This window comes from Gadus morhua, chromosome 17, assembly GCF_902167405.1.
Source record: "Gadus morhua chromosome 17, gadMor3.0, whole genome shotgun sequence".
NCBI classification, from domain to species: domain Eukaryota; kingdom Metazoa; phylum Chordata; class Actinopteri; order Gadiformes; family Gadidae; genus Gadus; species Gadus morhua.
Genome location: NC_044064.1, coordinates 3,030,629 through 3,098,597, shown reverse-complemented (window position 1 = coordinate 3,098,597; position 67,969 = coordinate 3,030,629). Strand labels below are relative to the sequence as shown.

The following is a 67,969-nucleotide window of genomic DNA, read 5'->3' as shown; positions in this document are numbered from 1 at the left end:
AACAGTATGTCCTTCAAGTGAGGCAAATCTAGCAACTGCATGGGCAAACGAAGCAGGAAATGTTAGCTTTGCATTTGCAAAGTTTATTACATTGTCTTATTTGCGCAATATGTTACTGTCTGCCCCTACCTATCTTTCTGTCTGTCTATCTGTCTGCATGCCTGCCTTAAAGTGTAATTCTGGCGAAAGTTGAACCCAGGGTCTTTCATATGGCATTTATACCCATCAAAAAAGCCCACCAGATACTTTTTTCATTGTAAATCGAATATAGAATTTACCTGGTGCAATGTTTGGCTTCCATGTTATTGGTGCTACCATGTTATATGGTGCTATTGTGAGCAATGTTAGTGGTTAAAATAAATGCAGATTTGGAAGTGTTCGCGGTGCCCCTAACCAGTGTACGTTATTAGTTACTTATTACTAGTAACTTCTGTAAATTGTAATGAGATTATTTTACTAGTTACTGCATTTGAAAAGTAACTTTGTTACTTTGTAATGCGTTACTTTGTTTAACGCTTTACCCCCAACACTGCCCCTAACCAATAACATGGAAGCCAAACATTGCGCCGGGCAAACTCTACACCCGAATTTCAATGAAAAAAGTATCTGGAGGGATTATTTGATGGGTATACATGCCAAAACAAAGACCCTTGGTTCAATTTTCGCCGGAATTACACTTTAACTCCATCTGTGTGTGTGAAAGACAAAGTCTCTCTGTTCTCGGTCGACCTGTGTGTGTTTGAATTTGTTTGAATACGTCTGCATATATCTGTTCGTCCATCTGTCTGTCTGTCTGCTTGTCAATGACAATGGTGTCTGACCGAGTGAGGACCTCCTCAAAGACGCACACACAAAGACACACAAACACACAAACGCAGACACACACAAAAACACACATACATACACACACGCAAACACACACGCAAAAAACACACACACACAAACACACACAGGGATGCAGACACACACACACACACATGCACACAAAGACAAATAGAGACACACACACATACACACACACACACACTACACAAACACACATTCATGCACACAGACACACGCACACCAAACAAACATTCAGTCGCACAAACACACACATGTACACACACTGGCCCAGTGGAGGGGCCATGGTGTCCGTCGGGAATGTTTGTGCGCACACAGCAGCAGCTACACAGCCACTCGTTCTGCTGGCTGCTGCTGCTGCTGACACCAAGAATCGCTGGGCGCTGGAGGCAGACACATGGCCGATACACCCCCCCCCCCCCCCCCCCTCTCCACAGGTCCTCCTTAATTATCCACCCGAGCAATACTGCGATGGTACAGAAAAACACACATCGGTACAGGCCGTAGTGGCCGCAGGGGTCAGGAGACATCAAGGTTGTTAAACACGGGTGGTTGAATTCTTTGCAGAAGTTCTTCGCTGGTTCTTCGCTGGGCGAATTCAAGGCAACGTGAATCGACATTCAGAGTGTGTCATGGTATCATGCGCTTTGAGTGCAACAAAAGCGCTATATAAATCCAATTTATTATTATTACCATGCTTTTATACTGATATGTTTCCACGTATATATAAATATAATACAATGTATAATAATCGAGATCTCTAAAACATTGGAATGGTTTAGGGATTGTTATCAGTCACCAGCTTTGTGTCTGGTATAACCTTTTATTGAAACTTCAAATAAATTGTGCAATCAATGCTAATCTTTAAGTCTTGACTATCGCAGGCCCTGGGCTCATCTCCCGGAGTGTCCACAACAGGTGGGTGCTTCACCTCAGGGTGCAACCGAGCATGCCTGAATATATAAATATGTATATAGATCAGAAAATAAAGCAGCCCAATGGTCACTGGGTTGAGGTTCGGGTCCCCGTGGGGTCAGAGGCCGTAGGCCGTAGGTCACGTGTCAACGTGCCATGTGAGACTACGTGACCGCAGGGGAAACTGGTACCCGACCCATTCAGTCCGAGGCAAATCTGGACATGACCGCTTGTGCGAGAGCCGTACCTGAGCTGTTGTGACAGTCCATGTGTGTCCGTTAAAGGGGTAGTTCGGAAATTTGGACATAGGGCCTGATTCTAGGCTAGCGCACGGCAAAGGGCAATGCTAGCCTGCTAATAAAACAGTCTCACCCACTCCACAGTACAGAGGCAAATCAATTATAACGCCAGACTATAGATGTAAATGTCTGTGTTGATAGAATAATGTTAGAAATAAAACTGTATGTATCACCGGTTCTACGCACTTTGAGCTCAACTATCAAGGATCCGTGAGATCTACTGACTGATTTGTATTTTGGTACGCAAACGAACGATAGACGAGAGGGCGCAGTGAGGACCCATAAGTCCGCAGAGGGGCCGCTTTATGTTGTTGAACGTGTTGAGTAGTACACATGGATACGGCCCCTGGGACCAATTAACAATGTACTCTCACACCGTCACCTGCTGGTCTGTGAGCTTCGACTCTAGGGACCGGGCCGAATTATCCTCCCCAACCCCCCACCAAGCTCCAACCCCACCCTTCTTCCCAACAATCGTTATCACGGGACGACCCTACCGTGCATTAACTTCAAGTTCAACCGGGAACACTGGACAACCGACTCTGCAACAAAGTCTAGTGTCTGACGTAACGTCCATCCTTACTTTAGCAGTGCTGAAAAAACAACAAATAAACAAGCAGCCCCACAATGCACGTGGAGGAGGAGGAGAGCATGCACATGCAGAAAAATACAGTCCAAGAAAACCAACACACACAGTGTGGACTGGCAGTGTTAACGCTGACAAACAGAGCGCACTTAGGCTCGTCCTTGGTGGTGGTGGTGGTGGTGGTGAGGTGGGGCATGCATGCTTGCGACTTGCGCCTCGGCTCCCACGGATACAGCGAGCACAGCAGCAGAATATATCATAGTCATCCATTGGCTGCGCTCCAACGCTAATGTAGAATGTCCCGCTGCCAGAAAATGATGCTTATGTCATCCAGTTTTTTATGTGTGAATGTAAGAGCAATCCTTCAACGTGGTTAGTGAAATAAAGTATAAAATAAAGAACTGTAGACGTTATTATAGGAGACGTTGATGGGAATCAGTGTTCGTTTTTGGGCAGTGTTTTTCTAAATCAGGCTTTTGGTTCAGTTCTCTGCAGGAATGTAATACTGGCGTTCGTGCCGCCCCACTGTTATTATGGGTTTAAATGTGATTCGATTCCAGCTAACACTTCAATGTTCCCATTTAAACAATACTTAAAGAGGCATGCTAATTGTTTGGTGGGTGTTCATATTCCTATTTGCAATACAAAATGTTCCTATTCAAAAGAAAGACTTTAAGCCGCTACAATTGTTTGATTTGTACACATTCTTCTGTGTAAACCTCAACATTGTGTTTTTTTTCAACGTGATTATTGCAATAATGTAATATATTTGAATGCTTTAAGATGCAGTGTAATGCTATGAAACATAATTCCAAGAGAAATTTGCATAAGTTATTATCACACAAAGGCACATGCCACCCTTACACAGACACACACACACACGCACGCACACGCACACGCACACGCACGCACGCACGCACGCACGCACGCACGCACACACACACACACACAGACACACTCACACACACACACACACACACACACACACACACACTCACACACGCACACACACACTCACACAAACACACACACACAAACACAACAATACACAGAGGAAACCAGAGGAGTAGTTTAACTCGGGTACCTTGACACTACAGGCCTTTTAATCCCTGGTTGAAAAGGGTGCGTGTCGCTTCAAAAACATTGTTTTATGTGGGCACACCAAACGCACACACACACACACACACACACGTACACACACAGACACACATGCACACACACACATGCACACACACAGACACAAACACACAAATCTACCCCCCCTCCCCCAACACACGCACACACATGCAGATACTAACACACACACACAAACACACACACAAACACACATTGTGGCTCTCCGACACGTCTAATCTCTTACGTAACGACAGGGCATTCAGGTTTGTGTTGTGGCGTATTCTATTTGGCTCCTGGTGAGAAGCCATTCAGAATACGCATATTTTGTTAGCAGAGGATGTGTGGTTTCACTCAAACCCAGTTTTGCAGATACCCGACTCCGAGAGAGTCAGAATAACATTAGCAACGACAACCATGTTTTTTCCTGTACAATATTACTTTTGTTACTTCCATGTGAAATGTGCTTATTCCATAATGTACGTAATGTATGTGTGCACCCTTTCATACACACTAAGTGTGATTCAACAAGTGACTTTGTTTGTCAAGTTAATGTTTCCATTTTGAAGGTACAAATCCGCCGTACCAATAAATGAAAAAAACGCCACTTCTGAAATTCCTCGCAAATGTCCTACAACTGATATTTTTGTAACAGACAAAAAAAGACTCAGCTACATTCATAGTGTAGGCGGACACAGAGGACACTATTTGTGCTTTGTTTCTAGTAAATATCTTGTCTGTTTATTGGAGCATTTTCTCAAGGTCCGAGTTCAGCTCTCGGTCGGATGTCTGCGGTGTAATTCACAGTGTTTGTTTATTTTCTTGCAAGGCTGGCCAACTCTCTGTAATCATCTCCTCTGTAATCGTCCTTTCCCATTGAATCGAAGCTGCACAAGATCGCAGATGTGCTGGTATTGCGGTGTTGCCATAGTGAACAGAACTGTCTGTTTGAGGTGATTCTTTTTGTTATAGTTTCTTGAAAGAGATGGGGAATCGGATGAGTTGATACAGATGCACAAACTTTCCCTACGCACATGCAGCTAACATTAACTGCTTCCTTTGCCCCGTGCAGCTGCTAGATTTGCCACACTTGAAGGACAAGCAGATACCAGGGCATTAGGGTGACAGTCACGGCTAAAGAACATAAAAGAACAATAGAGCCATGTTTTCTGTGTTCCTGTCGAGGTCATTAGTAGTACACATCGGCCACACTCAGTGAACTGTGAACACCCTGACTGCAGTGCTGCAAACGGTATTGGACATCTGGTGTGTGTGTGTGTGGCATTGATGACGCGGCGCAAGCTTGCAGATTCAGAAGAACCCGACCATGGTCACGTCATGAGTACGAAACAGGCTGGGGTCCGTAGAGCACTGCAAGAGGTCAGAAGTGACTGGGCCTTCTGGATGGCAGGTGCTCTGAAGTGTGGAGGATGGAAACAGAATAAAGCTGAGAAAGGTCGCTTGTTTTTTAATGTATATTTTGAATGGGCTTTTGTGGATTGTAGTGAATACAGACAGGACAGTGGAAAGAGGAATGACTTGTGTGTGTGTGTGTGTGTGTGTACGTGTGTGTACGTGTGAGAGAGAAAGAGAAAGAGAGAGAGAGAGAGAGAGAGAGAGAGAGAGAGAGAGAGAGAGTGAGATGGTAAGACAGATATAGATAGATAGATAGATAGATAGATAGATAGATAGATAGATAGATAGATAGATAGATAGATAGATAGATAGATAGATAGACAGGTAAATCCATGGATATAAATATTTTTTTTGCAGATTGGAATCAGACACGGATGGTAAAGAAGTGTTACGTATTTAAGGAGCACGCAGGACGATTCACCTTGCTTTCTATTATTATTTATTTACTCCTCACCAAATTTAGAGAAATCGTAGAGTAGTGCCAGAAGCATTAGCATCTAAACGTGCACTAATGCCTTTCATAAAAGGCTGTTAAACACACCGCACTCAAATTTACCAACGGAAGAACGGCCGAGTTATAAAACGGTAAGGGACGTGCAACGCACGGGATGCCAAATCACTTAAGATGAAAGATAGTCGTTGTTCCCGTGCTCCATATTCCAAAAAGGAAACCGTTTATGGTTCCTCAGGAAGTGTGTGCGTTGGGAAAAGTGATTGTCTTGTCGATGGGCCGTTCTAAGTACTTCCGGTGGAAAGGGACTGAACCTTTCTGATACACTCCCACCACACAACCGTCCATCACAGCGTCTGACTTCCACTCACACTCACACTCATATTTAATAACCTATGGAAATTGTGCTGCATTATCTGAACTATGTTATGGATAAAAACAGATTGAAGTCTGACTGCCTGCTGTTTCTGGTTGTTCATACCATATACATTTACATGCAGGGCCTTTAGCAGATGCTTTTATCTAAAGCGACTCACAATAATTACATTTGTCAGAAGAAAGAGAAACAACAATATATCACTGTCTGTACGGTAAGGATGTTCATAGAACCAAGTGTCAAGCACTTACGATTGTTAGGTTAACTCATTCCGTGTATACAACAAAGATAGCTAAAGGATAATATACTACAAGTAGCCCACTATTTTCTAACAACTTCAGACATGTGTTGAGAGTTGTCGTTGTTTGGAAGAAAGCCTGGTGCAGTCAGTTGAAATTATGAGATGGCTATGTTCACTAGACAACACTTAAACCGTCGGAAAGCCTCAAGCTGCAGTCCAATCGAACAGAAATCATGCTCACACATTTACCACCTGTTAACACTGTTGAAGATGTAGGCCTACAACAGAGGCGTTTAATTAAAGCTGTGAAAAATAAAATCGTGACAAAGGTTTTGTGGAGTGAATTAAAACTTCGAACGTGCATTCCACATTAATCCTTAGATCATAAATGTCATTTAAAATATCATTGAAATAGAACCGTACCAACAAGTTATCCCGTCCATCCCTAATTATGAACGCAAAATAAGTAATTTTAATTAAGGCTGATCTCGGTCTTTATGCAACCGGATCAGACAGATGGCGTTTGGATAACGAGTATATCTTGCATCACAAATCTGTTCTCCATCATGACTATCTGAATCGTCTTTGCGACACTCATCACATAGGCCTACCTACATGTACGACGGTGATTAAATTCTTATTTCCCTTAGTTTCATTTCATGCAATAATCATTAACAAAGCAAATCGTTTTGCTCAACTCGTACTTCTAGGAGGCGACTCACAGCCGCCTCAAACACCACCAACTATTCCTACGGCGAGATAGAAAGTAAAGTAGCGTGCGTGCGTGCGTGTATCTGCGTGAGTGTACGTGTGTTCGTGTTTTTGTGTGCGTGTGTGTGTGCGTGTACGTGCGTGCCTGCCCACCCATGTGTTTGTGTACACGTGCGTGCTTGCGTATGCGTGTGCGTGTGCGTGTGCGTGTGCGTGTGCGTGTGTGTGTGTGTGTGTGTGTGTGTGTGTGTGTGTGTGTGAGCGTGGCGCGCAGGAGGCGGGACCGCGCAGGGCGCACGGCGCTCCGGGGAGGCGGAGTTTGACCTCGCCGCTCTGCGCGCTGATCACTGATCCAGTGTTTCAGGTGCCGGAGAGTCAGCCGCGGCTCACAGCTCACTGCCGCCGAGAACCAGGCTCTAACGTCCGCCTCTGGGAGCGAACCAAGCCGGTGGAAGAGGAGTACTACTATTGTTGTTTTCGCCGACGGGATGTTTGGAGGATGTCGTTTGGGAGACGCGCGGAGACTCTTATTTTGAAGTTGTCCCAGACGCGAAACTTGACGCTTGTTGTTGTTTGACGTCCACCTATGGCTCGAGGGATCCCGCACCGAAACCCACCCGCCCGCTCCTCCACCGCCGCCTGAGTGGGTCCACAGCGGAGGTTGTCCATCCCGGGTACTGATCACGGGGTGAGTGTTTCCGCGTGAATAGTTTGAGCTTTTACTTTGAACTTTTTCCGGAGTGATTTTTCTTCTGTCGACGTGTGGATCCGCGTCGCGCGCAGCGGAAATGCTCACCTGAGACTCAGGTGAGACGGAAGCCAGGTAGGCCCACACACACAGGTAGCCTCGGCACCGTGTTGTCATTTCAACGGGTTAATGTGCAGCATGAGGGTTGATATCCACAGCAGGGATCGTTCGAGCCGGCTGTGAGTCCGGTTAGCGGAGTAGGGATGCTTAACTGTTGCTGTGGACTGGATCAGACTCCTGGGGTTGGTGAATGCTGAAGCGCAGGCTAGCTCAGTATGGTGATGAGGTGAATGGTTACTCATGAATGCAAAATTATGATTACAAAACACCTGAAAAAGACCGTATTACCATTGCTGACACATATATGGGAGTGGGAGATGATGTGAACATCTTTGGTGTTTGAGAAGTTGAGAAGTGTGTGGTTAAGGGGCTCGCTGTTGACTTGCTGTCACCACTTCTGGTTGTAGCTGTGTGCTGTGTTTTAATGTCTGCTGTGTGCCGTGTTGTAATGTCCGCTGCCCTTTAAGTTTTTTTTACATATGATTTACATTTTTGCTATTTTAATGCATCCTGCCCTAAGATGAAGAGATGCTCCCTGACAACACAGAATCATAGGGCAGAACTTAACTAGAGCGAAACTGCCTTTTTTTTATATATATATAATCAAAACATATTTTTACCTAATAAGCAAAACGCAACATTTTTGTTACAGCTAAACGTGGCCAATTCCAGCCATGTACATAAAACCTAACCTATTGCCTTGCTGACAGGTTTACGGCATGGTACATTCAACCGTTGGCAAGAATGTGACGAGAATGTGTGGAGCAGGCCGCTGCATTCAATAATAGCCTTTTTGACACACTTGTCACAAATCAGCACTTTAGTGATGGAATGGCGACATGAACCCTAGTGTAAGGAGAAGTATTCAGCCTCCTGCTTGTCCTTTTACCTTAAGAGCGGCTGGACATTAAGTCACAATGTTTTCAACTATGGTAAATATGGAGAAATGCAGTAAAACTAGTTTTGAGTGGTAACGGTTTACTCTGGGATCAGAGAGGCAGGAATTGTGTTGTTTATGTTTTTAGATTGTAAGATTAGAGCAGCCATTGAGAGTAGGCAACCGTCACTGAAACAATATAAAAGTGTTTGTTCAGTCAGAAGTAGGCCTACTTATTAAGAACGCTCCTGCAGGGACAGTCAGAATGACTCCATGCTGTGATTCCTGACTTTTATAATGAGTCACTTTCTTGGCGTGACTTAAACTGCTTTTTTAGTACTCAATGAATCCTGGGGATTGGGGGAAGCAGCACGACAGTGTCATGGGGACATTTACTGGCACGCCGAGTCCGGAGACATCTAGAAAACAGTTTGAAGAGCCAACTAGTGGTTTGTTATGTTTCAGTTAAATTCGTTTTTGCTCGCCGGTCCAAGAACATGTGTGCTCTCTCGTCTTTCCCCTCCCGTTGGCTGAGTCGCGGGGAAGCGTGGCGGTTGACTCAGTGCGGAGTGGGTGTCCTGGTAAGTTTCAAAAGTATGTGTGTGTGGAAAGTGGTGTGCTGTGGACGCACACACATGCACGCACACACATGCGGCCCTTGGAGCAGGAAGCCCTCTCAGGAAACGGTGGTCGCTGCATTGTGTTTTCCCAGGGGTCTGAAGCCCTGTGTGTAGGTCTGTACGTCTGTAGGGAGTGTAACAAGGTTTACCGTAGTTTAGGGGGTTGTGGCAAGGTCACCCCCCCCCCCCGGGCACTAGTGAATGTTAACCCTAAGGTTGTCCTTCTTTCTAAGACCTTTATTTCACACTGAACACAAAGCAAAGACATGGTTGTCGGTTGATAGGCTCTTGTTCTATTTCTGTATCGTGCGTGTGTCATGGAGAAACATCCATGGGCAACCAAAACACACTGATATGGAGTGTCTCTGGCCACCACTTCAGCGGTGATTTATAGTCGCAACAATTACACAATGCAGACGTGTTTTGATTTGGAGACGGGCGGGGCATGGGTGTGGATGTGGGGGGGATTCTTTTCCACCCCATTGAACCTTAGAACAGCCCGGCCTTGCCCACCCCCTCTCTCTGCTTTTCTGACTTGGTAGTGTAATAATCAGTTTAAATAGCGACCCAAGGTAATGGACCGTAGACATTTGTAAATGACCCGGGTCAGTGTGTGTGTGTGTGTGTGTGTGTGTGTGTGTGTGTGTGTGTGTGTGTGTGTGTGTGTGTGTGTGTGTGTGTGTGTGTGTGTGTGTGTGTGTGTGTGTGTGTGTGTGTGTGTGTGTGTGGGACCACCACCCTGACTCTCCCGGCCGGTATTGCCTCAAAGCTGTTGTGTTTCTATTTTTAGCCAACCCAAACGCCGTCTTCATTATCTGCTCCTTTCACCTGGGTCGATCAGCGTGCAGAGTTTGCATCGGTTGTGCTTAAAAATAAAAGATTGCCGCACTATACGTGGGCCGCTAATTTAATTAGTGTCTCTTTAGCAGGTCGATGGTTGGCTCGCTATTTTTCTCACTCCCCCCTTTGACTCAAGACTTTTCTTCTATCTGTTATAACATTTACATTTAGGGCATTTAGCAGACGCTTTTAACCAAAGCGACTTAGAGTAAGTACATTTGTCAGAAGAGAAACAACAATATATCGCTGTCGGCACTATAAGGATGTTCATAGAACCAAGTGCCAAGCACCAACAATCACTAGGTTAACCCCTTCCCCGTATACAACAAAGATGGCTATGGTAAGAGCCTATATGATGCTAAGGAAAAATAATTTGAGCAAGGACTTGCAATACAATATTATTTGCTTTTCACAGATAATTTTTTGGATACCCAATCGTTTTTTAAGATATGACTATTATAAGAACATCCCTATTATCTATTGATGCCGTTGTTGCCTGTGGTGTGGAGAGGACCTCTTACGCACCACTGGGTGTGTGAGAGGCTGGGGTGGAGTGGTTTCAGGGGGAAAGCCCTCTTGGCTGGCATGCAGGTGGGCAGCGCTTGAGCTCTCAATGGGATGATGTATTGATCTGCCTTGAAAGCACTTCTGGGGAGGCTACTGTATGCCCTTTCTCCCCAATGGGCACGTTTGGTGGTTTGCTACAGGAGATTAGATCTCGCATCAACGTTAGAACTAATGGGGATGTGTTTTATTATTATCATGGTGAATTAAGCCACCGACAACATGAAAGCATTTGGCATATTTGACAGCGCTATGGTAGCATCATAAGGAAGCAGAACCGTTTTTCTGAAACAAAATAGGATTCACTGCTGCATTTTAAAGCATAAAGATCAAAGAGGAGAGAATCTTATTTTTATTGTTCGTTTATGGCAGTTGAAATATATAATGCTCAAAACGTGTGTTGTACAGTCTAAGTTAATGTCTCCATGTAATGTAATAGACTAAATTTATTTTGTGGTGCTTATGCAATACACAAGCAATCTATCTCCATTATCTCCACCGATATGAAATCTTCAGCATGTTTTGATGATCACTAGACTTGTCATTGGTCATTTGTGGTTAAGATATGAAAACAATTTGGATTATTATCGCTTTCGTGTACGATTTCTCCATTTCCTAATGTCCTTTTTGAGGTGTGGCGCATAATGTCTTCATATGTATTCATCGCGCGCATACGGAGCCAGTACTGTTCCGGTTTATGACAGATCGATCCATCAGAGAGGTGTGGCCCAGCCCGTATCAAAGGGGGTTATTAAACGCTTCTTAATATGGCTATCCATCACGGGATCACTGATGGATCAATTAGAGCATTGCGGGCTCCCTGTGGCTTTGAGAGGGAGACGTCCACGTCTGGGATGCCATACGGACCCGTCGAAACTGCTGAGAGGCTGTGGGGTTGATTAATCTCAGCTGCTTGCCTTAGTGTTTTCCACTTGAGGAGTGGAGGGGACGCCAGTGAAGTGGGTCTCTTTGGTAAACACGGCCCAGGATCACTCGCTAAAGATGTGTCTGGCCATGTGCTGACTTCTGTTGTTCATTTAGTAAGTTTGTTTCAGGGAACTTCTGCAACTGTAGTTCCCATTTGTATTCTTTTTTTTTTTTTTTGTCATTTCTTCTTCTGTGGTTTTAATGGTGAATATAATATACTCTCCAGGATGAAAGCCAAGCACATTATCTTTTTTTGTATCATTACCATGGAGATAATGGGGAAGTGGTATTGAACTGATTCTTCAGCACTTTGTAACCCCACTTATAGAAGTGATGATAAGGCCTAAAAAATTTTTTTGTTTGGTTCCGGTTTCCGACCGACCCTGTCAATTTATGTGCGACCCAAATTATTTTATGAGCTTTATAAAAAAAATAAAAAATAAAAAAAATAAAAAAAATTTGATGCAAACTATAATTACGTTTTGGTACAGCACCTCTTCATTCTGTACAAGGATGAGCGAATTTTCTCGTTTTGAAATGAAAACAAAAATAAATAAATAAAACCACGTTGAATAAAATAAAGACATTCAAGTACAGTACGATTTTTGCATGAAATACAAAACTACACAAAAAGCATTACAAATTAAATCTTTTTTTTTTTTTATCGCTGAAGTTTATCGCTGCCGCTGGAAAAAATAAAATAAAAAAATAAAATAAATTCCCTACCTACCCATGACCTCAACTGACCACCAACAGGAACCAAACTTTTTTTTTTTTAGGCCTAAGGACACTTTAATCTCAAAGGCTTTGCAGTGGATTGAGATGCACCCTATCTGCTCATTAGGTAGCAGGCCGGCGTGGGCACATAAGGATTGAACCGTGGGCCTTTGAGCTGGGATTTTAACCCCACCCTAGCCCCCCTGCATTACCTAACATCATATTTCTTGTAAGTGCCCATATATGGGCGTATAACCATGCTTGCACTTCCGCTAGCAACAAGCTATTGGCGCTCAGCATGGTGCCAAGTTCTGAATAGAAATTCAGAGCAGTCGCAGCAACACAAGACATGGCGCCATTACTACACAAGGGACCAAATCGTTTTTGTCCACAAGGCATCAGGTTGATGGCTCTATATTTCATTAGGCACAGGAGGTGTCACTAAAAGTGTCACATTTTAGCAACCAGTCAACTGACCTAGGTCAGGTTACACAGGCTGAATGCACCTTTGAGGTAGCTAGTGTGGCTTGGCAGCAGATGTCTGTTAACTTGGAGTTAGAGTTTTTTTGATTCACAAAAACTTTTCCCCTACTGTCGTGCGCTACACTGTTCAACCGCGCCGTCTGATATTGGACATTTTCCATCATTCGGTAGAGAATAGAGAAAGTAAGATAAACTAGGATGTATAATTGGGATGGGAGAGCTATGTTTATCGGTTGTAAGAGTGAGCTCAACACAGAAAAATCCAAAGACAATGGATGTGTCCTGCTGTTTGTGTCTGTTGAGGAGAACGGCTTCCGATTTGACGGAAGGTAGACCAAATACGGTCGGATCAAATTAGGTTGTTGATATATGCTTCATTAACTGGAATTGTATGCGTTTATTTCAATTACATTGTATTTGTATAGCACTTATTCACAGGTACAATCTCAAAGGGCTTAACAGGACATATTTATGACACCCCCCTCACCCTAGCCCCCCCAGAGGGCAAGGAAAAAAAAAATCCCAATAGGCAAGGAAGAAATCTTGAGGTGGAAAGCAGAGTGGGAGATCCCTCCTTCCAGGAATGGTCAGGAGTTCAATGGGAGCCATAATTATGTGCCATGAGTTTACCAATAGCAATGCACAATGGCCTATTTATTGTTGTTGAAGGAGAGTTAAAGTAGTATTTTAAATAGTTAATGACATGTATAAACAGAAGCATTTTTCGCTTTGTCGAATAACTTTGTTACAACGCGATAGATCAGCTGTTATTGAAGTTAATAATGGTGACGTGTCGGTGATGCTGTCATTCGCAATGATGGGTGGAAAAAGCAATGACTGCCTTATTCTACCTGTCCGTCAGGCCGCTGGTGATAATCCCAAAGACAGCAGCCCTTAAGCAACACTAAGCCTAACCGATCGCCTCGGAATGCTGTTGCCATGGCGTCCGGTCGCAAAGTGTAACACTGTGTCGTACACTGGAGAGAGAAATGATTCCACAAACACATGCTGTTTCCAAATGTCACCGGGCTAGGTTTGTGACTGGCTGCTACACTTTCAGGAACACCAAAAACAACGTCTCAGGTATGTGTCGGTGGCGTCTGCGGTATGCTGCCCTTCTGGTTTTGGGTGAAACTCTTGTCTGTTTCCAGGGACGGCCATGGAAGGGTAGGTCCTTTGTTTGTGCAAATGCTCTTCCCAGAGTTGGCTCATCCTAACCTTGCCGGAAGTCGTTTGTCAAGACTTCAGACCGCTTGTCCTTTTTTTGAGTTGTCATGCAAACACGCACGCACACACTCCCCCCCCCCCCCCCCCCCCCCCCCCTAAAACGCTCTTTATTGTGTCACAACTTTATGAGTCATATCCTTTTGGTGTAAACATAACAGGGTTTGGAGTCGAATACTGTGTGTGTGTGTGTGTGTATTCATAATTGAATACATTGTGGCATGAGTGACACTGTTAAGAAGTGGATCATACTTTGTTAAAACATTTTTGTGTTGTAGATTACTTTTTAAATGATGATTAATAGCAATATAATATAATATGATATAAATAAATATGCATTTGTTGTCATACCCTACCAGATCCTACAAACCTTATGGGTAATTGCTTTCTTGTGGGATTTATACTAAATACGAAACATGTAATCATGTGCTCTGGGATATAAACAAAAGTTTATTGACACACATTCCGTGCAGAGTGAGTGACGAGGTTAATGTGTAACCAAACGCTATCTCTGTTCAATCTAACCTACGACATTAAAGTACTAACCCTATAGTACTTTAATGCCTGATAACATCAAACCTGCCATACAACTAACAAAACGACCTCCTTTGAAATCCAAGCACAGTGCAAAGAGTCAGTCATCATGGAAAACTCTCTCCCATTGGTTAACTTTGATACAGCGTATTCAAACTAGGGGTTGGACCAAATATCTATACGGATATTTATCTTCACCCTTCTTCGTGCGATACCAGAATCGATACACCGGCGCCAAATATCGATGCTCCTCTTGGCAGCGTTGACATATGAATGAGGGGAAACTTGAACGGAAGTTAACTAGCCAACGACGAGTAGAAACTCTGTTTGGACCAGGAATAAAGAACGAAACACGGTACTTTACCTTTTCACGGTCATTTTGTGTTCATAGTTAGACATCGTGATTTATCGTTAGAAAATTGCCTAACAATATATTGACTCTGGCAGAATCACTGCATCTCGATATTAGCTGTATCGTGGGCCGTTTATCGCCTGTTATATCGTGATGTACCCCGTGATTCCCACCCCTAATTCAAACTCTTCTTTCCCTCTCCGTTGCAGAGCCTGGATGCTTTAGCCAATCCGATGCCCCGGGAAGGACCTGCTCCGTGGCAACGGCTCTGACTGATGGAGTCCTTCACAGAGGCCTCGTGGCTCCACCCCCTCCCCGCCTGGGATTCACCGTCCCTCCCCAGAAGATCTTAAAGCCATGCGCCCCAGCAGTAGAACGAGAGAATAGACGCACTGCAAGAGGGATCTATTCATAGATCAAAGTTTTTCCTTTTTTAGTGCCAGGGGGTGGGGGGGGGGGGGGGGGATTTTAGTTTTTTTGTTTTTGGATTTATTTAATCTCATTTTACTCGGAGAAGATTCTACCGTTTTGCGCGGACGGGAGCCCCCTCTTGCGCTGTGAAGATGGGGGACTAGAGGTCCATGTGTACACCGCCCGTCGCTGCGGACAGTGGGGTGACCTAGCCCCGACCGCTGGGCGAGGACTTTCCCTTCCTACCAGGAACCCAGGAGGGGGGAGGAAGGGGGAGGTTAAGGGGGAGGGGTGCCGAGGCGTCCCCCTCAGCGGACGGACCGCCGAATTCCCGACAGAGCCGTCTTTTCTTTTATTCTTGGAATATTTTTTTTGTTAAGAAAGCGGACCTCTCTATCCAATGGCATGGGTGAAGTTCTTCAGGAAGCCGGGGGGCAAACTGGCCAACTCGTACCAGGCGGGCAGCATGCTGTCCCTGGCCCCCACCAAGGGCCTGCTGAACGAGCCGGGCCAGAACAGCTGCTTCCTGAACAGCGCAGTGCAGGTAGGGACTGGTGCCCACGCCACCCGGGTCCACAGCGGGCCCACAGCGGGCCCTTTGAGGGGGTTACGGGTTGGCTGTTGGTGCCCACGCCACCCGGGTCCACAGTGGGCCCACAGCGGGCCCTTTTAGGGGGTTACGGGTTGGCTGTTGGTACCCACGCCACCCGGGTCCACAGTGGGCCCACAGCGGGCCCTTTGAGGGGGTTACGGGTTGGCTGTTGGTACCCACGCCACCCGGGTCCACAGTGGGCCCACAGCGGGCCCTTTGAGGGGGGTAACGGGTTGGCTGTTGGTACCCACGCCACCCGGGTCCACAGTGGGCCCTTTGAGGGGGTTACGGGTCGGCTGATACGACCTCGCCGCATTGACAATGAACAGAACATGGACTACAATACACAATTATACAAAATAGTTGTTATACTTATATGAATTCATATAATAAATATAAGTACTTATAATTATACGTTAAGACTTTACAATAAGGGTGCACTCATTTACTTTTAATTAACATTATTAAATGGAGTCATAAGCATTAACTGAACTAAGGTATTAATGTATACATAATTGAATAGGGTTAGGTATAACCGACTGCGCCTAACCCCTATGCTCATGAAATAAATGAAAGCTTACCAACTTATGTAAACAAATACGTTGATTAACGTACCCTTTTATTCTGAAGTGTTACCGTTTGAACAATCTGGCATGCAAGGCATTAACTACACTCTTTGAACCTAGAACAGAGGATTGGTCGTCATCAGAAGTGTAGAGGATCAGAAACCGATAAATACAATCCACAACAATCCCCCAACCCCCCCACCCCCTCCAGTGTTTCAACCCAGAGCCATTGCATAATACAGTCGTGCAAGAAAATCCAGTTTGCTCTCGTTAGACTTGCCCTTATGTCAACAATGAGAGAGAGAGAGAGAGAGAGAGAGAGACGTCCTTGTGTTTGAACACCAGAGTCACCCACCCCTGACTCATCCCTAACCCCTCCCCTCCGTCACAAACCCTGAGTCAGGCTTAGTCACCGGTCCTCCTAGCTTATTCTTCTTCGTTGGTCTAGTGGGCATGACGCTCACCACGGCCGCCGTCGGCCGCGGCAGTAAGCCCAGGAGTGAGGTCACACCAGGGGAAGTGTGAGTCACGTGGCGGGGTCAGCTGTCGCCGTGGTAACGACGGCAGAGTGGTCCAGTGATGATAGTACCGACCCTGCAGGCCGTGGTTTCTCTGGGAAGCCCCCCTCCCCCCCTCCCCATGACCTTGTCCTTATCCTTCTATTTCCCAAAGACCAAACTAAGCATGTTACGTGGATTTGCAGTTGGTCCCAGAATAAAGTTGAGAGGGGAAGAGTTGAATAGTTAGTTTGTCCCACATAACTCATTATAATAACGGGAAAGTAACACAAGATGTATGTATCTAAATATAGTTATTTTTCCACTCGAGCACATTTCAACTGAAAAAGTATGAAAAGTAAATATATAATGTATCAAATTCAAACTATTTATTAATTGGCAATGAATCATGCTTGTTCTGTTCATTTGACCCTACTTTTCTCTTTTTGACACGTCGCTTAAAGATACTATAAAAGCTAGTTAATTTATTATGCAACAGCTTTCCTGACATTTATTCTAGATGATAAATAAAAAACGTGGAAAGGAGAAAAACAAACATTGTCGACTGAAGTGTCTGTTCCTCCTGCTCAGGTGTTGTGGCAGCTGGACATCTTCAGACGCAGCCTGCGACAGCTGCCCGGACACTACTGTCTCGGGGAATCCTGCATCTTCTGCGCATTGAAGGTGAGGCGGAGACGTCTGCATAATTGATCACAGACAGATACACAGGGAGGCAGACGGAGGTAGAGAGGCAGACACACAGACGGACACAAAGACACAGGCGAACGCAAAGACACTGACAGACAGACAAAGGCACACACAGACAGACCCATAACAAACAAAGACACACACACACACACACACACACACACACACACACACACACACACACACACACACACACACACACACACACACACACACACACACACACACACACACACACACACACACACACACACACACACACACACACACACGTTTACCCTTGTTTAATTTCAAAAGCTTCTGATAATACTGAGAATATTATACATGAAGCGTGAAGCCCAAAGGTCACGGCTGTGCAAAATCATGTTTTAAACTTTTCACGGCCCAAAAAAAAAGAGTGACTTGAGTCACGAACAGTGAAGATCAGAGTGGAAAAGTACAGCCGCCACTGCCACGCCCGTGCTTGTTGTGCTTTACGCCGTTTCAAAACAATGTGACCCCCATTTAACTCCTTGGGTCGTCTTAGCTCAGGAGGTAGAGCATTTGCTTTGTAACCGAAAGGTTGCTAGTTCGATCCCTAGCTCCTCCTAGCTAGTCGACTGTCGATGTGTCCCTGAGCAAGACACTTAAACCTAACTGCTCCTGACGAGCTGGCTGTGGCCTTGCATGGTTGACTCTGCCGTCGGTGTGTCAATTTGTGTATTAACCGATGTAAGTCGCTTTGGAAAAAAACGTCTGCTAAATGCCCTAAATGAAAAATGTAAATGTCGTTCAAATACTAAAACGAAATTCACAAATTCAACGTGTAAAGAGCCAGTCAACCCACTGTTTCAGCTGGAACCTCACACAGTTCTGCGTGCCCTGGCTCTTTAAACATTTCCCTCCTTCCTCTTCTCCCATTCTGTGGGCGCAGGTCATCTTCTCCCAGTTCCAGCACAGCCGGGAGCGCGCGCTGCCCTCGGACAACCTGCGGCTGGCCCTGGCCGAGACCTTTAAGGACGAGCAGCGCTTCCAGCTGGGCTTCATGGACGACGCCGCAGAGTGCTTCGTAAGTTCCCGTTGAAACCAGAGGACGGGGACGGGGGACGGGGGACGGGGGGGGGGGGGGGGGGGGGGGGGGGGGTAGAAGGGAGTGTGTGGATGCTTGTTTGTTAGTTTTGTTTTGCCTTGTTGCCAACTTGCACCGAGGCTGCACTTCAAGAGCATCCTCCCCCTACACCCCCCCCCCCCCCCCCATTCCCTCCCTGCCCCTCTCTCCCCACCACCCCCACCCCTCTTTCTGCTCACATCATCGCCATGGACACTGCCCCAGGAAAGCCCAGCATGGCACGTTATGTAAGCCCTGCAATAGTCTTTGAATCTCTCTCTCTCTCTCTCTTTCTCTTTCTCTTTCTCTTTCTCTCTCTCTCTCTCTCTCTCTCTCTCTCTCTCTCTCTCTCTCTCTCTCTTTCTCTTTCTCTTTCTCTCTCTCTCTCTCTCTCTCTCTCTCTCTTTCTCTTTCTCTTTCTCTTTCTCTCTCTTTCTCTTTCTCTTTCTCTTTCTCTTTCTCTCTCTCTCTCTCTCTCTCTCTCGTGTGTGTTCTCTCGTGTGTTCTCTCTCTCTCGTTCATCTCTTCCTTATCAGTGTGAGCCTGCCTGACAGGCCTCTGGTTATTCCTTACTGCTACTGTCTGAATTTTTCATGTTCACTTTAGCTGGCGATGCTGTGGCATTAGGAACGTGATGCTAATGTCATGAAGCACGTTGCATTGTTGTGAACGTTATGTATACAGGGCAACCTCTGTTTCATTCCCCTTTCATCGACTCATAGGAGCATCTTATTCATTACCAAGGTTTGTATGATACAGAAGGCGGATCTGAAACAAGGGAAAAGTTAATTAGAAACAGAAATTCCATCTCTCGCCTCCCCTGTTGTGCGTCAAATCTGCAAAAAGCTTAATGTTCCTAAATTAAAGCTGAGATGAAAACATCTCTGGGGTTGTTGCGTCCCGCTGTGTGTGCTGAGGTTTCTCCCTGCTAATCCAAACATTGTTGGAGTCTGTGGTGAGCTCGGGTGCGAACGCCAAGGGTCTTTTATGGGGAACATTAATCCTCCACAGGTCCTTGCTCTTGAGCAGTATCCCGGTAATGCCTTGGCTTTGGACGGACCCTCATCTGGATTTATGACCCACAGACTGACACAGACGGCGATTAAGTGTCTGTGAAATCACCCTGGTTAACTTCGTTGCAACCTGTTTTAGTATACAAGGGAATCCACAATAAAAACTTCACAATAAAAAGGTTTTTTCTTTTTTTCTTTGATAACTTTTAACTATTCAAAAATAGTAAAGTTCAACTGCCTATCAATGCTGAATGCCAGCGGTGCATTTTTCCTAACTGGAATCATCGCTTCCCATCAACAAAACAAGGGTGTTGCCTAGCGATCAACTACGAGCGATTCCGCATAATTGTTTCAAGAAGTTTCGGTAATTCTATTTCCCCTTCCCTCGCAATTAAAGCGCAAATTTCCGTTCCAACGACAAGCAGGAAAAGCGTCCTAAGTTTCCTAGTTTACTAAACAGGTGCCTAAGCCGGTTCTTCCCGTCTGTTCTTCCAGGAGAACATCCTGCAGCAGATCCACCTGCACATCGTCCCCGAGGAGAAGGAGAAGGACAGCTGCACCTCCCGCTCCTGCATCACCCACCAGAAGTTCGCCATGACCCTGTATGAACAGGTGAGGCTGTCCCCGCGGCGCTAGCCACATGCTAGCGACCTAGCCGTATGCTAGCTACCAAGGCGCATGATAGGGAAAATGGAGGACTGGTGACCCGGCTGTCAGTTCGGCACTGCAGCCAGGATGCGATGACACAATTGTGTTGTTCCTGTGTTAAATACGTGGCGATGTGATATTCATGTCGCTGAATCGCATCGGGTTGCTACTTGCTACGTTTACGCTCGGAACTCGGTCATCGTGACATCGAGCAGGTAGGGACACAAGCACGTATGCACGTGCACGTGCGCACACCCGGGCCCATGGATCACTGTCGCAGGCGGTGGGGTTGTAATTCATCACGCGGCGAGGGTGTTTCCAGCTTCCCCTCTTCAGATCAGCGTCGCCGTATGAGTTACTGCCGGTACACACATATACACACGCTCTCTCTCTCGCAGAGAGAGAGAGAGAGAGAGAGAGAGAGAGAGAGAGAGAGAGAGAGAGAGAGAGAGAGAGAGAGAGAGAGAGAGAGAGAGAGAGAGAGAGAGAGAGAGAGAGAGAGAGAGAGAGAGAGAGAGAGAGAGAGAGAGAGAGAGAGAGAGAGAGAGAGAGAGAGAGAGAGAGAGAGAGAGAGAGAGAGAGAGAGAGAGAGAGAGAGAGAGAGAGAGAGAGAGAGAGAGGAGGGGCGCCCGCCCCGCCCGCTATCAGTTCGGTCCAAAACACCTGAAACTGCTTTGGATGGGGGGGGATGGAAATGGCTTCCATCAAAATCCCCTTTTTTGAGGTTTAATGCTGCGAGGAGTGAATGATCCCGTGGTTAAAAGGAAATAATGGCGTTCACCTGGCACGTGTGAGCGGTTGTAGGAGAGTCTTGTGAAGTGGTGCATCATGGTCCCTGGCTCTTATGGACATCAGCCCGCGTTACCAGGCTCAGAAACATAATCACAAAGTCTAGGGCTGTTGCCATGTCCTATTTACCCACACCGCCGCTGCCCTCTGCGTGCACCCAGACTGTAACCAACCACCCAGTGTTCTCTGAACACCCTGAGCGCTTTCACATTAACGACTTGATGATGTGCACCCGGCAGCTCCATGCTAACGTCTAATGGCTTTTGTGGTTGTGTTTTGTCTGTCTGTTTCTCTGTGTCTGTCTGTCTGTTTCTCTATGTCTGTCTGTCTGTTTCTCTGTGTCTGTGTGTTTCTCTGTGTCTGTCTGTCTCTTCCCTTTTTTGTTTCCCTGTGGCTTTTTTCTCTCCCTCTTTCTCTCTCTCTCTGTCTCTGCCTCTGTCTCTGTCTCTCTCTTTCTTTCTCTCTATCTCTCCCCCCCCTCCAGTCTGTGTGCCGTAGCTGCGGGGCGTCCTCCGACCCCCACCCCTTCACCGAGCTGGTGCATTACGTCTCCATCACAGCCCTCTGGTAAGACAGCGCTGGTCTGCTCCTCTTCCGCCGTTGGCGCTGAAATGCTAACGTTGTTATGTGGGGCAGAATGGACGGGGGGGGAAATGAGGCTTACCATCGGGTGGGATAAGCACTCAATGAGCGTCCCATTGTAAATGTTTCATGTGCTATCTTCCTCCTGAGCTGCTGATTGGGAGATGCGTCACCTTCTTCTCTGTCTTGTGTTTCCTCGGTCCTCCCACCTCCTGTGGCGTGCCCTTCATGTGTGGTCCCAGCACGGGTTGTTCGTTTACATGTTTTCTAGACACTCTGACACTTCAATAACTCGTAACATTTTGAAAAGGGGAAACCTTATCAGTGTATGTTTACAGATGTAGATTGAGTGTGAAGTGTCTGCCAATGCAAAATACATCACCACAAACAAGCTTAATAAAACCCGAAAGAAAACACGTATACTATCGTGTTTCTTACGAGCAATTTAACCTCTTGTTTAACAAACGATCAAACCGAATCTGACAATATCCAGAGTAATTGAAGAAGCAATTGTGTGTACAACGCAATGCAGTTCTCACTGCTGTGTGTTGTGTCTGGCTATTGTCTCTCCCACGCCTTCCTCCCTCACTCCTCCTCCTCCTCCCCAGCCAACAGGTGTACCAGCGGCGGGATGAGTCATTCGGGGAACTACTGCAGGCCGCCAGCACCATCGGAGACCTGCGCAACTGTCCCGTAAGCAAATAATCCCCCCCCCCCCCCCCCCCCGTCCAGATTCATGGCTTTAGTATTGCAGATGCACTGTTTTCCAAACTCACAGAACCATTCATCTGTCTGGCGGTTTTATGCAGAGGAAACTCCCAGCCAGAGGGTATTAGATTTAGTCCTTGATGTCTTGCATCCTACAGCTTGATTCCTATCCCCTACCTGCCTCTCGATGACCTTTGAACTGTTGGCGATTAAAGTCATTTAGTTGACGCTTTCAAGCAAAACCCTTTTTTGGTTTTCATTCAGCCTGTGTCTAAATTCACTGTCAGTTTGGATAATATTGCCTGATGAATAGTAAATATTAAGTCAGAAGTATTCCCATGAACCATATTTTGTTCTGTTAACTTTTATTGGACAGGAACAACAGCCAAAAAGCGTTCTTGTAAAACTCTGTTTTCCCTGGATAAATTGTAACGTTTCAAGGAGGTCATCCTAGTTCACCCTGGGTAATGTAGTCTTTCAGTCTCTCTCTGATATATTCCCCGGCCTCCTCTCTCCTGTATCCAGAGCAACTGCGGCCAGAGGATCAAGATCCGCCGGGTCCTCATGAACTCCCCGCAGATCGTGACCATCGGCTTCGTGTGGGACTCGGACCAGTCGGACCTCACGGAGGAGGTGATCCGCTCCCTGGGGTCGAACCTCAACCTCTCTGGGGTGAGCATGCGGCGGTTGGCTCCATTGTACATTTTTAATTCAAGGCGTTTAGCAGACGCCTTTGTCCAAAGCGACTTACAACCGTTAATACACATTCCCAACACCGACGGCGGTGTCAGCCATTCAAGGCGACAGCTGGCTCGTCAGGAGCAGTTGAGGTGAGGTGTCTTGCTCAGGGAAACCTCGACACTCAGCTAGGAGGAGCCTGTGATTGAACCAGCAGCCCTCTGGTTACTAGCCAACCCGCTCTACCCTCTGAGCTACTGCCGGCCCATGTCTCCGGCTCGGCTTGAGCTCTCCTCACTCATTAGCTTCCTCTCGCTCACTGCTAGGTTTTTCTTTCACTTTAAGTGGAATTATTTCAGTGGTAATTGATTGTTCAGCGTATATTTGTTGTTCTGGCTTTTTTTTTCTTGCCAGCCATTCGAGGGGATTATTAACTAAAGGTTGAAAATGTAAAATTGCTGAACAAAAGCAACCCGAAGAAGTTTTCTAAAAGTTGATGTCGGCTAATGACTGCACCAACCACAGCAGAATCGGGCACGGTTGTTAAGCGAAAAATTAAAACTCTGCACCACAACCATTCCACAAACAGGGCATAACGTACAGAGATGTCCCAGCCAGCTGTAATCCAGTGTCTCCATGCTAGGTCCCGTGGCTCCGTTTTGCTTGGTTTATCATTTATTTTTACAGTTACTGCTTCAAAAGTGCCGCTCCTCGCTGTGTTTATTGTGATGAAGCAGAGCATATGTGGGAAATTAAAGCCTGGATTTGTTTCTTAGTAAGTAGGGGCCGTTGCATAAGCAGCCAACACCCTCTGCCCAGTTGGCCGGCACGCATCAAAAAGGACACTGCTGGCCCTAGGTCAGCTTGTCAAAAAATATAAACTCCCCTTCCCGTAACACTGTGTGTGTGTGTGTGTGTGTGTGTGTGTGTGTGTGTGTGTGTGTGTGTGTGTGTGTGTGTGTGTGTGTGTGTGTGTGTGTGTGTGTGTGTGTGTGTGTGTGTGTGTGTGTGTGTGTGTGTGCGCACACGTATGTCAGTTTCTTATTGAGATTAAGAAAAAACAACAAAACACCACAAACTATGGGAGCTTGCATAAGAGTTGGTGCCTAATTTAACGGGATCTGCTTCTGCTTTCTATAAAGCTGTGTCGGATAAACACCAAGAGCGGACACCGAGGAAGCGGGATTATCTAAGCATCAAAGGCAATATTTCAGACAGCGTCATTCAATGAGTATTTAACTCTGAGTAGAGTAGGAAAACACTGTTGTCAGCTGTGTTGTTTAGTGGACCTTTTTTGAGAGCGAAAAGATAAATCAATGGTGCCCGGCCCTCATTTGAACAACACATTACGTAACGCAGCGGGCCGCTACGGTTATTGCACTTGACAGCACCCTCCTCTCGGGCCTCCCCCTCCGTGTTGTGAAAGCATTCCTACACACAGATCTGTCTGCGGCCTCCCCTCCTCCACCACCACCTCCACCACCACCTCCACCACCTCCACCACCTCCACCACCCTGCTTACATGCTTCCCAGCACAGGCAGTTGTTCCACAAAGGCCTTGATTCATGAGGGGACGTTTCATGTGACTTTATGGAGCGTTAACGGAAGTCTCTCTCTCACTCTCTTTCTCTCTCTCGCTCTGCTTTTCTTGCTCTCGCTCTCTCTCACTCGCCGGCTCTCTCCCTCTTTTTCTCTTTCTCTCTTCTTTTCTCTCTCTTTCTCTCTCCTTTTCTCTCTTTCTCTCTACCTCACTTTCTTACTCTCACTCGCTCTCTCCTTTTCTCTCTCGCTCTCTCTTGGGTTTTGGAGTATATTGTTCTCAGTGAGGTAAACCGGGCCTGTGAGAGATTACAAGTGGGTGGGAGGGGAGACACGTGTTGGTGTAGGGGTATGTTGCACGAGTCTGAGGAATACTTATAATTCTTTTGTTTAATCGTGTGATTTGTCCGTGGAGGAACTTCAACATCCATGTTATATTAATTTAAGATTGACCAACTGTTGTCACAGCAAAAATGAGAACAACCGTTTCAGTAATTAGCCAGGCAGTAAAGTTAGGCTGGAACTAATGTGGCAAACCTTAGAGAGGAGGGTCTGTGGATGAATAAATAACTTTTTAATGAATTCAAAGAAAGTCACGCTTAAGTTTGTCTTTACTTTGGCTGTTTGTTGACATTACTGACAAGTGGTTTTAAGAATGTCTTCATTTGGTTCTTAGTATTTCGCCCCCCCCCCCAGCCGGGAAAAACCAACAAGGGAATGGACTCTTTATCTCTCATAAATCAGGCGGCCTCTAACTTTATTAAGAGCTCAATTCAGACCACTGGTGAAGGCCTGTTATTGTTGTTATTATTATTATTAAGTGTGTGTGTGTGTGTGTGTGTGTGTGTGTGTGTGTGTGTGTGTGTGTGTGTGTGTGTGTGTGTGTGTGTGTGTGTGTGTGTGTGTGTGTGTGTGTGTGTGTGTGTGTGTGTGTGTGTAGCTCTTCTACAGGGTAACAGATGAGCAGGCCAAGAGAGGAGAGCTGCTACTGGTGGCCATGATCTGCTACTCCAGCCGTCACTACTGCTCCTTCGCCTTCCACACCAAATCCTCCAAATGGGTCTTCTTCGACGACGCCACCGTCAAAGAGGTCAGGGGGCACTCAACTTACCAATGACAGACGCAGCGTGTCGATAAAAGCATCAAAAAAATCCCTTGAATGTAAATGTAAACAACGTACTGACGTCTGACACAGCTTTGGGTCGTGCTCATGTTTCAGAGCCCGATTATGCTTCGGTCTCCCCGTGCTCTGGGATATCTGAATCTTGCTTCCCATTGGACCCTCCATGCTAAAAACTGTCTCTGGACACTGGCCTTTCTCTGGTGTTTTAATTCACTATCAGTCTTGGGCTACCAGAGAACCGTTATTTCTTAGAAAAGGACACACTATTTACTCAGTTTGATCACCAGTGAAGCCTAACATGTGAGCCCTTAGCCTGCCCGAAAAACGAATCGACCCTTGTCTAACGAAGCGAACGTTCAGAGGCCAAGAGATGAGCCTCGTACCAGCGCTCTCACATCATCAACGGCCTCCGCATCCACGGCCCCAGGGGGTTAACTTTATTGCATAATGCAAAAAAAACTATTATTGATTTCCTGAGACCCCGGACACAGTGTCCGTAATTACAGCACACCAGATACCCGGCGCGGGGCGAGGTCGTTTCTCAGAGCTTCCCCGAACTCGCCCGTTGCGGAAGCACAACGTTGCGTGATTTTTCCGTATAGTCAACGGCAACCAACCTGCGACTTCTTCATTGTTTTGTGTGTGAGTCTGCAACCTGTCAAGTGCAGTGTGTGTGTGTGTTCAACTCTCATGGAGTCATGCCTTCCCCTTGTGTGTGGGCGGGCCCGCCCCGCCAGGTCGTCGGTCCATTAACAAGTGCTGTGTGTGCACTTCCCTCCCCAGGCCTGGGATCCGGGGGTGGGGGGGGGGGGGGGGGGGGGGGGGGGGGGGGGGCCTACCGTGGCTCTAATGCGTGTCTATAGTATGATTGAACACATGGTGGATGGTCTGTGAAGTCCAGCAGGTTCACAGCAGAGATTGCGCCTTAGCTCCTCGGCCCAGTTGCGTGTCTGGATGTCAGCGCCGTCTCTGCATGAGGATGGAGCGGGCGTATCTCGCTGAGTGTCCCACTCCGAACCGGCCCCCTTGTTGCCTTCGTTTGCGTTTTCTCCACACCGTCCTCTTAACTATCTGTTAATTCTGGGTCCGCATTCCTTTTTCCACTGACTTTCGCTTTTGTTTAGTTCTGTTCTACCTATTTTGTTGGGAGTTAATGCCATAGTTACCTCTCACACTTTCTACCGGTGACCCCCTCCAGCCCCCACACATTTAATTAGCCGTTTTATTTAACTTAATAAGGTCGGAGAGCACTAGCAGGACACTACCATTGTCTAGCCCCCGATCTGCCTTGTTGGTACTACGAACGGCGAGATGTCTTATGTTCACAAGAATGTTTGCCCGGACGTCTAACTCAAGAGTCCAGGCTAATTGGGACTCTGTGTTGTGGTAGGACCTGCAGATCAACGGCAGAGAATCACAATCATTGTGATTCTCTGCAAAACAACGCGCTCTGGTCGTTTCACACCAGTGCCTGTTTCCTCGAGAACCAACACGTGTGTGTGTGTGTGTGTGTGTGTGTGTGTGTGTGTGTGTGTGTGTGTGTGTGTGTGTGTGTGTGTGTGTGTGTGTGTGTGTGTGTGTGTGTGTGTGTGTGTGTGTGTGTGTGTGTGTGTGTGTACATGAGCATGTGAGAATGTGTGCGTGCCTGTGTATTCACGCCCGCTGTGCTTTGGCTCACCTTGTCAGATCGGCTCCCGGTGGAAGGACGTGGTGACCAAGTGCATCAAAGGTCACTTCCAGCCACTGCTTCTCTTCTACTCCAACCCCGACGGCAGCGCCATCTCCGTGGACCAGCTGCCGCGGCCCGACAGCAGCCAGGCCCCCTACAAGACCTCCGTCAACGGGAAGGCCCAAGGTACCACGGCCCTGACGGACCCGGAAACTCACATGGACAGACAGACACACAGACAGACACAGACACAGACAGACACACAGACATAGACAGACATAGACAGACAGACACAGACAGACAGACACACAGACACACAGACACAGACACAGACACACACACAGACACACACAGACACACAGACACACACACACACACAGACACACAGACACACAGACACACACACACACACGCACAGTAAGGGAGTTTAGAGGGCCCCTAAAACAGAGCCCTCCCGTTGATGTTACCCCCACCAGGTCGAAGGCTGCCTTTGTTATCGTAGCATGTCGTGTTGTTTGCCTCTTTCCACTGCTGGTTTCTAATGAGGTTTTGCACTCGAGTTGGTGGCAAAAGTGAGCATGAAACGCGCCATTACCATCCCACTGAACAACATGCGCTTATTATGTCCTGTTGCTCTAATGGCTCGAGGGGTCCCTGTGATATGTTAACGAAGAACACCATAACCAACTCCTTGGAGGGCTGTGGTGCCTGCCAGCACGCCCATCAGGAGTTGATTTTGTTCTTCCTCGTGGTCCTTATTCATTGCCTTGTTAGCACCCCTACTCCCAGGCTTTGTAGCCGCATGAATACTGCATTAGCGGGGGAAACCAAAAGTCAGCTAACTATCTAATTGGGAGGCTGGCCCGAGACCGGATCTCTCCGCTCTCTCACGTTTCATGTTCTTGTGTCTTCCTGCCTCGGGCGTTGATCTTATATCACAGAGATGACACTGTCGCTTCCGAGTGGAAGACTGAGTTGTCAGCGCTTTGGATACTCAAGGAGGGGAAAAAGCAAAACTCAGGCGATATAACTATAGCTGTATCAGTGGATTATAAATTACTTTCCTTTTTAATGCATGCCGGAAAGGGAGGTGTTATTTTTAGCTAATAAGGGGGATTTTAAGTTGAGAGTGTTGTGGACACGTCAGGAAGGAGACTATGTGCCAAGTTTACTTCGTGACTGAGGCTGGTTTGATGTATCGGCAGCACAGTTGGCTCCTAGTTTGTCTGCTTTAATTTATTTTTTATTAATATTTTTGGAAGCTGTGAATCATTTCCTGCATTCCCTGTGAGCATTCGTTGATGTATGAGAAGCGTCCTTCTGTGTGGAAAACTATTCATGATGGTTGAATAGATATCATGGCTGTCCCTACCCAAAAAGACACTATCAATCACCCACTATAACCATCCCATTTTATCCTGGAACACTTTCCCGGGTGTTTTTTGTTTTGATTGGGTCTCATGATGACACACCAGGCTCCAAAGGGAAAAAGCCTTTTCCAACTCGCTCTCCCCTCCTGTCCCCCTGGCCAGGCTCGGAGTCGCCCCTCCCCAGCCCGAGGCAGCTGGACCTCACCAAGGAGAACCTCAACACCCTGCTGGGCTCCAGCTACTCCAAGCCCAAGGCCACGTCCACGCTGAGCCGCGGCAGCGGACACACCACCGCCGGGGGGCGTGGGGCAGGTAGCTGAAACCCATCGTCACGATGATCGTCATAATGCTGTGTTTACTACTGTTGATCAAGTCCTTTAGTAGATGGCTTTATCCATAGTGCCTCGAATTGGATTCAGGTAGGGCTTTGACTCCGAACTTCGTTATTCGAATGTAATTCAAATATCAAAAAATAAAATCAAAATCCAAACGAATATTAGGCAGCCCTTAATATTGGAACCTGTTATGGGCAGGCCAAGAGGGAGAGACGTCGGAGGACCCGACGCAGTCTATTCATAATATTGTAATGACGGTAGAGGCAGTGAATGAAGTATTGATCAGACAGCGATTTATTAGAAACCTAATAAACTGTTGGAACACGCAAGACCGGTAACCATAACAACGCGGTAAACAAACCTCGCCAAGCCCAATCCAGGTCTTACTGAATATTCGAATATGATTGAATCGATCGAATAAGTCAAAGCCCTAGATTCAGCTACATGCCCTTAAGGGGCAGTTAACGGGTTAGGTGTCTCGCTCAAGGAGGCCTACAGTTAAGGCTGCGGACATTGGGGAATCAAACCAACCAACCCCTTCCACTGATGGTCGAACGGGGAACCACTAGGCTGTCTGGGCCTTGTTCATTTCGCTCAGACTTTTTCGTACGCTGATGAGAAATAACTTGAAGTGAGTGGAAGGAGTAACGTGACCCAGAACGATGACGAGGCGTAAGGCAGACGAGGAGAGGAGTTGACTCCCTCACAAAGGGCACGTCCCTAAAAGGAATTTGTCGCGTTCGTCTGTGATTACGCCTTTTGTGTCGCTTTTCCCTTCACAACTCCCCGGGAGTGTGTGTTTCTGTACGTATCGGATCCGTAGCCTGCAGTGTGAAATCTGCAGTTAATACAAGTATGGACGAACGACCACGACCGCCGTATGGAGAGATGATAAAAACAGTCCTCTGTGTTGAATTAAATCTGCCTGGCGGGATTAGGAGCGCTTGTTAGGGGAGCTCAGACGGAAGTGGCTGCCCGTGTGCCTGCATACTGATATCGGTGGCGGCGGCGGCGGCGAGGAGGGGTTTAGCGTAACAGGGGGATGTGATATAATGAGTAAACAGTCTGGGTCTTTGAAAGACAGACAGTGCTGGAGGGGAGAGTAAACACGGCGTGAGAGAGGAAAGTCCAAGGTCAGCCTGGCCCATGTGCAGCATGCGATATAGACCGCAGCCTGTATACACATGTTTCTGACAAATCACGGTGGCCCGGCAAATTTGTGAATGCAGCCTTTATACAAAGTTGTATGACCAAAGTCGGTTGGCGAACGATTTTGCCACGTGGCGATTTTGCTCTGCGGTGAATGAATAGGTCCCATATTCTATTCAAATATCTTTCAAAAGGTTTGTGATCTGGTCAATTTACGCTAAATGGCAATTAAAACAGTTTGAACAATTTATCTACTGATGACAGACTGCTATTTGGGTAATTAGCCGATTCAAACCACCTTTATGGTGTTATGATAATAGCAGTGGGACTTAATTCAAACTTAAGTGGGTCGTGTTCAATATCAAAAGATTGTGAGTCTTTGCAACTTTGGCAACACTTGGGGCCCTCGAATATGATTCGATGTACACATTTTTGCATTTGTTACTGCGGCCTTTACATCTACAGGTTTGCTGCTTTTAAGCATTAGATCTTAACAAGTGTGGCTTATGTTCGATGCAGCTTTTTCCTCTTTATTCAATACCCACTCATTTGCCTCATTTTGTGAATGTATTTGTCGTGTATGAAGAACGAAATGAAACGTTGACAAAGGCACGACTGCACGGTTATATGCAGAGCGGGGCTTGTGTGGCTGGTTGTGTGAAGGTTTCGTGGTCTCTCCTGGTCCATATAACTGGCTTGGCCGGTGCTTCTCTGTGAGATGCTGCTGCTGCTGCCACTGACTCCCTCAGAGGCAGTGTGCAGAGATATGCCTTTTGGCATCGGCTGGCGTTCCGCATCGATGGCTTTCCCCTTGCACAGCAGAACGCGTGCCATGCGTGCATCGATCTGCTTTGCAGTCTCCCGCTCCTGCTCTCCCCTCCCCTCCCTTCTCTCTACGAATTCAGCAACCGGCCCCCCGTTGCAGGGCGACTCACTGGGGCAGCCTCAATAATGGCTCTTAAGCAGCAGTAGTAGCTGTTGGAAAAGTCGTAAATAAGTCCTTTCTTTGTGGAGTTCCCAGTCTGACGTCTGCCTTCCTATTGGGTCATCCCTGACCTTAATGATTCCACACACACTATGAAACATCTCGCTCTTTACTCTGGATTTAAATTATATTTTCTGTGCATTTTTGTTTGTTTTCTGTCGCATACCTTCTTGTCGATGTACATCCGTAAATACTCAATCCTTCACCTTTTTTCTGTTTTTAGTTTCGGGGAAGCTGGACTCCGGCGACCCGAAGAGGAACCTGAGGGAGATCTCCAGAGAAGCGGCCCAGCGCGCCGGGGAGGTACGGGGGATAAACCTCCCCAGACGAGACCCCGACCGGACTGGACCCTGGAGGGCAGAGAGCCGCCTCAAAGGTTCGTTGTTCACAGGTAGCCAGCGGAAGATGCACTCATAGTCATCTGAGCAGAAGACTCTGACATCCATGTCGATTTAAATGTGCATTTTATCTGTCTGTTTAGAAAACACAATTATGTATTTCAGAGCCAGGAGTAGGTCACGAGTCGATGCTGATGGTACAAACTAAGCGAAACACACACCCGACCTCCATCCAGAAAATGTATCAACCTTTGCAAAAAAGCACAACATTTCTTTCAGCTTTTGCTAAAAAAAACGTTTTTTTAAGCTTTTGCTTAAGTGTCAAAGGTTGCTCAAAGATGGTCGTTGGTGTTCGCGTGCCTGCGTGTGCGACGTTGACACCGGTTGCCGGGGCCAACGTGAAAGCAGGGGCCAGCGTCTCGCTCGTCTGCCGCTTATGTAAGCGGCCGTCTGGAAGCAATGTGTCAGACGGGGGATTAAGCGCTGACGTCTGTCCAGCCCTGTTCTCCCTCGCTCTGACTCAGTCACCGAGGAGTGGGAGAATACGTAAACAAAAAACACTCTTGTTCCTCCCTAATGGATTTCATGTTTTCTTTACGCATCCCAGTTGGGAGGCGTCGATCCTTTCGGTGGGCTTAATGGCAAACCTCAAACCAAAACAAAAAGATTCCCGCAAAGACATGCAGTGGGGGGGGGGAGACCAGGGGCTTCTCCTGGTCTCTCCTGATCTCCCACAGATTTATCAGGTGTCGGGAAATGGGTTTACCTCCTCTGTCCCCTCTGTGCCCTTTTCCACCGATTCCGGGGGGGCGATAGCATCGACCAAGTCAACCGCGCAAACGTTAGCCCATTAGCGCGCGCTTTACTCCCAATTACGGCGGCATGCGGTTAGCTTGGCGGCGTCGGCGAGCCGTGATGAATAGCGCGGCTGGCCGAGGTGACGTCGCTGCAATTACCGGCCGCGCCGGTGATGCACTCTGCACCGCGAGAGGAGCTGATGGATCTCCCTGACGTCAAGTTGTTTTGATTTAGCGCCGGAGTGCAACAGTTTGAGGCGGCGTGGTTCACCGAGGTGGGGGCGTCTGAGACCGTGCGCTGATGGGGGTGGGGGGGGCGGGGGGGGGGTGTCGGGTCCCGTCTCTGGGGTGATTGTGTTCTAATGGTGGGGAGGTGTCGGGGTGGCCTTGGAGATTAATGGCGCGCCGGGTTGTGCAGTGTGGTCCTGGCAGAGTCCTCGAAGATGTTCCATCTTCCATCAACCGGTTTCTTCTTTTGCTAGAGGTTAGTGCTGTTTGTTGAGGGAGCAGAACTCTATTCTGGGTTGTGTGTGCGGCGACAAAAGGATTTTAATTTGTTTCTGTTCAATATTCAGTTTGATTTCTGTAGCTTTGGCCTATATGTTACAGGCTTATCAATTATTTAAAGTTGGTGTGAGTGGGGCGGTTCCGTTTTTCATCAACGATTTAACTTCTCCTCATTGGCCTGCATCCACTTGTGTCCTCTTTAGTGGCGTGCATCGGAGGATGAACGCTAGTTTCAACACATCTTAATGCCACACATTTACTATCTACCGGTAATCACAATTCCTTTTCAAATGAGAATTTCAAATCCATCAGATACCGCTAACTGCCTGTTGAGTCACGTTAACGTTTGATCGGAGTCTGCGTTCATGACGACCATGATGGTATTTTCAGAGGTTACATCACAGGTGGAGTCATGTATCCCATAATTCCCTTTTGTGTTCCTTATTGGTGATAATGGTTGACCAAAGGACCACTTCTGTGGTCACATGTCTGCCTCTCTTGTTAAGAAAGCCTGAAATAGACATGAGTCTGCAACAGCAAAGCAGTATTCTGCTGTATGCTTGTGAATAGGCTACGCACGCACGCACGCACGCACGCACGCACGCACGCACGCACGCACGCACGCACGCACGCACGCACGCACGCACGCACACCATTCTTCAGTCCCAAGTATAGACACACCGTCTTCTCCTAGTGACACTCTGAATCTTTGATTTGAGTGCCTACCCTGTGCTGTTCCCAATATACATTCTGTAAAGTCGACACGAAAGCACGCGCTGAACTCCTTGGCCCTGCCGCTCCTCAAGCACACGGCGGTGTGAAACCTGGACCCCCGGTGTCCTTTATTTACACCTCCCACCCCTCCGCTGGCAGGCCCAGCAGCACCCGTCAGACCCGTCCCCCCCCCCCCCCCCCCAACCCTCCCACCCCACCCCCGGACTCCGCACACAGGGCGAGGCGTCTGTGTCTCGGTGTCCCACGGTGAAGGGTCAAGGTGACGGTGGGAAAGACTTTGTTACTACTGTTCCCTGGAACTTGATGACACTGAAGGGTTTTGTGAAACACAAGGCCAGCATTAGGGGGGAGGGAGAGAGAGAGAGAGAGAGAGAGGTGTGGCATGCTCTGTGACATGCGCTGTCAGAAGTTTGTCTTTGCTACGATCGCCTGGGTTGGAGATTTAAATCGTTTCCTGCGTTTCTACTTTGCACATCACAAGTTAAGTAAAAAAATAAATAAGTAATGATGCATTCAATTATAGAATGTAATGTTTTATAATGTATTTCTTGTTAAGTGTGGGAGGTAGATGAATAATGGTCTGGTGAAAAATAGACTCAGGCACCCTCTCATACAGAGCCTCCCTTTCTCTCCCGCTCAGACCCGGTTCCGGACCGTCCCGTGTGCCGCTCGGTCTCGCCCCCGGGGAACGGCTTCAAGCAGCACGTGCCAACGCGCCTCTACAACAGCCAGGGCAAGGGCCCCACGCGCAACGAGCGCCACGCCTTCATCGGGGGCCGACCGGCCTCCCACGACCCCCCCCGGCCCCACGATCGCCCCCACCCCAGGACGCAAGAGCCGGTGGCCGCGTTGGCTGCCGTACTGCGCGGCCCCCCTAGCAACAACAACGGGGGTGGTGTTCGCGGCGGCGGTGGTGGTGGTGGTGGTGGTGGGGTCAGCGGTCACCACAGCCTCCGCAAGCTGGACCACCACGCCAACGGGTACGATACGGACAACAGCCAAGACTCGCGGGACCACTCCGGCAGCGGAGGCCGCTCGAGCCGGCCGTGGAAGCCCATGAGGGAGGTGCTGAACGTGGACAGCGTGATCGGCGCCGGCAGCGGCGGGGCGTACTCGTCCCGGCCGGACCGGAGGCCGGCCAGCCCCGGCCGGAGGAGGCCCAACAGCCACTCCCCTTCTCGGGACCGGGAGCGAGACCGGGACCGGGAGCGGGACAGGGAGCGAGACCGGGACCGGGACCAGGACCAGGAACAGGACAGGGATCCGGTGGCGTGGGGCAGCCGGGAGGAGCACAAGCCCAAGAGCCTGATGACCATCTACGAGGACGAGTCCCGCCAGGACATCGGGGGCAGCCGGAGCTCGCTGGATTCGGACAGCAGGGGCGGGTGGGCCCCTGGGGAACGGGCCCGGCCCCCCATGGGGGCGCCTACGGCGCTCAAGGTGCACAGCGACCACTGGAAGTTCCAGCGGACGGAGTCGGGCTACGAGAGCAGCGACCGGCTCAGCAACGGCTCGGCCAGCTCGCCCTCGGTGGAGAACGTCTCCTCCAAAGAGCTGAAGCCCAGACCTGAGCTCCACCCGGCCAGGTGAGAGGGGGGACGCCCCACTGTGAATGGTTTTCAGCAGCTTTATCACCGCTTGTTTTATACCGGCAGATGCATTTATTGGGCTGCTGCCCTGTGCGGTCACTGGTACTATTGTGTCCAGTATTTCAGCACTAGCGTATTTTTTTAATCCTGTTAGTGAAAGTGTTTTCTATAAAATAATAGGTTTTCCGAGGCAGTTACTGGAAAGGAGAGGTTACTGCCTCCCTGGCCCCACAACAATGAACAAGCCTACACACCGAAGACAAGGCTCTGCTAGGGACGGCTAATGGCTAATATTGGCGACCTCTGATCCCTTTAGTGATTAATGCGATGTTGACCTCTTGCGGCCGTGGTTTCTGTGATTAAGCGGCGGGTGACCAGGCAGATGTTTTCACATCGCACCACTCCGAAATGAACCAAGAAGAGATAGCTGAGGTTGCGGGGGACGGCCACGAGAGCTCATTGTTCAGCTTCAATCTGTTAAAGTGGTTCTTGGGGTGAAGTGTGCACAGAGCGATATCACACTGCTTTCCTATCAGTGGAGAGTCTCATAAACCCTGCTGGCCACTTTTGTGTTTCAGGGACCCCTATCGGCAGATAAGAGGGGATGATGTCAACACCGACGTCACCCTCTCCTCCTTCTCCTACGGTAAGAGATTTGTCCTTCACCCGAGACGCACCTTTTTTGTTCCGGGTCGTAATTATGTGTGTCGCAAGAGCTGTTGACACAATACATACTTGTGTTATTGTGCAAACGCTGGGCCCGGCTAGGAAGATGTAATCAAAGATGTTAATGCAAGTTAATTTCTACCGGTAGACGGTACACTGCTGGGCGGCATGTAGCTCAGGAGGTTGGGCCTGTTCGCTGGTAACCGGACGGTTGCTTGTTCGATCCCCGGTTCCTAGCCGAGCGCCGGTTTATTCCTGAGCAAGGTCGCCTTGCGTTGTTGATACCGCCTTCGGTGTGTGAATGTCTGCATGAATGGGTGAATGTGAGGCAATATTGTAAAGCGCTGATGGTGGCCCCTGGTTAGATAGGAGCGGTATAAATGCAGTCCATTTAGCATTTATTTACCACGCTCAACCTTGTTTTCCTCGTCCCACTTTAAGCACCGAGCTCACCTTCCTCCGAGTCCTCAGCTTCTTGTTGTCTTTAAAACTCCTTCAGATGTTTGCACACCGCTCCGGTAAACACCGGCCCCCAGTGACACAACGTTGGCTGATGAGGACCAACGTTGAAGTGTGTGTCTGCGTGGCCGTGTGCAAACGCCCTGAAACCCTTTCAGAGCGCTGTGTGCCCTGCGACCCACAGCAGGACGCGTGTACGTACCGCTTCCACTAAATAATGAACGGCGTCTCTCACCTTCTGCTCATTATCCAAGAACGCACACCGCGCAGACACACGCACCACACCGTGCGGTCACTCAGACACCGCACCGTGCGGACACACACATACCAAACCGTGCGGACACACACATACCACACCTGGTGTGCGGACAAACACACACACCAAACCGCGTAGACGCACACACCTCGTGGACCCACGCACAACAACACGCGGACACACACACCACACCACACCGCCTCTGACCTGCATTTCTGAGTACGGGTGCGGCCTCTCGCGGTTGTTATTTCTCACCGAGTGTCGCTCAGTGAGGTGAGGTCATCTGGGTTATCGGTGAGGCAACACAAGAAACAAGCTTGACTTTTCCTGCTATTTAATAGTCTACTGCCTAACAAACCTGCTACTAGTATAAACAGCTCCTGTTTCTCAAGCTAGATTTGAGTTACTATGCTCTGTTCGGGCCAGACAATGCTTCTTCAATCTATTTTTATATCAGTACATCGGGTGTGGTTGTATTTACTTTTTCTCAACGTCTTAAACATTCTCTCAAGTAATGCGTATACTAGGTTTGGACTTGCAAACATCTATATACCATATCACAAAGCTGTATTTGAGGGCTGTGGGATGCTTTTCCCATGACTTTTCACCATTTCGCAGTCTTATAATCTGGTGTTATGATTACTGATGTGCGCTTGCGATTATTATACTCATTATCTGTTGTTATGGGACTCACCGGCCTTTGTCCGCACCCCTTTCGGTTTACTGCATCTCTTGCAGCACCAAGTTGACACCAAATAGTAATTATCTGTAATTCTACAAATAAGTCCCCACTGGCCATCAGACTTTCATAAAACCGGCATCGTTCTTTCCCGTGGACTTCCTGAAACACTCCTACCGTGATCCAGCCACCGTATCGCTCCGCTACACCGGGTCATTACCTTGATTTATCGTTCCGTGCGTATGGTTAAGGTCAGGCTCTCGGATAGTGTGGAAACATCGAGGTTTGTTCCTTTACTAAACTTGACCTTCTTTCTGTTGGAACAAAGTTAATGTGTCCTGTATCATGAAAAAAAACACATGGCTCAGAAAATTGGCAAAGAATAGAAAATGGGTTTTATCGCAGTGAGAAATGTGTTTTCTGTATGATAATTGTTATTTTATCCGATAAATATTCTATTTTGTATGTCGAGATTGCCTCGATTTTTCTTCAGGCTCACTAATCACACTGGGGTTTGTATGTTTGCTCTGCTGTATCCTGGCGAGGATCGGTTTGAAACAGGAACGACTCTAAATAATATTTATCCTGGAAAATTAAATTGTATCCCTCTTGAAGGCGGCCTCGTCGGAAAAGCCTGAGCGTGTCCGGTCGCGATAGCACGCCTTTACAAAACAAACCACCGCCCTAGCTCGAGTTAAAGGAGGTGACATTAACCCAGGGAGAGGGAGACCCCCGTCTGACTCCTGCTGTCCCCTCATCTGGCGCACGGAGGGGACGTATCGACTAAGGGACCGAGAGGGAAGGTCAAACATCCAAAACCTGTGAAGGGGCTGTCACTGATTCCCACGCTCACGAGCAGGGCGAGAGGGGTTTTGGGCTGAGGTTGCCGGCGTGCCAGGCTGTGCCCAGCCAGCCGTGACTCATCTCTGTGACGTTGTTTGGGCCGTGTTTTTTCATGGTGCCCTTTTAGTTTCTTGTTAAGCACGAGTTTTACATTAATTGTTAAAAGGTCTGTTAATGTGACATGCCTTGACTGTTTAAAGATTTCCCCCTGGATGCCAAAGTTCACGATGGGGTCGTTCTTATTAACAATCTGCTTGTGAGGAGACTTGTGAATGTTTTGTGGTGTTCATTTTGGCGCTGTGTAATATTTGAATTACATTTTTGAGTTCCAAGGTACTCGAGAGGGGAAGATAACTGGAATAGGTTAAATTATCACACGCCCATTGTCTTTGCCGTGATTTTGGCCTGGCATGGTCCTCGGCATGACTTATTTTTCTAGTATAAATTGTTTGTTAGCAGCTGCTGGTAAAAGGCTTAGTTGGCTGATGTTCAGTTGTGGTCGCTGGTGTGGGCCGGCCTTCCTGGGAAGCCTGGGATGACTCTACACACAAACTTCCTCTCTCACAGACACACACAGACGACAGACACACAGACAGAAATATACATAGACACACACACACCTACAAAGACACACACGCATCCAAATAGACGCACGCACGCGCGTGCACATAGACACACGCACGCACATGGAAACAAGTGGGCACATAGACACACGTACACTATCATAATATTGATTTTTAAAATTTGCGTAATTCATTTGGTTTTTGTGTTGGCAACCGGACCTGCTTGATAAAAAGCCATGCCAACCTCGGTTGCCCGTTCCAAAACCCTGTTTTCTCAGCATGTTTCGTCCTTGCATCTCCAGTGAATGTAAAACGCAGGTAACCCAGAAGAAGGAAGACTTCATGGATTCATAGCAGGGAGTTTAAGGTAGCGGGTTACCTCCAAAGCCGTTGAGCCCTGTCCCTCCAATATATTCGGGGCCTGCGGCTAGCTTCCCTCTGCTATTGCTAGTCCGTCTCATCCATAGCCGACTTTACTTTAGTGAACCTTGTATCTTCCCCCTTTCCCTCCTCTCAGCCAATGGCTGAAATATGTCTTTACTGCAAGTCCAGGCATTCTGGTGTGGGACTTTGAGTCTGTAACTCAGGTACATAATAATAATAATAATAATACATTTTATTTATAACACACTTTACATTAACTCGATGACCTCAAAGTGCTACAATGCACATTAAAAGACTATAAAACATAAAAGACTAACTAGATTAAAAAGAAAAATAGCAGAGAAAAAAATAATCATTTAAGATAGCAGTTTAGCCAAAGGCTTTTCTAGAAAGATGGGTTTCTAGGCCTTTTTTAAAAGAATCCACAGTCTGTGGGGCCCTTGGTGGTGGTCAGGGAGAGCATTCCTCAGACTAGCTGCAGCTGAGCAGAAGGCGCGATGGCCCACAACTTGTCTGATTTACCCAGCTGGGTTGCCCGTCTCCAACCCGGAGTCCAGAACATGGACCCGGTTGCCCCGGAGTGACCAGAATGATCCCCTTGATGAACCGCCAACATCCTTTAAACCTTTCATCAACTTGTAGAACACTCTTCTCCCATACTTCTCCTCGTGTATAGACATTTAGTTTCTCCATGAAGTCATCAAAACATTACCTTATCCCATCATTCGAGTGCACTGGGGCGTTAACACATCGCAAGCCTGCGATGTGTTAACGCCCCAGGATAAGAGGACATTAAGACAGGGTCGTCAGGCCGTTGGATCATATTAACACACAAGATAATAGAAGTGAGGGAGAAAGGATGAGGAAGAACAGACTAAGACATGTTGTTTCTGAAGGAAATCGACCCCTGACCTCACTCCTCCAGCCCCTCTACCCAATGGGCAATGAGCAGAACTTTGGGACGTGTTCATGACAAAACAAATCAAAAAGTTGTCCTCCAATATGTCTGGAAACATGCCGTCTAGGACTGGGACGAGCCAGACAGAGCATGTGTCTAGGTTTCATCTTACTTTTGTGCCAGATTTATTTATTTTTTTAAAGTTGCCTTAATCTGTTTATGGTAATCTGGTGTAATCTAAAATCCAGACTCATCCGTCTGCAAAACCCAACTATATTCAGCCGCAAGTTAATAATTGATGTTGTTGGAATATTATTCAAAGTGCGGACGCTTTGACGTCCTGCCTGAGTTTGTGTTTTTTCCCTCCGTGCATAACCGCACGGACATGACTAGCAAATATGCCACAACATGCATTTTAATGATGAGAGGAGGAACAAATCTCTTCTCTGTAGAGTTAAAATAAACCTTAAAAGTACAGGAACAGGTTGTCACGGCGGTGCGCCGACAGCAACATCTAAGCGCTGTCAAAAGGTTCCCACTGAACGGCTCGTGGTTCGTGAGGAGGCTGCTTCCTCGTGTCAAATGAAAGACCGACTCCAGCGTCAAGAATTGAAACGGTGTCAAGTGGCTTGTTTATCCTCCCCTCCACTTCCGCCACAAGCAGACGTGACCTCAGCAGCCCAGACAGACAGATGTGACCGTGTGTGTGTGTGTGTGTGTGTGTGTGTGTGTGTGTGTGTGTGTATGTGTGTGTGTGTGTGTGTCTGTGTCTGTGTCTGTGTCTGTGTGTGTGTGTGTGTGTGTGTGTGTGTGTGCGTGTGTGTGTGTGGAGGGGAGGACTGGATTGGTTGTGTGTGTGCCTCTGTCTGTCTGTGTGCGTGGCAGTGTGTGTCCGCCTGTGTGTGTGTGTGTGTGTATTTGTATGTGTGTATTATGACTCTGGAATGGCGTCAGGCGTGGACACATCTGTGGTTTCATCCCCTAGATCTCTATCTCCATTCCCCCACACTGAATACATGAATATATATATGTGTGCATGAACACAGTGACCACTCACCACACAGCCTTTTCATGTATATTTTTGTAATTTTTCTAACCCGTCTGAGGTCTTGCGGGCATTTCTTTCAAAGTGCTGACTATGAATTCGCACACGCTGGCATCCAAAATGGAACCGGAGACAAATTAAGCAGAGTTGCATTAACTTTGAATGAATATTTGCAGTTATTTTTCACTCCACAAGAGTACGACTCTTGAATATCTGGTCATATTTCCACATGAATAACTGCCGGTTTCTCTGATGTGTTTCCGGGGTGCGTGCGTTTGTACAGACGGGCGTCAAATGTTCTCAGGGAGTTCGTTCACTAGGGTAATGGCCTCCTGATGTAGGAGACCTGTGTGCAAATGGAGAAACGGGAGCGCTATACAAGTTAATGTCTCACTGGGAATCGTTCCCCGGTCTGGTCCACTGGGCAAACGATGACGACTCTGACGTGTTCGGTCTTTCTGTTTTGTTTCTTGATACTGCATCTTCTAATAACAAAAAGGAGAAATTGGTTAATAATGGGAGGTTAATAAATTGTTAGATAACGTTTTGATTTGCATAGCAACAGGAAATCACTACGTTTGGCGGTCCGGTAAAACTGCCAAATCTTTGGTTTTCCTCACAGCTTTTTGCAGAAGTGCAGCAAAAACGCATTCCAGTGATTTTTTTTTTTTTACAGCATTACGCTGTTTAGTCGCTTATCAACGGGACCAAAACAAACGCTGCCACATTGGGGGAGTTATCAGCTTAACCATGCAGCAGTGCTGGGGGAGGCGGGGGGGGGAGAGACGGAGTCCCTAGTCCGACCCTCCAGTGTAATTGCGCGCCAGCACAAAGGATTTAGCTGCTTAATGCTCACAGTGGGGGCGCCCTACGGCTAAAATAGTGGTGTGTGTGTGTGTGAGCGTGTTTTGACAGACTGACAGGCCACAGATGTTACTCCGAGTTCCTTACTGGTGCAAGAGCTCTGATGCTTTCCTCTGATTGGGCGTTGTGAATCAAACCCATCCAGTTTGCCGACCGACTTATCCTAACTGGTTAATCAGGTGACATACACCTTGCAATTTTCTTCCCTATTAAAATTTTACAACATTGTCCAGTTATTTCAATCTACAAACAAAAGTGTCTTCGATAATGAGAACGGGACATGGACTAAAGGGACATAGTAGGGAATTCAACCCCCAAATCAATGTGGGGGTGCCCCCACCCCTTATTTGTTTACACGCATCCTTACCTTTCCCTCTCTGTAGTGCTGGCGCTAACTCTGCTATCGTTGGCAGAGGTGAGCGCAAGGCTAACCGGGGCCAGAACATCGACACAGCTTCCCTTTCGGGGGTAGCCCTCTGTGTGGCAGGGTCAGCCAGCGACAGAACACGGAGAGCCACGGGGCACTCGGCTCTAGACTGGCTGCTACACAGCCACTGTCTGTGTACCGGCGAAAGCCCCCACACTGACCCCTGCTAGATTATCTAACATGTTTTGGTGAGGGGGGGAGAGAGAGGGAGAGGACACGCAGCAGTAGCTTCGCTCAGATATAAACCCATCATGACAGATGTTAAGCCAGTTTATTTGTTTATTTATTTCCGGCAATTTATTTGTTTATTGACGGGCCGCGGCCGACGGGCTGCTGTCTGTCTGGCCGGGGACTGACCGCTGTGGCGGTAGTTATTATCCGTGTTGTCTCGGGTTTAATGCCGTAACGCTTCCCGTCTGTCCTCTAGATGACCGTGGACGGAAACCAGCAGGTCTCAAAGATCCCGATCCGGTGTCTACTCCGTACCTGCAAAGGTAAAAGGGAATTTAGAATAAAAATGGAAGTCGCACTCCAAGTCGGAAGGTGTCTTTTTGTGTTTTTTTTTTAAATGACCGTTCACTACGAGTTGGTCAAAGTGACTGAATCCTAATCCACAGGACCAGAGCCTTCCGCTACAACCCGGGCCGCCTGGAGAAGATCAGCAGCCCAGACAGCGACCGGGAGGAGAACGTGGACGGCAGTCCGGAGCCCCCCTACCTGGCCAAGACCAGCAGCTCGGAGTGGAACAGCTCCGACGACCTCGCCGGCCCCTTCTCCGAGCAGGATGACCCCCTGCCTCCGCCGCCGCCGCCGCTGCCCCCAAAGGACTTCATCCGCTGGCCCAGCGACTTCCCGGGTCTGGGCGGAGATGCGGACCGGCGCCGGGACTCCCCGTCCCCGCCCCCGCCACCCTTACTGTCCACCACGCACCCGACCTTCCGCCGCTGGATGGAGGCCACGCCCGACCACAGGCACTCGTCCGACTCCAGCTCCGCGGGCTCCAAGTCGGTGTCCTCGGACCAGGAGCGGAACGACCTCTCGGCCAGCGACAGCGAGAAGGGGTTCTCCGGGGACGGGGACGCCGCCGCCGCCGCCGCCACGACGTCGAGCAACGTGAAGCTCCCCACCACCTACTTCTCGGTGGACGGCTGCATGACGGACACGTACCGGGCCAAGTACCACCGCCGGCCCCCGCTGCACGCCGTGACAGAGGCCTGGGGGGAGCAGCAGCAGGCGTCGTCGGGGGAGAGCGACGCCGACTCGCGCCGCCTGCCCACCGTGGAGCGGCGAGTGCCGGAGCCCGGGAGAGGGAGATCGGAGCTGGGTAAGCATTCCGAGAAATGCATGCTTGAGAAATTCCGAAAAAAATTCGTAAACGCGTTCTTGTACTCGCCCGTTGGCTTGTTGTTGAATTTTTTTTTTTAGATGTTGTGCTTAAGCTGTACATCTTTCTGATTCTAGGTTATTCTACGGCTAAAAGTGCTGCGAGGTGGAACCCGGTGACTCCTAAAGGACTGGATGAACACGGGTACCTCTGAGTTCCACTCAGGCGGAGCCACAAACTGTGCAGAAGAGCGATGATGAATCTGTGATTATTTTTTTTTTTAATCCTCCGATTGAAGGGGAGACGTCGACATGCTTAAACGACTCGTCTTCCCGTTGCACAGAAAATCCGAAGCGCCAAAGAAATCGATTCCCGAAAAACGACGTTGAAAGAATGTTACAAGTACCAGTTCCTCCTCATTGCTTTGTAAATACAACCTTAACAAATCTCCTAAAGCGTTTGGAAGCCATAACACACCAAACTGTGTTAGCACAGTGCTCACGTCACTCGTAGCTCATCCTCTTAATGCCATTGCATTTTTCAATGTGTTATTAAGTTGCGAGAGGTCTGCTTTAATCGTGTTTTCCTCCATGTTCTTAGAAGGCATTCCAGTGCTGTAAGTACACTCATTAGCAGAGGGGTTGAAGAGTGGTAGATTTGTATCTTAGAATGTCGCCATGTTGCATGTTAAGCTAGATAACGGCATACCGTCTTATCCCAAAGAGCCTTCTTCATGCCTTGCAATAATTACTTTGGTGAGTTGTGTTTTTTTTTTTTCAAATTTACGGAAATTTACTTAATTGGTTTAAGAAAATCGGTGGAATTTGTTTTCGGTACATGACTTTGCTATGTGACTGCGTGACTTTTAAGCACTTTTTGAGCTGAATAATTGTGGATTGCCTTTTCTCTGGGGGGATTCTGAACTGAGAGAGCGGAGAGCCCAGCCCGTGTGTTTATGAATAGTAGACTCATTTGAAAGTCATATTAACAAATCCTCACCAGCGGGAGTAAACGGGGATAAATAAATTATAAAGCACGATCTGTCTCCACGCGGTTCAAAGACCCCAAAGCGGGCAGCGGTTAAACCAACAGGAGCTTCGGGAAAACCAACTGCACCTGAAACGGTTCTGGGCTTGTCTCACCAGGCAACGTCTCAAAACACACACAGAGGATCTGTACCAGAATGTCTTAGTATAAAAAAACAGCCCCTTAACTCCCCTTCCCCTTAACTCCCCGTCCCTTAAGAGGTTAACGGCACGATTTAAACCAAGAATATGAACACGTGTTTCCATTCATTCTACCTTTTGCTCAATCGGAAGCTTGTGAATCATTGGCCTGGAATGTGATGGAAATAAATAAATCCTAATGCTGTTGTTTTCATTTTGTTTAAGGTTCTGTTTTTTTGTTTATTTGTCATGTTTTCAAGATGGCAGGAGATTGTTGTGGGTTAAATTGCACATGTATAGGATACGAGCAGGACTACGACGGAGCCCGGTTGGAGGGCGAGAATGTGTGGTGGTGTTTTGTTGGTGAACAGGTATCTGGCTAATGCTCTTTCTGCACACACCCCAATCCCTCTTTCACTCTCGGTCTCTCGGTCTCTGTCTCTGTCTCTCTGTCTCTCTCTCTCTCTGTCTCTGTCTCTCTGTCTCTCTCTCTCTCTGTCTTTACCTCTGTCGCTTTCTCTCCAAGCTGCAGAGTCAAACATCCCTATAGATTTGATGTGTAACATAATGCTGCATTCCACTTTATTTCATGTACTTTGTCTTAACACTCCCTTCCAATACTCCTTAACTTTTTTTTATAGGTCCTGTTATGGGCAAAAGTAGTAGTGCTGTCACTATATAAATGCCTTTTACTATCAATCCACGTTGGCTAAGAGTGTAGACGCTTTTGAGCATGTCTTTGGGAATTGAAATGCTTATTTTTAACAGATTATTTTTGCTTGGTCCCATTCCTGAATATTCATCCTCTACTTGGTAAAATGCTGGAGATGTCTTTTACGGTGTTTCGATGGTATCAACTGTTTTGTACATTTTGGACAGAGTAAACTGCACAGTGCCTTTTGTACTTTTCTATGTTCTCGACCATTTGAAATACAATTATGTGTAAAATTCTTTGATTTTCAGGATTGTTTTTTAACAAGATATTTCGTTTGTATTAATTATTAAACCATTTTATTTAAGCAGTGGTCTGTCATTTTGGGTGTCCACCGATGCCTAGCGTGTTGCTGCCTCCTGCAGGATATTTGACTGAACTGCAACTTTGGCCTTTCAATGCCTAATATATTCGCATAATAAAGAGATGAAGAACCTATTCAGATGGCTCGCTTACGGTGCAGTTTCCAATGCTGAATCTATCATTTATCATTTCTCTTAAGATTATTTATCTAAAAAAACGTTTTGGAGATTTCAATGTAGAACTATTAACATCTCTCTATACCTCTCTCTACCCCGTTCTCAATAACTTAACTTTTCAGTGAACAGCCCCTGACCTACGAGGTCATCAAAGCTATCTCCCCATCATCCCATTCACCTCTACGAACGGCTTCTTTGCATCTAATATTAGCTTTTATTACTTTAACTTAACTTTACTTAACTTAACATTCAGAAGTGAGAAGCCATCGGAATAAAAAAATCAATATTTAACCAACAAATATTTATATAGACATTTAGAGGTATAACAGGCTTAATGCTAATAGTAGATTTTATCAAAATATGAAGTAGATATGAACACACTACGTAAAAAATATGTACAGTATAGAAAGTGGTGTGATGACTGAATGTAGAAAAGGTCAATCACAACCCCATGTCTCTAACTCATCATTACTAACACTTTCCCTCCACCCATTTGCAGACTGCCAAGGGGGTTGGGGTGAGGGTCCACTGGTCTAAGTCACTGGGCCCTTCAACTAAATGGTTGTGGCTTAAATGAATTGAGGGGCGATAGTAGTCATTAGTCTAATGTCTGTGGTCAATTATGTCAATAGTGGAAGCATATCAGCTCTTGGACAAGTGTCCACACTTTATCTTTATCTTCTTGTCTTGTTTTAGTGTGTGTGTGTGTGACGTGTGTGTCAGAGTGTTTGCCTGCCTGTGTGTGTGTGTTTTTCCCCTTTTTTTCGTGTGTGTGTGTGTGTGTGTGTGTGTGTGTGTGTGTGCCTGTGTCTGTGTGCACATGTGTGTCTGAAAGTGTTTACATCTTCATTTGTCAGCATGGGGCCCCGTTCCTGTCAACGGGGGCTCCTCCTACGCATCTGGCTGACTTCATTAGGGGCCATCAGCTGAACTCTGCCGCACTGTCAGTGTGTCTGACTTCTCCCCCCGCTTCCTCATTTACTCCTCCCACCTGCCAGCCGCCTCCCTCGTCTCTCTCTCTCTCTGTCTTCATGTCATTCCTCACTCTGTCATCATACCTCCATCTTCCACCCGGTTCTCTTTCTTCTGTTTCTTCTGCTTCTGTTTATCTCCTTCTCCTTCTTCTTCTTCTTCTTATTTTACCCTTGCCCTTGCTGTCTTCGCTCTCACCACCCGAGTGAATTCCAGACCTCCGCTTCACTTATCTCTCGAGTTTCTATAGCGTCTGCTGGTTAATGCATCGACCTTAACCTCTGTTTAACCAAGTCAGAATCTCTTTATTGTCATTGCACAAAGTGCAACGAAATTGGGGTAGAGGCTCTCAAAATAGGTGATTTTTAAAAAATTGATAAAGAAATAAATAAAAATAAAGATTTTTTTAACACAAAAACTAATTGAGAAAAGGATTATTTTTTCAAAATACATATCAGTAAAATAACTCAAAAGCAAAAATATAAAAAATGTCAGCCAATTTAAAAGGTCTGATTGGTATGATAATGCAAGTGTTGGCCAAGATAGTGTCATACATTAATTTCTTTATTCTTTTGTGTGACAGTTTTGTGAGTAAGGTTAACCATCATCCGAGTATCAATTCCATGGGCTTATCAATGAATGTCAAAACGCAAATTAATTAGTTTAACTCATCTTTTAAGACAATTCAACCATTTTATGTTCAAAGAAAATCATACGTCAACGTCATATTACGCCCCATTTATTTATTTACGTCCCTGGACAAGCACGAGCGTCCCCTGCCTGATAGTTCACAGCTGAGACAGGCCAGCCAATCAGAGAGCTCGAGCCAGGGCAGCGGGAGTTTATTAGCGCGAGCACAGGTGGCGCTGTTCTTTTCACTTTGTTACATTGTTACTTTTATTTGAGTAAATGTCAATGCTCGCATGGTCCTTTAATTGCTAATTTATTGATAACATAATATATATTTATAAAGAGATATCTGAATCTATTCAACTTTGCCTCGAGCAACTTGATTATCGAAGAAAAATCGATTGAAAAGTCCGTCGAATGTCGAAACGAACCTAACTTCAGTCGGAACGGTGAGCTAGCTTATGTCGTCGACGGTTGCTAATACACATAACACATATATATACATTGTTACCCAAAATAATGCTTATTTTTGTTATTAATCTCCCCAAAGACAGTGTTGGCGAGTGTTGGCGCGTCGAGGAAAGGTGCATGATGGAGTCACTAGATGACCACCACCGGAGCAAATGCGTGTACGTACATGTTGGCCAAGATAAGTGACTGTGTCATACATTAATTTCTTTATTCTTTTGTGTGACAGTTTTGTGAGTAAGGTTAACCATCATCCGAGTATAAATTCCATGGGCTTATCAATGAATGTCAAAACGCAAATTAATTAGTTTAACTCATCTTTTAAGACAATTCAACCATTTTATGTTCAAAGAAAATCATGACCAAAGAGGCTCCTTGTCTACGTCAATGTCATATTGCGCCCCATTTATTTATTTACGTCCCTGGACAAGCACAAGCGTCCCCTGCCTGATAGTTCACAGCTGAGACAGGCCAGCCAATCAGAGAGCTCGAGCCAGGGCAGCGGGAGTTTATTAGCGCGAGCACAGCTGGCGCTTTTCCTTTTCACTTTGTTACATTGTTACTTTTATTTGAGTAAATGTCAATGCTCGCATGGTCCTTTAATTTCTAATTTATTGATAACATAATATATATTTATAAAGAGATATCTGAATCTATTCAACTTTGCCTCGAGCAACTTGATTATCGAAGAAAAATCGATTGAAAAGTCCGTCGAATGTGGAAACGAACCGAACTTCAGTCGGAACGGTGAGCTAGCTTATGTCGTCGACGGTTGGTAATACACATAACACATATATATACATTGTTACCCAAAATCATGCTTATTTTTGTAATTAATCTCCCCAAAGACAGTGTTCGCGAGTGTTGGCGCGTCGAGGAAAGGTGCATGATGGAGTCACTAGATGACCACCACGGGAGCAAATGCGTGTACGTGCATGTGTGTGAGTGCGTGCCTGCGTGTGTATGTGCATGTGTGCGTGCGTGCGTGTGTGTCTGAAAGTGTTGAAAGCAGCCTTTAGAAAGGCAGATATAAGTCTGTAAATAACGGTGGGCGGGTGTCTCATATTGGCCATTTGATTTTGGTATACATCTTTATCTAATCCACTATCTATTATCTATCTGCAGGCGGAACATAGTAAAAGAAAGCCAAGGAAGAAGAGGAGGAGGGGGAATCACAGGTATATGAGTTATCAGCTCAGAAGTGTATGATGAAGAAACTCATTCAGGCAATCCGACTTGTATCTCCCTTCCTCACGCGCATTAAAAAGCCTAATACAATGTATAATGCATTCAAACCAGTTCAGTCTGTTAATGTTTGATGACCTCTGTAGAACAGAGTGGTGCCCCTGGGAGGAGACATCGAATGGGAAGACTTGAGTTACAGGTAATATAAATATCACTTAATACGTTTAGGATAAATACACGTCTTCATGTATATTATTCTCTCTCTGTCAAGGAGATTCATAATTCATTCAACCCCCTCTGTCTCCCTCTCTTTGCATGTTCTTCTAGGATAATAACCCGAGCCGTTTCAATCGCCGGATGGAGAAGGGAAAGGGAGGAAGAGACAAGACTTGCAGGTAATGGAGATTTACGTCAGTTTGAAAGAGTAGGATGAGTGAATATATTGAGGTGAGATCTTTGGCTAATGGCGTGTTTTCTTTTCAACACCCGATTGTATACTCAACACCATGAGGAGTTCATGAAGGCGCTCAGAGTCAAATGGGTGATTGATACAACCACTATGATAACGAAGATGCTCATCTTATTTGTCTAGGCTTCTAGGATATATTTAGTATGATAATGCTGCTCATCTAAGAGCCTTAAGATACCAATAGAAATGTACGTTAATATTAAGAGTCGTCTGTCATGCCGGCTTTGTACGTTTAGCTTTACAATAAAAAGAGCAGAATTATTGGTCGAGATTAAAAGCTTTCAGAAAATCAGCTCTTGCTTGTCAATCGCTAATCTTGCAGCCCCACTTTCAACAATAACTATGCTCCCATGGACATGGTAAGTGTCCCTGATTAAAGCTACTAATTGCTTGGGCCATCATTGACTTTGTTTAATTGTGTTTTTGTTACAATGTCCCAGACAGTGTTTACTTTGATCTCGGACTTACAATTGACAAGAAATGATTGACTAAAGTGCTCGTAAACCGACGGCCATTTGCTTACATTATTACATTGGATTGACTTTCTTTGTTTTGTTGGAAATGCACTCTTCACAGCTTGTTTATGGAAAAGATGGTTTTGCGTGCGGAAGGACAATTCAGTGCCCCAGTTTGTTCAAAGGTTGGGTACAAAATGATCGTGGGATGAGGGACATAATGACTGGTGGTAAACATAGCCGATTGCAAAAGTTCATTAGAAGGAGGCAACTTCTTTGCTCCTTTGCGTTGGGTTCTTGTGTTTGTCGCGATTAACTCTCCTCATGTTAGTTCAATGGAATGGGTTACATACACTGATATTGCCCCTGGTAGCACTTTTCCTTATGTCAGTGATTTATGGGCCTTGTACTTGAAGCAGAAAATGTGGTTTGCGCAAAGCCTTTTGTCAGGAAGCGAGTGTGAAATGAGAAAGTCAGTAAGTTCAGAGGAGATTGATAAATTGTGTCTTTGTGCTTCGCGCCGTTCTCATAACTTTTAGTTAAAATGTTAATATACACCTTCACCTGCTTTATGCTTGGGCACCAGCCCGCTTCCAGCCCCCCCTCCCTCTCTCTCTCTCTCTCTCTCTCTCTCTCTCTTTCTCTCTCTCTCAGAGAGAGGAGAGGTGGAGATGAGGTGGAGAGTGGTTTCCACACTCTTATGGCTGATATCGCTTTACATATATGATGTCCCATTATTTGGGATGTCAGATCAAGACACGGTGCGCAGGGGCGTAGCCACATGGGGGCCAGGCCCCCCCCCCCCCCCCCCCCGGTCAGAGGTCGGCCACCCCACTGCCCCCCCCCTCCACCCCCGAGTTTGAAAAAAACTGAAACATTCTTAAGAAAGCTGAAATATACGCACTATTAGTTTGATCTAACTTTGACTTATTATTCTTTATCAAAGTGTTAAGAAAAACAAGTAAACCCCAACACCACCTGATACATTGAGTCACATTGTAGAGGGCTCCCTCTGTAGGTTTACACACGCTACTGCATAAATAGCCTCTTAGTGGCTGATGTCGGGACCTGATCATCGTTTTAATGCTCATGCAACCATAAAATGTGTTATGAAAGTAAAATAGGTTTGTTTGCCAGTGTTTAATGCCTGGCCCGGGTTGATGAAGATCCCCTGTGTAAAGCACTGAAAAGGTTAATAAGCAGCATAGCACTGCTGTGTGGTTTGTGTTTAAGGGATAACACATCTCAATAGCGGCTTATGTAGTTTGAAAGTCGCTGTTTTTGTGAGAAAGATATTGGATTTTCAACTGATATTCACGCTATGAATTACAGCGATCTGACGCGTCAAACTAAAGACACAATCTCGCTTTCGCTCTCTCTACTCTCTCTCGCTCTCTCGCTCTCTCTCGCTCTCTCTTCTTTCATTTTAAGCACCCACAGGCTTTTGTTATCCTTGTAGTCCTGACAAGAGGGACAGGATAAGGGCCGGAAACCATGCTTTTCTTGGTGCAGTAAAAAGCATAAAAACTCATGTTCTTTTGGTGATAGAAGAAAGGAAAAAATAATAACTTGGGATGGTGCTGGATTCCCAAATATGTCACGCTGCAATGAACAGGAAGTGATCTAGTAGGATGATGTGATTTATAGGGCTCAGGCTGGCCTGATGTGGCACTCCTTCATGTTGTGGACATGATTGTGGTGGTTAACCCTGCCCCTTTCCAGAAGGTTCTAGATGTCTCTTTCGATAGGGCATTTATCCGGTGTGGCTCGTTGGCAGAGTTAAGATATTGGTGAAGGTGGAATGGAAAATATACATGATAAATATAAATGGTTTACCTATTAATCAGCAATTGGTCTAGTAAAACTATGTAAATGTAAAAAACAATAAATATATGTACCACATATAATTTTTATGAGGTACACAACAGTAAGAAGGCAGGGAAGTGTGACAATGAATTTGAGGCGCAAAGTCGCATTTAAGTTACCGACCACTAGGTGGCGGTGATGTATAGTGGTCCGAATTCCAACCTTGAGCGGCTCCGTGCCAATCTGCCCAGCCTCCCCTCATGATGCGCTTCTCCTCCCACATGAAACCAAATCGCTGTAATGATTGCACGTCACTAGGAGGGATGAGTTGTCATTTATTTCAATAAACCAAAAACCCATGGAGGTAGTTGCCTTTATATTTATATTTTATTTGGAGGTGTTCCACGCTTGCAAGGACACGAGTGAAGAATTGGGCACATTGTCCCTTGCGGGGGGGGGTGTGTGTGTGTGTGTGTGTGTGTGTGTGTGTGTGTGTGTGTGTGTGTGTGTGTGTGTGTGTGTGTGTGTGTGTGTCACGCATTGTGTGTGTGTGTCTCACGCATTGTGTGAGTAGTGTGTGTGTGTCTCACGCATTGTGTGAGTAGTGTGTGTGTGTGTGTCATGTTTCTGTGTGTGTGTGTGTGTGTCTCACGCATTGTGTGAGTAGTGTGTGTGTGTCTCACGCATTGTGTGAGTAATGTGTGTGTGTCTCACGCATTGTGTGAGTAGTGTGTGTGTGTCTCACGCATTGTGTGGTTGTGTCTCACGCATTGTGTGAGTAGTGTGTGCGTGTCTCACGCATTGTGTGCGTGTGTGTGTCTCACGCATTGTGTGCGTGTGTGTGTCTCACGCATTGTGTGCGTGTGTGTGTCTCACGCATTGTGTGCGTGTGTGTGTCTGTCAGGTTTGTGAGTGTGTGTTGCGTTGTCGTCCTCAAAGGCATAGTGACATGTGTCGCCCGGGTCACCTGGTCCACGAATCAGTCACGAACAATCACCGTTCTAATTGACCCAACGCTGATTGATTCCTTGGCAACCTTACGATGGAAAAACCTACCTCACGTGATGTGAGGTAGGTCGTAAAGTGGTGGGTGACACGGATTTGAATCATCTGCAGGGTAGAAGAACACACTGAACTTTGAAACATTTGATCAAATGTATTAATTAAGAATGAATGAATGACCAAATCCGTTACCATGGACCCGCATTGGTAACATGGCTGCCATCAGCACTCTGAGTGGAGAAAAGCGCCAAATAAATGCCGTCCATTTACCGTTTATCTACTTTCATAGATGAGGGTCGTTATTCTCCCTTCCATGACACCGTTAAACGTTGTAGGGATATGGAGTAGCTTTATAGGACTCACTCACTCACTCACTCACTCACTCACTCACTCACTCACTCACTCACTCACTCACTCACTCACTCACTCACTCACTCACGCACACACTTGTGCCTGCCGCTTGATGTTGGCTCCTCCGTCTCCGTGGAAACCATTCCGGAGCCTGTTCTGCCACTCGCAGGCGGGGCGGTCGCGGTTTCAGGTCGAAATGCCGGTTTGTCTTTAGGGTTGCCAATAGTGAAGGGAGGGAAGGAGGAGAAATATATGTATATTTGTATATGTAGAGGAGAGACAGGGAAGCGTGGTTGCACATGCTTATGAAGTGTGTAGGCTTAACAGCATTTAGAGCACAGGATTAGCGCTGGCTTCTCTGCCTCTGGCGTCTCTCATGTCTGACTGTGTGGCCTCTTTCTCTCTGTACATTTCTCATCTCCCTGGCAGGAGTGCGTGTGTTAATGTGTTGTGTGTGTCGATGTGTGCGCAGAGGGCCTATGAGTGGCGAGCATTTCCAATGTTTGCCGTTAGTACCGTTTTATTATCGCCCTTATGAAATTTCAGTGTCTTTCGTTAAAGGTTAATATGGTGTGGTGCGTTTCCTTTTTGTGCCGCGCGCTGCTTGTTTGCGCTCTTCATGCGTGTCTTCTCGTTTATTGCGTTGCTAAACACGCGACTGGTAAGCACTCATAAAGACGGCGCGTGTCGGTCCTCTGCAGTTGTACAGTTTTCGTGACATTCATTTGCATAATCTTCTGCCCGTTCCCATTATGCATTCCCACGTCAGTTTATAGTTTTATTCCTGTCAGCAGGGTCATTTCCATTTTACTTTTAACAAATCCATCCGACGTGTTTGTTTGAAAATGTGTGTCGAGTTGAGTTGTTAACCGTCGTTTAAATCCAGGAGTCTGGGATAACAATTCCGAGTGGAAGGTTTGAACGGGAATGTTTTACAGGAGTTTAAACCTTCCTACTTTTAATACGGTCCGAGCCAGGAGTAAAGTAGTGGCTGACGCCTCGGAGCTCAACCACAGCCGTGCCAACAGCTGGCGGCCTGCGATTGGCACGTTTGATGCTAAGGGGATGATTCACCTTACCTCTGATACCTGTTTAAAATGCAGCCTTTTTGGGTCTAGTGTTGTCGTACCACTACCAGGGTATAATCCTCAACACCTCATTTACATTTATGTGGGGGGGAAAACAGGCTTTTGTGGCTGTGTAGTAAAGATGGCATTTGAGTGACATTGTGCAAGCAGCTGCACTATCCTCAACACAAGTCTGTATTCAAATTTCAGCCCCCTGCCTGTATGCTACTTGTATTTTCCTTGCCCGCTTTAAAAAACGATGGCCCTCGCACTACAGCAACGGAGGTTTTTGTGTTCTGCCAAAGCCCGTTGGATCGTTGACAATGCAACGGGCTGCGTTGGGTTCAGGGCGGTGTTGGCTGTTGTACGTGAGGCTGTTCGATGGTGGTTCAAACCTATGTGCTGGGAAGTCACTGTTTGTAGCAGTATGTACAGGATGCTTCCCTTTCTGACATGAATGTTGAAGATCAGGACCTGATGCCTGCTGAAGCAAACCAGTATTATTTTAAAAAGTGTGATAAGAAAACCCATTTCTGGCTCTGACTGAGTTTATCTATCAGAAGGAACCAAGTAATCAAGTGCATCGTAAAAGGGGAAAAAAACATTTTCATTATGCTTCTTGAAGATTTAACAGCAAATTCAATTCAGCATCGACTACTGTAAAATACTCACCTGGCCCATGATAATATATGTCCTTTACGGTACACTGTATGTAAAATGAACAGGAGCCAATTCTTGTATTATTGTATTATTATTTCTGGGCATTGAATACTGTGTTATGCGATCACAGTGATCCAATTACAAAAATAGTACTGTTCATTTGTTCCCAAAATGGGGACAGTGATTGTCGGGGTGGTAGGGGGTTGAGAGGGCGGGTTTGGGTGATGAGTGTGGGGGTGGGACGAAGAGGGTGTGAAGGATGTTGTGCTGAAGAGGATGGCGGGTGGGGATGGCGTGAGATGGAGGTGGGTGTGGGAGGGGGGTCTTCAGTAGATACATGAAATGATGGGGATGAGAGGGGGTGGGGGTGGGAAAGAGACCCATTATCTTGTCCCGTGCACTGTAATTATCGCTCCTGCTCTTTCCGCACCGCTGCGCGTGTCTCCCCCCCCTCGCCATTGTAACCGTGATTGACTGGCCCCAGCCGAAAAGGCGCGGCCATGGCGGCGAAGGCGGCGAGCTCAGGAAGAGGCATCAGACGCACACATCTCGCATCATGGAGCCGCCTGCCATCCGATCTCATCGTCACTCTTCTCCTCGATGCCTTCTTCTGCCGCCACCGCCGCCTCCGCCTTCCCTTTATGAGACAGATCTGTTTGCCTTCCGTCTCTCTTTCGTTCTGTCTTTTTTTAGATTCTTTAGTTCTATTACGTTCGTCCTGTGGTTTTTTTCGTTCTTGTTTCGTTCTTTCTTATGTTCGTTCATTAGTTGTTTTGTTCCTTCTTTCGCACTTTCTTTCGTTATAGTATACTATGATGTTCGATCTTTAGTTCTTTCTTTCGTTCTTTTCGTTCTTACCTTTTTTGTTTGTTTTTCTTTCGTTACTCCTTTCATTCGTCTCTTCGATCTGTTTCGTTGTTCCTTTGTGTGTGTGTGTGTGTGTGTGTGCATATGCATGCTTGTGTGTGTGTGCATATGCATGCTTGTGTGTGCCTGTGTGTGTGTGTGTGTGTGTGTGTGTGTGTGTGTGTGTGTGTGTGTGTGTGTGTGTGTGTGTGTGTGTGTGTGTGTGTGTGTGTGTGTGTGTGTGTGTAATTCTGTGCCGGTATGTGCGTGCCCGTGTATGCGTGTGTGTTTGTGCACTGCCCGTGTCTGTGGTAATGTGTGTGTTGTCTCCTCGCGGGCTGGGGGGAGGGAGTTGGGGGTGGGTGGCAGACAGACGACAGGGTAAACGTGTAAGAGAGAATAGACACAGCGAACACATCGGCCCGGACGGTGGGGGCCGGCGGACTCTGTGTCCTGTGATGCCGCGCACGGTTCAAAATAATTACAGTTTATGTTCACTTTCATGCATGGATGGGCTGATGGGTAACGCTAGCCGAACTGTAAGGCTCTGTGACTTTGAGACGGGGGCACATTCGCGCCTCTGTATGTCATACGTGCATTCCTGCGTTCACTCGTCTCCTTGTGTTGTCCAGAACTACAGGCCCCGATTTAGGCAAGGCCTGTCTCTTATATTACTGCTTTCTAAGTTTTTGAGTTTTGTTTATGCACGTCAACACGCTCTTCTTCCCTGGGAAAGTGTATGTGTGTGTGTGTGTGTGTATGTGCCATTGTTTGTGAGTGGCTGTGTGCCTGTGTTTCTGATTGTGTGTGTGCTCATGTTTGTGTGTGAGTTCATGCGTGTGTGTGTGTGCCTGTGTTTCTGTTGGTGTGTGCCCAGTTTTTTGTGAGTTTGTGTGTGTTTGTATGCCTGTGTTTCTGTTTGTGTGTGTGTGTGTGTGTGTGTGTGTCTTGTGCTTGTGTGTGTTGTGCAGTGTGCCGAATGCTCTCGGCCATAGCCAGCCTGTGGCACTGTTCCGCGACAGGTGTGAGTGATCCACCTTGCCAGCGAGGGGAGATCATCAGGCCCCTGAGAGGGCCATCGATTGAGCTGCCCACAGCCGCCATCTCGTAATGGATTGGATTTATTCCACTATGGATGAGACCTCTCTAAGCATTGGTGTGTGTGTGTGTGTGTGTGTGTGTGTGTGTGTGTGTGTGTTCATGCACACATATAGACGGACGCGTTGGCTTACACGGTGCTATAGGACTGTCTGATGTACAGTAGTCACCTAGAAACGTCACTCAGACACGCACGCACGCACGCACACTCACACACACACCGAAATCCCCGTCCTAAAAATGTGCATGACATTCGGCAGACAGGTGGGATATTCGCGATCAAAGGCGGCGATGTTTTATCAGTAGTAGCATGTTGACATATGAAGGGAAATGAGGGGGAAAAAAACATCTATTTGGGGTGAATATTGGGATGTTTCCATGGCATTCGTCTTCAGCGGTGAAAGATGAGCATCTTCAAAAAAAAAAAGAGTAAAAACAACGAGTGCGGGATGTGGAAGATGGCGGCGGCGCGACTATCTCTGAATGTTCCGGTGGAGAGGCGTTCTCTCTCGCTGCGCAGGGCAAATATTAAGCAAATCATCATCCGCGAGTCGTTTGGAAAGCCGTTTGGGCGTCTTGAGGGCTATTACCGTGACACTGGGTAAACAGATTGAGAGATCCAAACACTCGATTCACGGGCAGCGCGGCACTCGCCTCCTCAACACTTTTTAAATGGGAAATGCATCACCAACAATGTACTACCGAAAGATCAGCATAGTTAAAGAGAGAACTAATTAGACTAATCTTTTTTTCGCCAGAAGGTTTACCTATAATGGTTACCATCTATCCATGTGTAATGTTTCTGAGAACGCTTGCTGGAGATCCATCTTCCCAAAGCCTCAGGGCTGTGTGTGTGTGTGTGTGTGTGTGTGTGTGTGTGTGTGTGTGTGTGTGTGTGTGTGTCGGCTCGTGTGTGTGTGTCGGCTTGTGTGTGCTGGCTTGTGTGTATGCGCACGGGTGCATGCCTGTTTGTGTGTGCGAACGGGGGTATAACCGTATAATGTGATGACAGCTTTAGTTGTTCCACAGACACAAACGATAACAATGGTCATTAACGTGCAAATGGCACTCGCTTTCCCCGAAAGTTATTCGTCAACTACCAAAAGACTCATCAAGCACCGGAAGTCTTTTTTAACCCTCGACATTCCCTATGTCAACTTTAGCCTCCCTGATGTGTGTGACGCGCAGACAAAACATCTGTTGGTGAAGGGTATCCGGTACGCCGTAATCTCCCCCAACTGACGGGTGGGACGGGGTAGGGGTTTATTGTCCGGGTACAGATGGCGGTGATCAGATGCGCTGCCCGCGGATCAGAACCTCCACCGCCCTTGCTAATGAGGCCAGCCGCCCACGGCATCTGCGCGGTCATCTCGGTCACGTCATGGGCGGGTTTGGTGGTGGGTTGGGTGGGCATCGCGTCGCTCGTCGTCGCGGCCGACCGACCGAAGCCAACCGCCGTCGTTTCCCCGGGGCCAACATCGGAATGGACCCACGTCCGTAGAGACGTCCACGGCAACGTCATCGTCATTTCTTACGGCTGTTGTTCGAACTCGTGAGCAGATTGCATCGCACGTCGACAAGGCCGAACGACCGAAGTCCACCGCAGCTGTCGGCCAGGGGGGGGGGGGGGGGCAACATCGGGGGCCAACAACAGTGGCGTTGTTCGCGGCAACCTCAACGCACGTTTTTACGGCTTATCTTCAAACTCATGAGCCGACGGCGTCGCACGTCGTCGAGGCTAGTCGACCAAAGTCCACCGCCGCCTTCGCCCGGGGGCCAACGTCGCCATCGATCCATGTCAGTGGCGTTGTTCGTGGCAAGGTCATCGCGTCACTCTTAAGGGTGTTCTTCAAAACTCGCGAGCCGACGGGAACAGAAAGGGGTTGTCGATCTGCGCCAAAAGCCTCGGTTCGTAGATCGGGTGGAAAGGGCCAACGGGTTGGACGCCCGGAGAACGCGATCACACAGATTACGAGCAATTTGACCCCCCGCTGGTTCTGGGCTCCGTGAGAGGTGCAGACAATACCTGAAGCCACGGGGCAGCTGTGAACTGCCCATTAACTGGTGGCAGTATGGCAGGGGGTCCCTTTCGGTTTCAGCCTGGAAATCTGGACCGAAAAAAAACTGGGAAATTAAAGCGCACAGAGGCGCCATGCAGCGTTACACCGCGCCGTAATGAGGGCACTTGCCTCTGAAGTAATGGACATCTCCAAAGGACTTGCAGTTTGTGCCCACTTTGCCGAATGTTAAATTACGTCGGTTGCATCCATGAGAGACCTGGTGAGTCAGCCACCAGTCGTGAGGAACCAGAGAAATCCTGAGTCCAAGCACAGTTAGCAACAGGAAGAAAATAATCAGCATAACTGTGTTGGGTTCTTTCTACCCCTGTGTTAAGAATAGAAAAGAAAAATGAATATACAGGCAAGATTAGATTTAGCTTTTTGTCTATATTTGAGCATTTCGTCATTTAGCCATCAAGCAATTATAAACTCTGAAGTGTGGGAGAGCTGGGTTAGTGACAATTTGATTTGAGGGCCTTTCATGTACAAATCGTTTCAAACTGTTGTTGTGTTCATAAATCCAAACCAATGTTGACAAATGTAGACAAATCCTGCCTTCCCTTCTTACTTCCCAAACAAGATGAAAAAACGCCTTTTTTCACGTGCACAATGTTGTGTTCTATGGATTTTCAGTAACGCATTTTCTCAGTACACAACGGGATTCTTCTCGTGTCCGCTGGATACATTTTTCAGGAGTCGTGGATGTTTGTGTACCTGGGTGCCGGTGTTTGACGCCGTATTCACTTTGAGACACTTTTATTTTGGTATTTCCCTTACTCCTTCCTGTTGCCTCCCAGCCATTTCTCCGTGTCCCCTTTTCCCACTGTGTCTCCGGCGTGGCGCCACTCGTGTCATTGGGCACACCTGCTTCACGCAGCTGTCAATTACACCACGAGTTACAGACTGGCACACAATTAGGGCCCGCCTCATGCACTGGCCTTGCACTGATAATGAGTTTCCCCAGTCATTGATCAAAGTCAGCATCGCACTCAACTACCAGAGTTTCCCAATTAACTTTCAGCACTTAGTCTCTCTCTCTCTCTCTCTCTCTCTCTCTCTCTCTCTCTCTCTCTCTCTCTCTCTCTCTCTCTCTCTCTCTCTCTCTCTCTCTCTCTCTCTCTCTCTCTCTCTCTCTCTCTCTCTCTCTCTCTCTCTCTCTCTCTCTCTCTCTCTCTTCCCCCCCCCCCATCCAGAATGGTCTTGCGCAAGATGTGCCTGAGTCTTCTGCTATATTTATATGCAGAAAAAAAGAGGGTGAGGGAATGATATAAATGGAACGATAATTTAATGTCATTTTCATGGTGCGACTCTTTGTTAAGCAAACTCAGTGAAGGGATTACATTTTTTCCGTTAAGAGTTTCTTCGCCCGTTTTTGGATGGCAGTATCTAGGATGACATCCAAATGCGTTCCTATGGGGAGCTATAAGGGGTTAGGGTAACCGTTTAGCATTAGTGTTTAAAATCGATATCAGCGGCCTATTTACTCTCAACTTAAATGGCTTTCAAAGAGTGAATATGAACCACACCGCATCGCAGTGCATCTAATGAACGATGCAACGTTTTATTTGATGAGGCCTTTGCCACTTGTTTTGCCATCAACATGCAGCTGCGTACGACTATATATTTCCTCGTATCAGCTGGGCCCATCAAAACCGTCCGGCGATCGTGATTTAATATCGGCGCGACCGGGACAAGGTCAGCGTCTGTTCATCTACCTCTCGTTAAGCGACAAGACGTGACGAGGGCCCCCCCCCTTGCACCTAATGGAGGTGTGACATTGCTTTTGATCGACCACCATGTCCCATGTCCCCCCACTCCCAGTGCCACTGGTGTAGCACTGGGGGGATGGGGGGTTGTATTTCTATGTGTGGTGAGAGAGGGTGGCAATGGCGTGTGTGTGTGTGAGGATGACCGAGTTGTGTCAGAATGACGAAGGTCTGTGTGTTTTTGTGTCAGTGTGTGAAAGGAGAAAAACGAGTGTGTGTGTGTGTTTGGGAGGACGTTGGTGTCGTGAGAGTGAGGATGACGGAGGTGTGTGTGTGTGTGTGTGTGTGTGTGTGTGTGTGTGTGTGTGTGTGTGTGTGTGTGTGTGTGTGTGTGTGTGTGTGTGTGTGTGTGTGTGTGTGTGTGTGTGTGTGTGTGTGTGTGGACCAGGAGAGGGGGGTTTTAATGAATTGAGGAGCAGGGATGGGAAAAGCCATTGAGTGTCGGTTGTGCTCAAAGCTGCACGGCTGTGATTGACAATGGGCCCGGCTCCCTGGTTGAATGGAGGAGTTGTGGCTGGCTGCCCAACGCGCCATTGCTCCTTCCCCCTTTTGCCTTTTTCCCATGAAATCAAAGGGAGCGCTGGTGGCGTTCGGTGCCATCCCTGCTCCGTTTGAGCCGGGTAAATCTAATTAAAGAGGACGGGGTTCATGAGGGAATGTACTCCCTGCATGGCAAATAGAAAAGGGGCAGGATTTTCAAATAAGCAAAAAACAAAAAAGCTCAGCTCCTTCCTGGATTGGAATCTTGTGGCGAAAGACGATGTAATGAATTAATTTGAGTTCATGGCTCACTAGTTAAGAGAACTAGGTTGAGTAATGAGGAGCAGAAGCTGTGATAATGGAAATCCAAATGATTAAACTTGCACCATGCATGAATAGGAAAGCGCGTGTGTGTGTGTGTGTGTGCGTCTATGTGCGTGTTGTGTTTTTCTAGGGGACAGGTGACGTAATATGGTGGAGGTTGTGGCTACTGTCGGGTGAGGGAAGCGACTGTGTAACCGTTATTAATATTGTGTGATAACCTCGGATGATGACTCTAGTGCTCGTCGCTTTCGTCGTCGTGCTCAGTATTCACACTGGTCACTTGAGGTCAGTGTCCTCTCGAACACAGAGGTCCATGTTGTACCGTATAATGGCTTTAATGCATCGGTATACACGTAACCGATGGCCTAGACTGATTTTATGTTTGATGTTGTGTTGGGCTTTGAATTAAGTGTTTTATAATTATTGAGGACTGACGTGCACTGAGTCTTCACATTTGGGAAAATAAACAAATGCATTAAATTCAGCGGTATATAGGACTTGGTTGACCGCAGAAATGCTCCAAACTTTAAACGCGCGTCTATTGGTTAGCTTGTCTGCTCTCCTGTCCGATCTAGGACACTAGGTGTATAGAGCATCCTCTGTTGCATTTCTTTCGATAATGTGATAGATTCATTGACTAATGATTGTTAGCTGCAGCACATGATGAGACCCACACGCATTCATGCTGCATGAAGCGATCCATAGACTAGGACTCACTCAAACAAGCACGCAGAGGCACCGTCAGTCCGATTCCTAACACTTCGTTTCAATTCAGACCATCAATTTCAGTTTATTCTAGGGTAAGTGAATATGATTGCAGGTTGTCAACTCGGATATTTTCATGTCAAATGGAAAAACCTGCCTGCAGACTTGGGAAGTGGCGATGACGACGAGCACTGCTCATTTGCATACCGTCTGTAAGATAAGACAAAGGATGACAATCTTGTCCTCGCATACATCCCCCTCTTGTGTGTGTGTGTGTGTGTGTGTGTGTGTGTGTGTGTGTGTCGACCCCTTGTAGAAGTGCACTGTTTTAATGGGGTCCGTACGGAAGACTTAACACTGTCCTCTGACCTGATTTGCCGTGGATCGCCTGTGAAAATGTTATGAAGGTGGATGCCAGAAAGGCTAAGTGGCTGCTGAATGATCTGCTTTTAACAACCCATAAATATATTCCACCACAAAGATCCTAATTCAGTAGCACACGGGCTTTACCCCGGTTCAGAGGTCATTTTTCAACAGTTTGCCGATTCCCCCCACGGTCTTACCTATCGTTACATGTGTACGAACGGTTTAGTTAAGTGAGCCAACCGACTGCGTTTTTCATTTGTTTGTTCCGCAACACCTTAGCCGCCGTTTTGGTGTTTCCTTCCGTCCTCTGTGTCCCGTCAGTTAGCCGGCAAGGGGGGGAGGAGAGGAGGAGGTGATTTAGCACGCATGCTAATTAAAGGGAAGATCTCTGATAGCATTTATTAACCTTTAAAGGGAAATTCATCACAGTGGTACCACAGTAATGTGTACCAGCGACACGGTGAGTTATAGGTTATGAGATTAAATGCTTTTAATGGCACTTCTCCGGATGGAAATGACTCACCGAGCACACCCAAAGTCTACCACATCATCCATTTCAGCGGTGATATCACCACACACACACACACACACACACACACACACACACACACACACACACACACACACACACACACACACACACACACACACACACACACACACACACACACACACACAGTGACAACAGAGATTTGGGAGGTGTGTGTGCATGGCATGCACCTCTATGTGGCTGAGACCTGGAAGTAGATATTTCCCTAATGGAAAAGCTCATTGAGGAAAAAAGAAATGACTGTAAAACTCGCCAGCTCTCTGTCAAACTATTTCACAGTGTCAGCACAAACGCGGCGTGCTCGCTGCCGCTCCGCAACACGAAATTTATGGCCATTCATGACTGATTGCTATGCTCACACTCGCACTACCCCCACTTATAATATTTTGTGGCTGGGTGTATGTGTATGTGTGAGAAGGCAGGCCTGCAGCACATCAATTCCTCCGTACCCCTCCAGGCTTGGTGGGACAATTAATACGAGTGTTTTTGCGGATGTAGCTACCACTTTTTATTTTTAACACATGCAATGCTATGGTTGGGAGGGAATCTCATATATTATTTCGGATTTCCGAGTTAAGTTTTGCTCGATTTGACTTTTCTTTTTTTTGTTTTCTGCGATATGTTGTTATTTTTAAGAAAATGGTCACCAGGTGGATTTGTGACACAGTCATCAGAGACATCAGTGCTTTCTTAAGATATTCCTGGTCACCTAGCTCGCATACCAACTCGGCTGCCTCACTCATTGTAGCTTGTATACAGAGTTACAGAGCTCACCATGACACACCTTGTGGCGTCATCTCTCAAACCTTCATGTTATTGTCCACCTACGAGCTGTTCATTAGGATTCTGCTCGGGCCTGAGTCCCCACAGTGATTTCGCCGAATGAATTTCACTGTCGTATTTTGTTGAAATTCTTCGACACTTTCCAAAAAAAAAAAACAGTCGGTAAAAAGTGATTGTTATGTTTCTCTTCGCCATTGCCACACAACCTGCTTTGCTTCAAGTAGCTCTGTGTTTAAACACAGAGCTACTTCGGAATGGAACGGCCATGGAAAATCGATCAGGTCTGAGATGTGCCTTTTTGTAGATCGTGTTCATATGGGGCCAGGTTAAGACCGCACACACGGTGGTTAATTGATCGCATAATGACTGACTTACCTGCAGGTTATCTTGATTTACCGACAGAAAACACACGGCAGGCCTGTAGGGCTCGTACATCAGAATGCATCATGGGGTTTCTACTTTAGTCTCTGCCTTGTGAGACTATTTCTACCCAGACCAACCACTCAAACAACGCCTGAACCCGTTCCTCATGTGTGTGTATATATGTGTGTGTGTGTGTGTGTGTGTGTGTGTGTGTGTGTGTGTGTGTGTGTGTGTGTGTGTGTGTGTGTGTGTGTGTGTGTGTGTGTGTGTGTGTGTGTGTGTGTGTGTGTGTGTGTGTGTGTGTATTGTGGTGGTTATCATAATTCACCCACGGAACTATGTGTTTAGCACGGACCCGTTTAGCGGACGGAACGACCGTCCAGTTTAGTCCGGTTTTGACTTTACGAATGAACGTCTTTTTGTATTGTGTTCATTAAAACTTTGTGCTGGATACTCCGCCTCCGACTCCCGTCTCTCGGCACTACACTGGTGACCCCGACGAAGGTCTCGCTGAAGCTTCAGAGACCAAAACGAGCATGGCGAATAATCATTTTATTAAGTTGCCGGAGTTCTGGGAGTTTTCACCGACGGCGTGGTTCGCGCAGACAGAGGCGCAGTTCGCCATCCGTGACGTCACGGACGACACCACACGCTACTACCACGTCGTGTCGGCGCTGGGGAGATCCACTGCGACCCGGGCGGCGAATTTCATAGCGAATCCCCCGGACCACGGCAAGTACAGGGACCTCAAAGCCTTCCTATTGAAGACTTTTGGGCTGTCACAGTCGGAGCGGGCCCAACGCTTGTTGGCTATTCGGGGCCTCGGGGACAGCAAACCCTCTGAACATATGGAGATGATGCTCAACCTGCTGGATGCTGAAGAACCTAACTTCCTCTTCATGGAGCTGTTCCTCCAACACATGCCACCGCAGGTCCGGACAGCGCTCGCGGGCACGAGGATTACTGAGCCACGCGCGTTGGCGGAGGAAGCCGACCGTTTTTTCCTGGCTGCTCAGAGTTTCGCACCCGAAGTGCTAGCCCCAACACGCAGTGCCTACCCACCGGACAGGGACAGGCTGACCAACAGAGCCCCAGTAGCCGCCGATGGCAGTGCCAGCAATGATATGTGCTATTTCCACGCACGTTTCGGCGCTAAGGCAAAGAGGTGCCGGTCCCCGTGCAACTTCAAGCCGACGGGAAACGCCAAGGCTTGCGCTCTTTAGTGGCCGTGAGTGCAGGCACGTCAACCCGGCTATTGTTCATCAGGGACGCCCTCTCCGGGGGCTCAGGGGAGCGTCCTGCCGGCTACGGTGGAGGACACCGCCCCTGGCGTCCACGGTCCACAGTTGAGGTCCGCTAACGACACACCCATCCGCACGTATGGTACAAAGACCGCGGACCTGTGCTTTGGAGGCCAGCGATTCAGGTGGGATTTTGTCACGGCCGACATCTCCTTTCCCCTCCTCGGCGCGGATTTCCTTTGTGCGCACAATCTGCTTGTAGACGTGAAAAACAACCGCCTGGTGGACGCACGGACGTTCTCATCGTTTGAATGTGCCCGCGGTCGGGCGGCTTACGGCGGGCTCATCAGCTCCCTCTCAGAGGGGGACGAATATCAACGCCAGCTCAGGGAGTTCCCCGGTATAACCCGACCTACCTTTTCCACGGTCACGGCGAAACATGGTGTAGAGCATCATATAGACACCAAGGGCCCACCCGTCTACGCTAGGGCCCTGACGACTCAACCCCGACAGGCTGAAAGTCGCTAAGTCGGAGTTCGCCAACATGGAGCGCCTGGGTATCATCCGCCGCTCGGACAGCCCCTGGGCCTCACCACTCCACATCGTTCCCAAGCCAGACGGCGGGTGGCGACCTTGTGGGGATTTCCGCCGCCTGAACGACGCTACCACGCCTGACCGCTACCCAATCCCGCACATCCAGGACTTCTCAGCACACCTGGCGGGCAAGCGGGTCTTCTCGACGGTGGACCTGGTGCGCGGTTACCACCAGGTGCCGGTGCATCCCTCGGACATCGTCAAGACAGCGGTGATGACGCCGTTTGGGTTGTTCGAGTTCCTGCGTATGCCGTTCGGGCTCAGGAACGCGGCTCAGACCTTTCAGCGGTTAATGGACTCGGCGCTCAGGGAGATGCCCTTCGTTTTCGTGTATTTGGACGACATCTTGGTCGCCAGCTCGTCCGAAAAGGGGCACCAGGGTCACCTACGCGACCTCTTCATGAGGCTCGACCAGCACGGGCTGATCGTCAACCCGGCGAAGTGCCTGTTCGGGTTGTCCTCCATCCACTTCCTGGGGCATCTCATCAACAAAGAGGGGGCCGCCCCTCTTCCGTCGAAGGTAGAGGCAATTTCTGCTTTCCCCCGCCCACACACGGCTCGGGCGCTCCGGGAATTCCTGGGGATGGTGACGTTTTACCACCGGTTCATCCGTCAGGCGGCTCACGTCATGCGCCCACTGTACGGGGCTCTCAAGGACAAGTCCCCTTACCAGGCTGTCGACTGGACGGCGGAGAGGGAGAAGGCGTTCGAGGCCACGAAGGCCGCCTTGGGCGAAGCCGCCATGTTGGCTTTCAACAGGGAACTCCTTGGACTCTGGCTGGCGATCCGCCATTTCCGATTCCTCCTGGAAGGGCGGGAGTTTGCGGCTTTCGTGGATCACAAGCCTCTGACGTTCTGCATGTCCAAGGTGGCGGAGCCATGGTCAGCCCGCCAGCAGCGTCAGCTGGCGTACATCTCTGAGTACACCACGGACATCCGACACATTGCTGGCAAGTCTAACGTGGTCGCAGACTGCCTCTCGAGAACGGTCATCGGGGCCGTCCAACTGGGCCTGGATTACGTCCGCATGAGCGTGGACCAGGCCTCCGACCATGAGGTCCAGGCCCTGAGGGATTCGGACACGGGATTGCGCCTGGAGGAGGTCGCGGTTGACGGCTCGGACGTGAGGCTATGGTGCGACGTCTCCACAGGCCAGCCTCGACCGCTGGTCCCGTTGTCCTGGCGCCGGCCAGTTTTTGAGGCGTTGCATGGCCTTTCCCACCCCGGCAGGAAGCCGTCTGTGAAATTGGTTTCCCAGAGGTTTGTATGGCAGGGACTGAGAAAGGACGTTAGTGCTTGGGTCAGCTCTTGCGTTGACTGTCAACGGTTCAAAGTGCACCGCCATATTAAGGCCCCCCTTGGAGAGTTTACTGTTCCCGAAAGGAGGTTCGACCACGTCAACGTCGACCTGGTGGGACCGCTTCCCTCCTCTCACGGAGGAGGGAAGCTTCTCAGGCTTCTGACGTGGCACGCGCGTTCATCGGCACTTGGGTCGCGCGCTTTGGGACTCCTTCAGACCTCTCCTCGGACCGGGGCTCGCAGTTCACCTCGGAACTCTGGAACGCGGTGGCTGAGGGGTTGGGGGTCAAGCTGCACCGCACTACCGCCTATCATCCCCAAGCGAACGGCTTGTGCGAACGTTTCCACCGTT

The 67,969-nt window shown here is 47.7% G+C and overlaps 1 protein-coding gene across 6 annotated transcripts; it reads left to right on the top strand.

Moving 5' to 3' along the window:
• The first annotated feature begins 7,286 nt into the window (after nucleotides 1-7,286).
• Nucleotides 7,287-46,036, top strand: usp53a (ubiquitin specific peptidase 53a). Of its 6 annotated transcripts, none has more exons than XM_030338491.1 (17): nucleotides 7,287-7,639; nucleotides 15,107-15,852; nucleotides 17,555-17,647; nucleotides 18,585-18,719; nucleotides 20,267-20,383; nucleotides 21,693-21,775; nucleotides 22,399-22,483; nucleotides 23,024-23,170; nucleotides 25,656-25,805; nucleotides 27,525-27,693; nucleotides 29,040-29,189; nucleotides 31,570-31,722; nucleotides 34,364-35,309; nucleotides 35,891-35,958; nucleotides 42,824-42,890; nucleotides 43,014-43,720; nucleotides 43,858-46,036. In XM_030338491.1, the coding sequence occupies exons 2-17, from the start codon at nucleotides 15,709-15,711 to the stop codon at nucleotides 43,932-43,934; spliced, it is 3,291 nt and encodes a 1,096-aa protein (XP_030194351.1). In that variant the 5' UTR covers nucleotides 7,287-7,639; nucleotides 15,107-15,708; the 3' UTR covers nucleotides 43,935-46,036. The 6 variants fall into 6 exon arrangements, with proteins under 6 accessions (XP_030194351.1, XP_030194345.1, XP_030194346.1 ...); XM_030338485.1 differs by having other exon boundaries at nucleotides 31,570-31,737; XM_030338486.1 differs by having other exon boundaries at nucleotides 7,287-7,774; nucleotides 31,570-31,737.
• Nucleotides 46,037-67,969: the final 21,933 nt, after the last annotated feature.

Excerpts from the sequence above, each read along its gene's own strand:
- usp53a (XM_030338485.1), top strand. The coding sequence starts at position 15,709 with ATGGCATGGGTGAAGTTCTTCAGGAAGCCGGGGGGCAAACTGGCCAAC. Across the intron at positions 27,694-29,039 it reads CGTCAACGGGAAGGCCCAAG|GCTCGGAGTCGCCCCTCCCC; the intron begins GTACCACGGCCC and ends CCCCCTGGCCAG. Across the intron at positions 35,310-35,890 it reads CCTGAGCTCCACCCGGCCAG|GGACCCCTATCGGCAGATAA; the intron begins GTGAGAGGGGGG and ends TTTGTGTTTCAG.